We start from the raw sequence: 70,729 nt of genomic DNA, 5'->3' as shown, positions 1-70,729 counted from the left end.
ATGGGAATTTGAGCCACAGCCTATGCTACCGCCAAGAGAACGGATCCACGCCAATGGGAAACACCACCAACTGCAAAGCAGTACAGACACTCGCTCCTGGAGGGCCCGTGAAGAGCAGCAACATCTCAAATGGCACCTTCTGGGTGCAAGGGATTGCCTGGGATATCCTTCCTGGGAACTGGACAGGTCAGTGCGCTCCCATTTTCATATCTGACCACACTTTCAAGATAACCATGGACGCCACGTCAACTTCAACGTCAACAATAAGGAAAAGACGAAGCACCCCAGACCTTAAGCAGCATGATTCCATATGGGGTTCCGATGTCCCAGAGGAATTTAAACTTTGGACTGAAAGACAAAAGGTTCTGAATGCTTCATGTAAATTCAACGACGAATGGGATCAGGAGATTGATGCTCTGTGCATTGCAGTGATGCAACACAGGGTAGCATTGGACATGATTCTCGCCGAGAAAGGAGAATTCTCTTTAACAACACATGTTGCACATACATTCCAGATAATGTGCACTCACCGAACATGACTGATGCTCTGAAAACACTCAGACAACTTCTGGATGCACAACAACGAGACTATGCCACAAACACAGAAGACTGGCTTACGTGGCTTTTAAGCGGCTCTTGGAAGTCCCTGCTGATTAAAGGACTTGTTTTTGTTGGTGTTATAATACTGTTATTCTGCTTCAATTCAGGCTTACATCACCCTATCACAGAATGATGATGATGACAATGAGATAGACACTTGGATATAACATACTCACAAAACCCACTATTTTATGATGTCTTGGCTAAAAATGTCTACAAGTGGCCATAGACTGATACACTGTTAGTGGTTGCTATGTACATATATAGAAGGAAAGATCAAACAACAGGTGGGAATGTCAAAAGATTTCAGGATTTGGGGATTTTGGGGATCTTTATTATTATTTTATTACTTTATCTTTTGCTCTTTATGTTTATGTTTGCTCTTTCAGTAAGTCACACTTTGTGCAGACTCCCAAATGGGGAAGTTACACTCTGTACTCCACAGGGCGTCTGCACGCAGCAGCTATTTTATCTCTTCCTGTATCACTTCCTGTATGTGCTTTCAATAAAAGACTACTTCTTTATGCTGCAAAGGAGAGTCTCTCTGAGTCTCCCCGTGTACACGGTAACCTGTCTGAGCGTTTTATTCCAACCTGGGTTGCAATACAGGAAAACTCCTGACAATCATACATAGCATGAACCACAAGATGGATAGATTTTGCAGACAGGACATATCTTATATATATCTAAAATTTGCAGCAGTTACGATAATAATGTGTTGTTTGCACGATAAGCACTGCTTCCGCTTTTTGGAACGCTGCTCTTTCTCAGCAAAAGCCTCCCCTAAATTGACCGTGCGCTTCGTGTTGTGCGTGCGTGCGTCTGTGCATTTCATGGCGTTTGTGCAGAAATGACTAGTAAGACAAGGCTGCAAACTATTCTCACAGACTTCAAAGATGCACCTAAATTTAAAAAAAGATCATCCTCTATCTTACTGTACAGACGATGATCTTTTTCTGTCTCTCCCTCCTGTTCTGTTCCTGTGCCACTGGGAAACTGAACTGACCTGAACAAACTCAACAACAAACTGAACAAAGATGTAATTTACATTTTATAGCACGAACCTCTAGATGGATGGATTTTGCAGACAGGACATATCCTACCTTTTGCACCAGTTACAATAATAATGCGCTGTTTGCACGATGAGCACTGCTTCCAAGCTCCCCTAAATTGGCCGTGCGCTTCGTTTTGTGCGTGCACGCATCTGTGCATTTTGTGGCGTCTGTGCAGAAATGACTAGTAAGACCAGGCTGCAAACTATTCTCACAGGCTGTATCCCAATTCAGGGTCTGCAGCCTTAAAGGCCGCATTTTAAGGCCGATTACGTCACAGCGACGCGCCGAAGGCTGTCCCAATTCAAAGGCTGCTCGAAATGCGGCCCTCAAATGCATCCTTCATGTCCCTGAATTTTAAGGACGTGGTGGTGTAGACTTCATGGCCCAACATATCCCACAATTCATAGCGCAGCAGTCGGTGTGGATAATTTTTCCGCAGACGGCAGAAGTGGAGCGGCCGAAGAGTAAACTGTTAAAAGTAAGTACTGAATAATATGTCACTTATTTATGTGAAAATGTTGAATAACGGAGAACATTAAAACATTACTGTTGGCCACATGTCGGCAAAGTTATGTGACATTAGCGATGTTTGTACTTTCAGCGTTTACTTGGTTTTAAAGCCGTTCAATAGTCAACCTTAATCTTACAGAGAATGTGATGATTTTATGGATAATTAAAGTCAGTCATATATCCACAAACACAACAAGCTGAAAGTCAGTGATGCTGCTCGGTTTGCAGTCCTGAATATGACGGCACAAGCAGGATTCACTGCACTGTTAATGTTAGCTATGTTATATTGCTGCCTCTGTTCGGTGGTGTTGAGCCAAACGGACTTTAACGTGTGTTTGAACGAGCTGACGGTTCACTCGTTAAGCTGAAAGAAAGATGCTTTAATCACAGGAGTCACACATGTGTCCACTGGACCATCTGGAACTCTTCTTGTTTAGCACTCGTAATAACACAAACACTAAATCCTCCTTCTCTTGTGCTGTTTTGTAGCAGTGTATACACCTGAGACTGTCACCTGTCTGTCTGTCCTGCACTCTCTCTCTGTTTCTTTCTCTCTGATTGCAGAATAAAAGTATGAACATGTATTTATAAGTTACACTTGTGTTTGAATCCTGCAACTTATCACACATTTGATTTCCATGTGTGACAACTGCAAGTGTCCAGAGTGAGGACAGACTGAGGGACCCACTGCTGCACATCATCTGTGAGGCTTTGCACCCCTGATGATCCACCAGGACAAACTCAGGAGTGTGTGAGGAAGAGGGGGAGGAAGAGCCAGCAGCAGCTGACAGATGGAGAGAATAGACAGACTGTTCCCTGAACTTCCTGTTCCTGCTCAAACACAGTGGAGTTTTTGAGTAGCTTATCTGCTTAGCAATTTAATTAAAACGTTTTAGATACATTCCTTTTTCATAGCATAATCTTCATGTGCTTCATCCGAAGCACACTTTCTGTGTACTACCTGTACTACCTAATTTATAGCCAAAGTACCATGAACATAATTTACTGTCAGCTTTCACTGAGTTCATGGAGACTGTTACTGCACCATGTTGGTAAAAGTCATAAATCACTCTGGGTTTGACATTCAGACATTACTGTTAACATAGTATACCCCATTAATAGCTGCATTCTGACAAACATCCAGCCACACCACCTCAGCAATGAAAAAAACAATAGAAACAAAAAAAAGTATGACTAATTTCTACAGGAACAGGGGGGGGGGGGTGACAATTCCAAACCCTCATGGCCTTGTGTAATAAATTGATTGCCCCCTGAACCTAATAACTGGTTGGACCACCCTTAGCAGCAACAACTGCAATCAAGCATTTGTATTAACAGTCTTTACAGCTGTGGAGGAATTTTGGCCCACTCATCTTTGCAGAATTGTTGTAATTCAGTCACATTGGAGGGTTTTTGAGCATGAACTGCCTTTTTTAATTCAATTGAATTCAATTTTATTTATATAGCGCCAAATCACAAGAACAGTCGTCTCAAGGCAAATAGTAAATGGCCTGTATTTGTATAGCGCTTTACTTAGTCCCTAAGGACCCCGCTTTACACGTTCAGTCATCCACCCATTCACACACACATTCATACACTGGATTATATTGGACAGTAGACCCTACAATAATACATACAGAGAAAAACCCAACAATCATATGACCCCCTATGAGCAAGCACTTTGGCGACAGTGGGAAGGAAAATCTCCCTTTTAACAGGAAGAAACCTCTGGCAGAACCAAGCTCAGGGAGGGGCGGGGCCATCTGCTGTGATTGGTTGGAGTGAGAGAAGGAAAACAGGATAAAGACATGCTGTGGAAGAGAGACAGAGATTAATAACAGGTATGATTCAATGGAGAGAGGTCTATTAACACATTGTTCCTTTCTCTGTGCATGAAGTCTGTAAAGTGTTAGATCATAGAAAATCATCAGGACCCGACTTAGTAGATCATTTCTTCTTGACACTGTCAGCTGATTTTGTGGCAGAGCCTCTCACAACACTTTTCAACCTCACACTGGATACGAATGAGGTTCATCACTAACCGTAAATCTCAGACTCATCACTGTGAGTTATACTCTCAGGTAGGATGGCCTGCTTTGGAAAGTCGGAGGAACTCTCATCTATACAGTTTTATATATAAGGCAATACTTGGGTTGCTACCTTCTTATATATGTTCCCTGCTTGCAATGAAACATGCTGGTCAGTATTCTCTTCGTCCACATGGTTACTTGTTGCTTTCTGTTCCATTTGCCCGAACTGAATTTGGTAAAAGACCTTTTGTTCATTTAGCACCCTCGGCTTGGAACAAACTGCAGAACGAATGGAAAATGACTGAATTCATTCCATTAAGTGCTTTTAAATTCGGTCCACACTCCACACCAGTTGGTGGCGGTAGTGCTGTTTGCCAACCACCAATAAACAATATAAAGAAGAAGTGATGCAGTTTGTTGCTGTGACTTCACTCTAGTGATGGTAAATTTGATTCTTTTTACTGAATCGAGTTTTAATGAGTCACTCACCAAAGTGAATCGGGTTTTTTGAGTCATTTGAGTCACTGAGTCAGTTGACCAGAGAGTGCAAAAAATGTACATTTTCACTCAAACTTAATTTGTTTCTCTTTTAATGTAAATCCTACTGCTAAGATGAGTGATTCTTAAAGAAAACAACTATTTTCCATCCATCCATTCGCTTCCGCTTCTCCTTTTCAGGGTCACGGGGGGCGCTGGAGCCTATCCCAGCTGTCATGGGGCGAGAGGCGGGGTACACCCTGGACAGGTCGCCAGTCTGTCGCAGGGCCAACACACAAGGACAGACAACCATTCACACTCACATTCGCTCGCACATTCACACCTAGTGGCAATTTGGTTTATCCAATTAACCTATCCCCACAAGTTGCATGTCTTTGGACGGTGGGAGGAAGCCGGAGTACCCAGAGAGAACCCACGCAAACATGGGGAGAACATGCAAACTCCACACAGAAAGACCCCGGCCTGATGTTGGAATTGAACTCAGGACCTTCTTGCTGTGCGGCAACAGTGCTAACCACCGTGCCACCGTGCTGCCCTATTTTATATAGCAAAAAAGAGCAAAAGAATTTCTAAAGGGAACATTTCTTTTGTTTATTTTTATTTTATTAGTATTTTCCTTACATGTGTCAAATATATATTTTCTCATCTAAATGTCCACTGAGCTGTGAGCCAGGGGGCGGTAGTGCGCCTTAACATTGGTTGCCAACGAAGAAGAAGAAGAAGTAGCTGCGAGCCAGGAGGGAGGGGGTGAGTGAGTGAGTGAGTGATTCGTTCGCTCTATGATTCAGCACAGGAGGGAGGGGGTTAGCGAGTCATGAGTGATTCGCTCGCTCTATGATTCAGCACAGGAGGGAGGGGGTGAGCGAGTCATGAGTGATTCGCGCGCTCTATGATTCAGCACAGGAGGGAGGGGGTTAGTGAGTCCTGAGTGATTTGCTTACACTATGATTCAGCGCAGGAATGGCGGGGGTGAGTAGCTCAAATGTGCTGTTAGCATGTTAGCAGAGCGTTGCTACTGTAAACCGAGGAGCTATTGTCTTGATGTGAGCTTCTACTCAGGGTTTTTTCTTCCAGTTCAGAGCAGAAATGTTTTTGTTAAGATACTGGATGTTGTGTTTTTCTTCACAATTTGAATTATAAGCTAGATATATTTCTACTAGTGAAATTAGTTTGCTAACAGCAACAGGGATGAGTCAGTGAGTCAGTTGCGCTTGTGAATCATGATTCACGAGTCAGTAAAGTGATTCTCGAGTATTGAACGATTCGTTCATGATTCGCGCATCACTACTTCACTCTGAGGGAATCATGGGAGGAAGTGTTTCAAAGTCCACCTAAGTGTGCCTTTCTAACACCCTCGGATCACAGAGAGTTTGTGTGGACCAGCATGGAACAGCAGAAGAAGATTCTGTGCGTGGGGCTGGTGTGTCTCGACATCATCAACGTGGTGAACAAATACCCTGAAGAAGATACTGACAGCAGGTTAGCATCCAGGCTAACTGTGACAGCAGGTCAGCCTGCAGGCTAAAGCTGACAGCAGGTTAGCATCCAGGCTAGTTCTGACAGCATGTTAGCCTGCAGGCTAAAGCTGAGAGCAGGTTAATATGCAGGCTAACTCTCCAGGCTGGTACAGCTTATGTTGAACGAGCTGTTTAGAGAAGTGGATCTCTAAAAAGTGATTGACTGTGACATTGTATACAGTCAGAATTAGGGGTTTACGGGTAAGGGTTTTTGGTGATGTTTAGGGGTCAGGGTTGGCAGTTTTTTTAGGTCAATGTGTGGGCAAAGGTCACGCTTTCATTACGTAACAGATTTCAGTGTAACACTATCGACTTTTGATACTCCGTTTAGTTTTTTATTTTAAAAATGAAAAATCCAGAACATGATGTAAATTATATTAATGTATCTCTTTGGTGCTGCAACAAGCCCTAACCCCACAAACAGGAGGTGTCACTAATCTGAAGAAGAGAATTCATCTTTTGCCTCTCTCCTAACATGGTGACATTAGCATCACTGGTTCTCCTGCTCTCTTCACTCGTGTGAACGAGGCCAAGCTGATTGATCTTCTATAATCTAAGTTTTCCTGGCCTAGGCCCTGGCACTAACCTGACTACGACCCGACTGTCCCCCAACCCTGTGCTTTTAAGTGTGGTCGATAACTGTAGCAAGGATCCCAGGCTGACAGTTTCTCCAGCACATGAATGTTTTTATATGTGTAAAACAGCATACAGAATACTGAGTGGCAGGCTTTTCAGCCCCACTCTCTCCAGCTCAGTGCTCCTCACTTCTCCTGTATAGCACACACCTCACTTCTCTGAGATCCTACTCATAGGGGTGACATGATTAGGCTATGGGGAACAGCTGTGTGCATGAGGCTCCCCTGACACTGAACCCACTGCTCCGCCACAATGACTTTGTCCGTGATGCACTGGTGCTTGTTTCTCATTGGGGATGGGAAACACACTCATTTGACTTTAACGTTAGCAGCTTCTTTTTGTTTCTGTGTGTAATGTTTGACTCCATGAAGCCTTTCATCACTCCTGCCATCAGTATTGAAAATTAATGATTGCCCCTCTGATGGATGATGTCATCACTTTGTACCTGCAGATGTCTGTCGCAGCGTTGGCAGCGGGGAGGAAATGCTTCAAACTCATGCACAGTGTTGTCGCTGCTCGGAGCGCCCTGCGCCTTCATGGGCTCCCTGTCAGCTGGTCCTGTGGCCAAGTGAGTCCTTTTCAAATGCTCATCAATAAATCCATTTGTTCAGAAATCCAAGAAATACACAGTAATCAATGTTTGAGGGCAGAATCCAGAATGTTAATACCACAGTTTTTTACTGAAACTGTGGTATTTTGGAGATTCTACACACACACACACACACAAATGAACATTATCAACCTACTGAAATAAAAGACTTTCTGCTACTTAACTGAGCAGATAAATATCCCAGATGTTTAACTGACTATATTCTGATTAAAAAGTATTTCTTTAATTTTTGAGCAGTATAAATAAAAAGGATACTGGCAGCCACCAGTCTTTAATTAGGTGTTTGTATGATGACATTTAATGAATTTTGTCAATGCAATAAGAAGGAATCAACTTTGAATTTTTTAAACTTCACCTCATACTTTAACCTCCATATCAAGTCGGTGAGACTGGAAAGCGTTCACGATGTTTAATAACTGCACCAGTGGCATCAGTTTGAAAGTGACTTCCCTTCTTATTACATTCATGGGGAAACTTGACCTCTTACCTTAACCTGAGATTCAAACTTGTTACAGAATTTTAGCAAATGCATGCGAGATATGAATTTTAAAATCCTACAATAAAGTAAATGAAGCAGGTTAAAGGTGTGGAGATAGTTCTTGATGTTTGAAGCTGTGGTGAAGCACAAAGGGGGAAACTCCTCTGGTGCTCACATTTACAAAGCATTCTTCAAAGGGTAAAAAAAAAAAAGCCAGCTCTTTGTTCACCATCAGTTTCACCTGAGCACTAAAAACAGGAGATTTATCGTCTTTATTTAGCATCCCCTCAGAAAGTGCATTACTAACATACTTGTTACCACCTCTGACTTTAATTATTCTGTCTGCCATGTGGAGGATCTGTGTTTCAGGAAGCCAAGTCAGTGTAAACAGTTACCTGTCTGTAGTTTTATTTTGGAAGATTTTCAGAAGTACTGCATCGATGTATCTCTGCTGTCTGAGCACCCTCAGTGCTTCCTTCCAGCCTCCATGGTCATCAGCAACATAAGCACAGGAAGTCGCACCATCCTGCACATGAACAGGTGTGTTTGTGTGTCTGTGTCACTAACGGCATCTGTTTCAGTGTCATCGTAGAGGAGCTCCGCCCCTCCCGTTCTGCCAGTCAGAGTTCGGGTTTCTGTCAGAGTTTTATTTTAGAGGGGACATGATCCTTCCTGTCTGTCTTTCTGTCAGTTTCATCATGGCTGACTTCTCGCAGCGGGCCATCGACGTGTCAGCGGTGGTTTTGCAGGTCGAAGGTCAAACTCCATGTGCTTGTTGTGTGGTTTGTCCATCCACTGGAACTCGAACCGTCGTTCTCTCCGATACGTAAGGCGTAAGGCCGTCGAAGAGCTGCGATTTTCACAGCTCACGTTAGATATTAATTAATAATGATTATTACAATGATCGAGGTTTTCTTCCAGCCTGTTTGATCAATGTGTTATTTCTCACATCATGCCTGGCTAATCAGCACCGCAGTGAAATAATCAATCTTCCCTTTGTCAAAAATATATTTTTAAATGAAATTCTGCAGAATCTTTCCTGTTTCTTTTGATTCTCTTTCTGATCACCTGAACAAACCCATCAGTGGTTCAGGTGAGGCTTTACTGATTGGATTGCACCATGCCCTCTCAGACTCTAAGCTCCACCCATTGGCCGCTGGAGGTGGATGAAACAAATACACTGATGAGTTTAGTGAGTCTGCCATCAGGAAGCATGAAAACCTAAATGTCAGCCTAAATCTGGTCTAATGACAACTGGGCACATGAGCCACTGCAGAGCAATGGCTCCACCAATCAGATGAGGTGAATATCAGATGACTTTTTATCAGGTCAGAGGCAAAGTTGGAAAAAGTGGACCAAACTCTTTAAAGGAGTTTCCTAGAGCAGTTTGTGTGAAGGTCGCGTAGAGGAAACTGATGGCGTTGATATTCTTTTCGTTTTGACCTCAGCAACCACTGTAGCTCATTCATTTCCAGTTTCTGTTAAAAAAACGTCCTGGATTGTTGCGATATCCACATCGAATGTTAGGTGAGCAAAAAGAAAAGCATGAAGCAGTCAGTAAAACCTTCAGGCAGGTAAACTGTTTATAAAGCAGCTTTCTGTTTGCTCGCTGAGCCTTGTCACAAACTTCTCTGTTAGCTCAGCAGTGGTTTCTGGGGATAATTCATCATAAATTATTTAATTTCTGCCAAAGTATAAACAAGTTTATTAATCAAATGTCAATCTGTATGGGTTTTCTTCCACTATGAATAGAATAAACAAAGATAAGCAAAACTGTGCAGGTGTTGTTGATCACACTTGAAGCCTAATATGGCGTCTTGTTGCTATAAACACCAAAGTTTTCTTTTCTACAGTGGGCACTGAGGGACAAAGGCCTGAATATAAGAGATATTCATGGTTTAATGGTGAAATTTCTTTACATTGTTGTAGGAAAATATGAAATGAGTGGAGTGATTTATTGAAACCTGTGCAAACATATCCATGATTCCACTGTGAGTTTTCCTATCCAGGTATAATTTTAGTGCACTGCCAGTGTGGTTGGGCAGATATTACTGCATGCTGGATCAAGATTCAAGATTCTTAATTTGTCACATGCATAGTTATACGAGTACAACACGCAGTGAAATGTGTCCTGAAAACGCTCCTGGACTGTGCAAAAAGGAAACATACACAATAAGTAAATGTGTGCAAGGAGGACCTTATGTGCAGTAAGTGAGTGAATTATATACATTAAGTAAATTTAAATTAAATAAAACAATCTGGAAATTTAAGTTGAAAAACTGAGAATGTACATTGTGTGAGAGGGATGCTGAAGTGTCTTGTGCCATAGTGTGGCAAGAAAAATCAGGCATGATATGAGGATGTGGTAAGAAAAAGTCCTGTCTCAGTCACTTATGGATGCTGTGAGTGGGGGGGCATGTCCTGATTTAACACCCGGATGGCCTGGGGAAAGGAGCTCCCCTTGAGTCTCTCTGTTTTTGCCTGGATGGTGTGGAACCTTCTGCCTGATTGCAGAAGTTGGAACTGTTCCTGGGATGGGACGAGTCCTTCGGTAACTGAGCTGCTCTGGACCAGCTTCTCCTCGTGTAAATGTCCTGCAAGGAGGGGACAGCAGCCCTGCAGCAGCGTTCTGCTGTACGGGTCACTCTCTGACAGGCTTTTTGGCCTTGACAAAGCGGTTCCCATACCAGGATGTGATGTTCTGTGTGAGGATGCTCTCCACAGCACCTGTGTAGAAAGTCCTGAGGATCTCTGGAGAGACTCTGAACTTCTTCAGTTGTCGTAGTTGGTACAGGTGCTGCCTAGCCTTTTTGGTCTGGACCTGAATGTGGGCAGACCATGTCAGGTCTGAGGAGATGTGGACACCAAGATACTTGAAGGACTGCACCCTCTCCACTGGAGCTCCTGATGATAATGGGCTGCTAGTCTCTGTGCTGACTCCTTCTGAAGTCCACCACCAGCTCCTTGGTTGAGCTGGAGGTGGTTGTCCTGGCACCATGATGCCAGATTCTTCACTTTCATGTAGGCCGCCTCATCGTTGTTGGAGATGGCGCCCAGCACCACTGTGTCGTCAGCAAACTTCACAATGGTGTTGGAGCCATGGATGGCCACAAAGTCTGAAGTATAGAGGGAGTAGAGGAGTGGCGAGAGGACACACCCCTGTGGTGATCCGGTGTTGATGGTGATGTTGTCAGAGACACACCTACCCACCCTCACCACCTGAGTTCTGCCGGTGAGGAAGTCCAACACTCATGCACACAGACGGCTGTTGAGTCCCAGATCCCTGAGCTTTGTGAACAGTCTGCTGGGCACTATTGTGTTGAATGCTGAACTGTAATCAACAAACAGCAGTCTCACATAGTTACCCTGTTTCTTGTCCATGTGGCTGAGGGTGGTGTGCAGGACGTGGGCGATGGCGTCCTCTGTGGATCTGTTGGGTCGGTAGGCGAACTGGAGTGGATCTGTGGTGTCTGGGATGGAGGAGGAGATGATGTTCTTCAGCAGCCTCTCGGTGCATTATCCATGGCTTTGTAGTCCGTGATGGTGTGTCTTCCGTGCCACATGATTCTTGTGTTGCCCTGGTGAAAGCAAGACTCCATGTGCTCCCGCTACCAGCATTTGGCATCCCTCACCACGTGCCGCACACCATATGAAGCAGCTTTGTAGGCGCTCATATCCCCAGTGGTGAGACCGGTGTTGTAGGTGGCGGTCCTGGTGTTCACTGCTGTGCAGATTGATCTGGTTCGGGAATGTCACAACTCTTGCGGTGGGGGATGATCTCCTCCGCTAGTATGCTAGCGAAGCTAACTGCTGCTTCCGTTAACTCGTTGATGTCGACTGCGCATGCTCTGAACATGTCTCAGTCTACGTCGTTGAGTGCGTCCTGTAGCATAGCTTCTGATTGGGCAGACCAGTGTTTCACCTTATTCGTGGTTACTTCAACCCTCCATGTGTTTTGTTTATACTGAGGAATGAGGAAGATGGCGTTGTGGTCAGACTTTCCAAAGGCCGGGTGTGAAACAGCTTTTTAGTCCCGCCTGTATGGCGTGTAGCAATGGTCCAAGATAATACTCGGACACATAACATGCTGGTAAAAGTTCGGCATGACTTGTCCGAGGTTTGCTTTGTTAAAGTCTTCTGCTACAATGAGGTCCTTGTTTTGAAATGCACTCAGCACATCATGTAGTTCAAACAGAGCCATACCTGTGCCTGCTTGGGGTGGGATGCAGACTACCGTGGCCCTTTTTACCTGCCCCGTGAGGGGCAAGTAAAGAGGGCAACACTTAATGCTCAGGTATTCCAGATGTGGTGAGCAGCCGATGGAGAGAGTAGAAATGCTCCTGGCATCGCACCACTTTCTGTTTACCATGAGACACACTCCTCCACCTTTGGTTTTGTTTGACTCTGCCGTTCTGTCCGCGCAGAGCACAGAGACGGAGTTATGGCACAGTCCGGCACGGTGGGGGTCAGCCATGTCTTAGTGAAGCACAGAATGTTGCAGTCCCTCATGTCTTGTTGGAAGGTAATTCTTGCCCTTAGGTCGCCTAGTTTGTTCTCCAGTTATTGTATGTTAGCATAGTTATGGTGCGCAGTGCACCTGCTGTCTCAGACTGTTTCGGACGCCAGCACGTTTCCTCCAGCGCTTCTTTGTTCTTCGACTCGGGTGAGCATCCTGTCCATTGTTGTTTTGCGCACCGTGTAGTATCTCAGTCAGCCAGGACAGATTGGGTTTAAAAGTATCCAAGATTACATGTGCAAACTTGTTACAGATGTTGAGGAGTGATCTGCTGTCGTAAACTATAAAACCAGAAGATTTTGGAATGTAAAACAAAGCAATAAATAAGTAAGCAGCTAAAAAAGTGCATAGTCTGTGTGGAGCAGTCAGGAAGGCATCTAGACGTGGCCACGCCATCTTCCATCTGTCTCTGATGGAACTTTTCTGAGTTTATAACTCATCAGTTTATCAAAGATCCGAAACACCACTGACTGACCTGCAGCTGAAACCATGACAGAGTCTCCTTCGTGCCTCAGATGGCTACGGACTCCGACTGTCGGACCTCCTGACCTCCTCGTACATACTGATCATGATGTGGATCCATCGCTCCATCAGACCTGTTCCTCTAATTTTCAGTCCAGCTCTTGTGTAATTTTCATATATCGGCCATTCCTCCTGTGTCCCTTCATTAAGAATAATTTCCTGACAGTTGCCCTTCCACTGAGACCATTTCTAATGAGACTTTAATGACAGTAGATGATCAGCTGAAGTTCCAGATTATCTGTCAGGTCTTTGCTTTTTTCCTCTTACTTAAGGACGTGACTTTCAGATACTGTTCATCTTCTCTGAACAGTTCTTCTTTTGTCCTCCAAGTTTCCTCAGCTTTTTAGCAGTAGGGGTTATTTTCAATCTGTCCTGCAACACCAAGGGCAACAGGCCTTTTTTTTTTTTTTTTTTTTAAAAGAGGCTGAGTTCTCATAAATGTATATTTTGACAACATTTTGAAACTGACCTTACACCTGCAATAAAACTAATGAATTAATTATTGTGACATGATAGGGTGGGGCAAGGTCTCACAATGGGTTCACCCAAAACCTTGGCTGATGGTGACCCATGCTCATTTTTCACCTTGGCTCATGTGATTGCCCAGATGATCAACAGTGGGTCCATCACCCTCTTAGGGACACTACCAATAGGTCTTAAAAATCTGGGATTCCACCAATTGCTCTTAGAACCGAAGAGACATCTCGGATGAGAGGTGAAACGTGTTAAGAAACGTAAAGAGGTCCACATGGTTTTCTTTCCAGGCTCTTTAAATTATTTTAAATGTACAAGAGTGAAAGTTTTATCACACCATCCACCTCTGCCTGTAATCCAACATTCCCCTCAGCTCAGCCTCAGTCTGTAGACGCACCTACTCAGCTCTGATCTTTAGGCCTTAACCCTCACCCTCCCAAAATAAAATATTTGATGAATAAACTCATTTTAAGGCAAAGACATGAAAGTTGGGGTAAAAATGTGAGTTTAAATTTAACGCATACTTGATTTTTAAAATGCAAAGGGGTCAAAATAACCCTGTGGCAGAGATGGCAAATTTTCAGCTTGGTAGAAGTGAGTTAATCCCTGTAGACTCCCATGTTAACATTTTCCAGCAGATATAAACACGTTTACAGACAAATACAAAAATTGTTTCGGTCTATTTTGTCTTCCAGGGGCCAGAGCAGGCAACACTGAGGGAAATTTAAAACTGCTGGCTAAGCGTAAACACGAATTCAGTAAAATTATAATTCACTTCAGCAGTAATGACACCTGGTTACGTCAGTTGGAGGTCACCAAAATCAATGTTGAATCAGTGTGTAACTTTGCCAAAACAATGTCGGACTCTGTAGTTTTCTCTGGTCCCCTCCCCAATCAGACCAGGAGTGACATGTTTAGCCGCATGTTCTCCTTAAATTGCTGGCTGTCTGAGTGGTGTCCAACAAACGATGTGGGCTTCATCGATAATTGGGAAGCCTTCTGGAGGAAACCTGGTCTTGTTAGGAGAGACGGCATCCATCCCACTTTGGATGGAGCAGCTCTCATTTCTAGAAATCTGCCCAAATTTATTAACCCCCGAAAATATATCTCTCTGCTAGACCTCAGTGCAGTGATTAGAGCACGCTGTAGGTATTACAGGTACTGCACTGCAGTGGTTTGTATCATATCTATCTAATAGACTCCAATTTGTTCATGTAAATGGAGAGTCCTCTTCACACACTAAGGTCAATTATGGAGTTCCACAGGGTTCAGTGCTAGGACCAATTCTGTTTACATTATACATTCTTCCCTTAGGCAGCATCATTAGAAGGCATAGTATACATTTTCACTACTATGCAGATGACACGCAGCTCTATCTATCCATGAAGCCAGGTAACACACACCAATTAGTTAAACTGCAGGAATGTCTTAAAGACATAAAGACCTGGATGACCGCTAACTTTTTGCTTCTTAATTCAGATCAAACTGAGGTTATTGTACTCGGCCCTGAAAATCTTAGAAATATGGTATCTAACCAGATTCTATCAGGAAGTCCTAAAAACTCCCTGAAAAGCCTTCAGTTAATCCGAAATGCTGCAGCAAGAGTCCTGACAGGGACTAGAAAGAGAGAGCAGATTTCTCCTGTTTTGGCTTCCCTTCATTGGCTTCCTGTTAAATCCAGGATTCAAAATCCTGCTCCTCACATACAAGGTCTTAAATAATCAGGCCCCATCTTATCTTAATGACCTTGTAGTACCATATCACCCTATTAGAGCACTTTGCTCTCACACTGCAGGCCTACTTGTTGTTCCTAGAGTATTTAAAAGTAGAATGGGAGGCAGAGCCTTCAGTTTTCAGGCCCCTCTTCTGTGGAACCAGCTTCCAGTTTGGATTCAGGAGACAGACACTATCTCTACTTTCAAGATTAGGCTTCAAACATCCTTTTTGCTAAAGCATATAGTTAGGGCTGGACCAGGTGACCCTGAATCCTCCCTTAGTTATGCTGCAATAGACGTAGGCTGCCGGGGATTCCCATGATGCATTGAGTTTTTCCTTTCCAGTCACCTTTCTCACTCACTATGTGTTAATAGACCTCTCTGCATCGAATCATATCTGTTATTAATCTCTGTCTCTCTTCCACAGCATGTCTTTATCCTGTCTTCCTTCTCTTAGATATTGTGGCCCCTAAAAAGATGAAGCGTCCCAGAACTTCTCATCAACCATGGCTAAATGACACTATACGAGCTTTACGTCGTGTCTGCCGTCAATCCGAAAGGAGGTGGAAAAAAGATAGGCTTCAAATATCCTATGACATTCTTTGTAGGAGCCGCTTTCTCTACCAGAACTCCGTAAAGGCAGCTAAAGCAGCTTTCCTATCAGACATTATTGATACTAATAGCCACAACCCCCGAATGTTATTCAAAATTTTTAATTCAGTGATAAATCCCTGTCCGGACTCTTTGAGTTCGGCCTCTCAGGCTCTCTGTGAACAATTTCTTAATCATTTTAGTGGGAAAGTTTTATTACTGAAGGCTTCACACTCTCACTCTCTTGTGCTGAATCCCGTTCCGGTTTTAGGATGCATGTCCACCTTTTCTCACTTTGAGCTGCTATCACTCCCCACTCTTAAGGGAATAATTGAAAAACTGAGAAACTCGAATTCTGTGCATGATATCCTTCCATCCCGAATTATCAAGGAAGGTTTTGAGGAAATTGGGCCTTGCATTTTATTCTTAATGAATTTATCATTGTTTGTGGGCTGTGTCCCGACTGCTTTTAAACATGCGGTAGTGCACCCCGTTCTTAAAAAAAGTAATTTTGATCAGAAAGACCCTGCCAATTATAGGCCAATCTCGAAGCTTCCGTTTTTATCAAAAATTTTAGAGAAAGCCGTCTTTCTCCAAATACAGGCTTATTTAGTTGCAAATAATATCACAGACAAATACCAGTCTGGTTTTAAGCCTCACCATAGCACTGAAACGGCCCTGCTAAGAGTCTATAATGATCTTCTTATATTTGCTGACTCTGGTCGCCCTGCCGTTTTAGTTTTACTGGATCTGTCTTCAGCCTTTGACATGGTTGATCATAATATACTCTTGATGAGGCTAGAGCATGTTGTAGGCATCAAGGGTTCTGCCCTTAATTGGTTCAATTCTTACCTCACTGACAGATCCTACTCTGTTGTGATGGGAGGATACTCTTCCTCTGTTGCCCCTCTCTGCTGTGGTGTGCCCCAGGGGTCTGTCTTGGGCCCTTTATTATTCTCTTTGTATATGCTACCCTTGGGCTCCATATTTGAAAAATACAATATTTCCTGTCACTTTTATGCTGATGACATTCAAATCTACTGTCAACTGACTGATGATTTGTCAGCATCACTGAACTCTCTGTATGATTGCCTGAGTGAGGTTAAAGATTGGCTGTCAGAAAATTCTCTTGTTTTAAATGAGAAAAAAACTGAAGTTATGGTGTTCGACAGCCATATTCCTCGAGACCAGCTTGCTGCCCTGCTGGGGCCCCTAGCTAACTCTCTCTCTGACTCTATGCGTAACCTGGGTGTTTATTTGGATAGCTCCTTTAAGCTCGATAAGCAAGTATCATCTGTAGTTAAATCTGGTTTTTTTCAACTGCGCCAGATTTCTAAAGCTAAGCATTATATACCACATAGGGACCTGGAAAAACTTATCCACGCTTTTGTGACCTCCAGGTTAGATTATTGTAATTCCCTCTACTGTGGTCTCCCAGCCTTCTCTCTTCGAAGGCTGCAACTCGTTCAAAATGCTGCGGCTCGCCTTCTTACTGGAACTAGGAAGTTTGACCCCATTACTCCAGCTCTTGTCGATCTACACTGGTTACCAATCAAATATCGAATTGAGTTTAAAATCTTGTTACTCACGTTTAAAATCCTGAATAACACTGCACCCAGCTACCTCACTGATCTCCTTAATTTGCACACCCCTTGTCGTGCATTAAGATCATCAGATCAATTACTTCTGGCCCAACCTAAGCTTAGACTGAAGACCAGAGGCGATTGTGCCTTTGCTTCAGCTGCACCCAAACTTTGGAATAGCCTCCCTGCTTCTATTCGAGCCTTGGATTCTGTCCAATCCTTTAAATCAAGATTAAAAGCATATCTGTTTGACTTGGCTTTCCTGACCAGTTAACACCCTTTTAATCTTTTAAATTTTAATCTGTTAAATCTTTTATTAGATTTTATTAAATTTATTATTATTTTTTATTAATTTTACTGCTGTTTTTGTCTTAGCAGATTTTGTATTTACCTAAATCTCCTGGTCTGTTAGTGCCTCTATCCTGTCTGTGCTAGTGCCTGATTTGTACCCTGTTATTGATTTATGTTGACTCTACATGTTACTGTGAAGCACTTTGGTGTGCCTTCGGGTTTTTAAATGTGCTATATAAATAAAATTGTATTGTATTGTATTGTCTCACCCCAACCAATCACAGCAGATGGCCCCGCCCCTCCCTGAGCCTGGTTCTGCCGGAGGTTTCTTCCTGTTAAAAGGGAGTTTTTCCTTCGCGCTGTCGCCAAAGTGCTTGCTCATAGGGGGTCATATGATTGTTGGGTTTTCTCTGTATGTATTATTGTAGGGTCTACCTTACAATATAAAGCGCCTTCAGGCTTTTGTTGTGATTTGGCGCTATATGAATAAAACTGAATTGAAAGTCTCTATAGATAATTTCCCCCTTTGAAACAAATTTACCAGGGGAGGATGTTTCTATGACTCACCTGTTTCAACTGTATTAAGACTAAAAGTTTGCATTATAAAGGCGGGGCCTCTCTGACTGACTGGTGGATGGCAACACAGTCAGCTTTATAGCTTTTTTTTATAGGAAGTGGTTGTTTTAAAGGACCATAAGCTCTGATCTCACTTCCTGTCTGTCAGGAACCTTCCAGATGTCACAGCAGAGGATTTTTCAAAAGTTGACCTTCATCAGTTCAAGTGGATCCACTGGGAGGTGAGTAAAGTCCAGTAAACAGGTCAACCCAACCTAGTATTAAACTGAAATTGGTAATCAGAATTTTAAATTAAGATCATAAATACAACCTGTTAATGATGAGTAACCAATCAGAAAACACCTGTCACCATCTGAACACCTTTCCAGCCTGCACTCCTCAGAAGTTTGTGCTCATTTAGAAACAGTTTTTTCACCAGAAAAAACATTAATTTGAAATTGATCAATGATGATTAATTCATTAAACAAAAGTGCACTCTAACCCACTGGAAACCGTTTTGTCTTATAAATCTTGTTTGTTTGCTGTCACACTTTAACTCCTGTAGGGCCGAAACGCAGAGGAGCAGGTGAAGATGATCCAGCAGGTAGAGCAATATAACAGCATGTTGCCACAGCAACAGAAGATCACCATTTCCGTGGAGATAGAGAAGACCAGAAAGCCGCTGTACCAGCTGTTTCCTCATGGCGATGTGGTGAGAGCTTCTGTGCTAGAACCAGGAGAACTGCCCACTCTACCAGACAAAATGTTATTGCATGTTTTCTGTCACGTGTTGCGAGTTCATCACGGTTTCATGTCTTTAGGTGTTTGTCAGTAAGGACGTTGCTCGTGATTTTGGGTTTGAGTCAGCTGAAGCTGCCCTGAAAGGACTTTACAGTCGAGTCAAACAGGGGTGAGCGGTCACAGGTCAGCAGTGTAACATTAGTAACAACCATAGAAATAAAAATATGACGCCATCCTTCCTCAGGGCCGTCCTGATCTGTGCCTGGGCAGAAAAAGGAGCTGATGCTTTGGGTCCTGATGGTGTGATCATTCATTCTGATGCATTTCCTCCTGAAAGTCTCGTTGACACGCTTGGAGCTGGGGACACCTTCAACGCCGCTGTCATCTACACACTGTCCAAGGGTGAGACTTTTAAACATCTATGTAGCAGGAAGCCAGAAAAACCTCAGTATCCTGTAGCAAAAAGCTTCATTAATAAAGTGCTGCTCCTGATACACGCCAGAACAAAACCTGTTTTAATATATATCCGTTGTTGTAAGCGTACATGGATTGGCTCTTATATAATCCTTTTCTACACTACTTGAGCACTCAAAACTTCATACAACATATCTCATCCACCCATGGACAGACAGTTTTCTATCCACAAGCTGTGTGACTTGGGGTCCTATTTTGGCATGCACACTGGAGCAGCCAGGAACCCAATCACGACCGTTCTGATTAATAGGTGACCTGCTCCCAAGACCCCATGGAGGAACAGACGAGATGGAACCACAACACTTAAAACACAAATCCAAAGCTTTTCCAAACATTTCGACACAGGACCATCACAATAAGACTCTTTTAACTTCCCTTTAATTAAGGGAAGTTAATTAAATCACAACAACAGTCGTCTCAAGGTGCTTTATATTGTAAGGTAGACCCTACAATAATACATACAGACAAAAACCCAACAATCATATGACCCCCTATGAGCAAGCACTTTGGCGACAGTGGGAAGGAAAAACTCCCTTTTAACAGAAAGAAACCTCCGGCAGAACCAGGCTCAGGGAGGGGGCCGGGCCATCTGCTGTGATTGGTTGGGGTGAGAGAAGGAAGACAGGATAAAGACATGCTGTGGAAGAGAGAGATTAATAACGGGTATGATTCAGTGCAGAGAGGTCTATTAACACATAGTAATGCCCTTTAATTCCCCTTTACCTTTAAATAAAATAAATCAGTAACACCTGAGGACTGATTAATTTAAAAGATCAATGTTTTCTGTCTATAGGTGGGAGCTTGCAAGACGCCCTAACCTTTGGCTGCAGGGTCGCTGGCAGGAAGTGTGGTTTCCATGGTTATGACAGCATCAGCAAAGTCTTCGATGACATGCAACCACAAAGTTTGTTTTAGGGAAACCCAGTCCACAAAAGCACATGACCACATGAAAAACAATGTGTAAACATGAACATGTGTTAACGTGAAAGTGTTTGAAGCCACGACTGAAATTTTATCTAATTTTCAGTTTAAGGAAAATCATCAGTGTTATAAGGGATCTGCATAATTACAATCAGTAACTGACATTTAACATCCATTAGTTCATTCATTCACAGATCAATAACTGGATTATTGTTCAATAAATTATTAACTGACTTGACAGAAGCAAAAGTTTCTTTGGAGTGTTTTTTACTTGGTGGAATTAAATTTCACTGATCAATGATCGGGTTGATTGTTTTTAGTGTCCTGATAGTTTGTTTTTCATTAAAAAAAATCACCACTCGATGCTCAGACAGAGCTTCTTTTCATTCTCTCCACAAATAACCGTGTCAGTGTACTCACTTGCAAGGTCTGGTTTCCTGCACAGAAAGGAACAAAGAGCCAAAGACAACGAACGTGTTTTTATTGGAGACCCAATTCTACTAACGATTTCCAGTTTATCAATCAGGCGTCAAACGACTGTTGTACTCCAGCTTCTCACAGGTGAGTTAAGCATCCCAGGTGCAACTGGCAGGGGCAAGCAGGAAGACCCGCCTTTAAAACAGAAGGCATAATTGGCACACATACACATGAGTGAGAGCGATGGAGAGAGGAAATTGAGTCATCAGAACCACGACAATAGCAGAAAGCTTGCTGGGCGCCAGTTCAGCTCACTGGGATGAGCAGGTGACCATATGCCATAGCTGAGAGCAGCTGGCCTGTGGCTCTTTGCCACATGTGTTCCCCTCTGTCTCCCTCCACTTTACTGTCGAGCTTCACTGTCCCGATCTAATAAAGCTAGAAAAAGGCCATGAAAACAGGAAGTTAGCTTTAATTTTAGCTGATACACAAGTCAAAAACAAAGCCCAGGAAGCAAAAAGCCTTAGCTCAGGAGGTTACAGAGGGAAAAGACATGGGGATCCCAACAAACACTGAGTGAATGACATGACAATTTAGACCACGTCTGTCAAACTCCAGCCCTCGAGGCACAGTGTCCTCAAACTTTTAAAATTGTCCCTGCCGCAATACACCTGGATAAAATTATTAGGTCATTATCAAAACTCTATAGAACTTGACTACCGTAGTTTTCGGGTCATAAGCCGCTACTTTTTTCCCACACTGTGAACACCGCGGCTTATACTGATGTGCGGCCAAAAACATTTTGCCTGGTAACAGTAGACCAATCAAAATGATAAGTAGTATATATATGGCATATATTTTTATTGGTTGTTAAGAGACGTAATGTTGTTTGTGCACTGTTCTGTAAAAAAACCATAAGCAACGTAATTTGTGTGTTACCGATACGTACGTATACTTACAGGTAGCCGTGTTACAGGCGCTGTTCGAGGAAAAAAAGCATTTGCAGTATGTATTTTTGTGTTATCATAACGTTTATGTTACCTTGTGGATTAAATTAAACGTTAAAAATCCTCACGTGTAATATTTCTGTGTAAATATCTCATATTACAAGTGAAACGCATACGGCTTAAAATCCGGTGCGGCCTGTACAAGTACAAAATTGATTTTCTTTCTACAATTGGAGCATGCGGCTTTTAATCAGGGGCGCTCTGTAGTCCGGGATTTACGGTACATCCTGAGGAGGCATTTCAGCCGTTTGATCATGTTACAGCAGCTCATGAATGGATAAACACGGTGCAATCAGTAGTACTGTTAGAACTAAATATTTGGAAAACAAGGATATGATAAGATAACATTTATTAGTCCCACACATGGGAAATTTGTTGTCTCACAGCAGAAAGTAGACAGTGCAAAGTTACAGTAGCAAAATTTAGCATGAGAACACTTACATTTACCTGAGTGGTCCTCCTTGGGTTCTCGCACTCTGGGGGCCTCTGGATGTCTGGGGACTGGGTCTCCTCCATGCCTGTTTCATGCCCTGGCGGATGGGGCTATGGCTCCCCACACCCTCTAGCAGATCATTACATGGAGAAACCTTTTGAATACAAGCGCGCTCATCCATACAGGTGTGCACACAGGTGTTCAGAGACACAAACTACACTTTTCTTGGCTGCTACCTAAAAAGCATATTGTGCGCTGTCGGTCTTGCGTGCTGCACAGTGTGACAGCCAGTGGGCTGGCCTTGTGTTCTTGTTTTCTTGTTGCCTGTTTCTTGCAGGTAAGTCACTTTTAGTCACTTACAGTTATTTATTCACCTTTTTAGTCACTTTAATTTTAAAACTGTGTAATTTTAAAACTGTGTCTATACTGTATATTCTGTGTATTTATCGTCTCACTCTTACTGCCTGTTTATGCCCTGTCCTTATCTTCAACGTCATGCTGCTCTGTTGTATCTTAATTGCCCCTTGGGGATAAATAAAGTCTCTCTGATTCTGAAACCTTTAGTGTATCACATAAGAAGACCAGTGATGCCAACATTAACCACTTAAACTGAAGCTTCTCCAGCTGCACCCAGGTTTGCTCAGCATAGCAAAGCAATAACATGGAACATCTTGATGCATCCTCAATCATCCAGGTAAGGACATCCCAAAAGGTTGATTCTGTTCAACTGGACATTTTCATTGAGAGAAACGTTTCGTCATCATCGGGTGACTTCTTCAGTCTCAGCTGACTGCAGGTTTCCTTTATAAACAGTACATTTGTACAATGACTGAAACTAGCACAACTGATGAACAATGGGCTGGGAGGTCAGTTTCATGGTCATTAATATGGAATCTGTCATGGCCAAGTGGATCATTAGGGTCTTTCCCTTTTCATGTAAATGGCCTCCTTGACTCCGCCCTCAAACCAGTGTTCCTCCCTGTCCAGGATGTGTACATCCTCATCATTGAAAGAGTGTCCACTGGCCTGTAGGTGTAAATAGACTGCAGAGTCCTGGCCGGACGAGGTTGCTCTTCTGTGTTGTGCCATCCGCTTCGCCAAAGGTTTTTTGGTTTCCCCGATGTATAAATCCTGGCAATCCTCCTGACGCTTAACAGTGTGCACTATGTTACTCTGTTTGTGTCGGGGGACCCGATCCTTGGGGTGGACCAATTTTTAGCACAAACATACTGTTTATAAGGTTGGAGCAATAAGGTTGTGGGAAACCTGCAGTTGGCTGAGACTGCAAAGTTATGATAACGAGATAAAATAAAATGACCATTTCATCTGGTTTTATTTAAAATAATGTGGGCGTTTGTATGACCTTAGATGCAGAATGGCAGTTTAGTTTTCTGTTTTTGCCTAGAAACAAAAAAAACCAAAACAACAAAATACTAGAAAACAGTCAACAAGAAAAAGCAAATTAAAAATTTTCCCAATAAATAAATAATCATTTTTGTTGTACTCATGTGCACAGCTGGGGACTTATTTGCAGGTTTTATATACAAACTTCCAACATAAACTGTCAGATGATGAAGTAAAATATAAAATATAGTGAAGCAACAAGAGAGGCATAAAAGTGAAGCCAAAAGCTCAAGTAAAGCAGGCAACCTGTGAGTTGTAACCTAGTCAAGTACAATATAGAGTAAATGTACTTAGTTAGATTCCACCACTGAAAAGCTTAATTTCCAGCTTACTTATTTTTTCTCATTTAAGCCAACTCAAATAAACTGAGTTAACTGCCTGGTAACTTACTTAAACTGAGTGTTAATAACAAGTTGATAAAAACTGAGGTAGGTCTACTTAATATTTTTAATTAACCACAATATTAGGTTTAACAGGGCAGGCCCCTCTTCTGTGGAACCAGCTTCCAGTTTGAAACCACTGAATCATCCTTGTTATTAATCTCTGTCTCTCTTCCACAGCATATCTTTATCCTGTCTTCCTTCTCTCACCCCACCCGGTCATGGCCCCGCCCCTCCCTGAGCCTGGTTCTGCTGGAGGTTTCTTCCTGTTAAAAGGGAGTTTTTCCTTCCCACTGTCGCCAAAGTGCTTGCTCATAGGGGGTCATATGATTGTTGGGTTTTCTCTGTACGGTCTTTATCTTACAATATAAAGCAGCTTGAAGTGGCTATTAAAGCAGTATATAAATTAAATTGAATTGCATTGGAAAAAAATTATATTTGGCGTTTGGTGAAGATGCTTCATATTTTTGAACATTTGTGAGTCTTCAAAGTTTCACTACACCAATAAAGACAGTCAGATGTTGAAGTTTCTCTGAGATACTGTGGTTGAGCAGACTTCCGCCTGGGATTTTTGACACAGGTAAATCAGAGTTTGGACATAAAGTGTTGTATGAAAAAAGAAGTAACATCTTCCACCCAGACAGGTAAAACATCAACTTTACTAATGACAGAATGGCAGCTGGTTTTTATGAGTGGAAGTTTTAATTCAGTTCAATTCAATTTTATTTATACTGCTCAAATTCAAAACAAATCACCTAGAGGCGCTTTATATTGTAAGGTAGACCCTACAATAATCAAAAATAAACTACTGACAGGTCTCAGGTTTAGCTTTCAGTTTATTTTGAACAGGTCCATAATCTTTAATGTTCGGATAAGTACAGGTAAGACAGGTTTGCCAGCAACAGCACAGATGAAAAATAAAATCTCCTGAGTGGTTTCCAGTATCATCATGTAGTTTTAACCTGTTTACACTTCCTAATGAGACAAAAAGTGAAAGATTCATCAGGTCAAAGACATCTAAGTACAACAGACAGCGAAGCGTTTTCTCCCCGATCGGCTTGACAGTGATGAATTGTGTTTCATGTGTAAACTGAGCCAAAGAGGAGGCTTCTAGCTCTACCTGACATTCAGGTGTAAATAGAAACAACATGAATCAACATGAAGTGAGAGGTTTTAGAGAGAACATGAAATATAAATTGATGTTCTCGGGCAGAACGTTATTTTTTTAGAATAAACTAACAAAAGGTTAAAGAAATAAACCTTGACAGTTACCACGTGATCACTTATCTGCCCACTGGAACAACGCCCTCAGAGGAGGGGCAACTTTAGAGTTGTTGTGACACAGTGTTGTCATGGATACAAGTGTTTCCCTTCATCTTTGATTTAGTCCTTCGTATTTATATTGTTTTACCTTCACAGCGTCAGCGTGCATGTGACCTATGGTGAACAACACTGTCTGAACTATAAATAACTGGAATTACCTTTAATCTTGAAAATAATCTACGAATAATACATTAAACTGTGAGAAGGAGTAATAGTGTCTCTAATTGTAACCCTGTTAGTTTGGACTGATTACAAGGTGTAAGGCTCACTGTGCTGCTGTCAGTTCTTTTCTGATCTGTTCATCATATACTCATGGTTTTACTGATGTGTTGTATATATTCACATTAATCGTAGATCTATATAAACCCTGCGTATGAACATTTAGGCAGTGCTGGTGGTGGCGGTGGAGTTGGCAGTCTGTTGCTCCATCTCTGAGCTTCCTACTACCATTTCTCTCAGCCCTTTGCTGAAGTGAAGATTTGCTCCGATCACGATGAAACCCTGCAGAGATGGAACAGCTCCAGTCAGCCAGGGGGCAGCACTGAGTTTATTTCTGCATAAATCTGACTTTAAAAATCCAAAGATTTTCAACAAAGTCCTAAAACTAAAACAAATAAAATGATAATACAAGACTTTATTATGGAAAATTCACCAATCTTACATCTCTGAGGCATGTTTTTGTTTTTTCTTTAATATGGCAGTTGGCAGAGGTGCACCAATCAGAGTGCACTTACATCAGTCACAGGATTTTCCTGTTTGGGGAGTATCTGTCCTGAATGCAGAGCTAGAAAAGAACTAATCAACAGTTTGAAGAAGCTGCGTTGTTCTCAGTTCCTTCAGAGTGTGTTGGATCAATTAAGACTTTGGAAAAGTTCCCGAGGTCTCACAGCTCACCATCACTGAGCAGAAAACGAATTCTGAATTACAGCTGCAGAGCGTCAACTCCAGAACATCTGAGGACTGAACTTAAGAGATTCAGTAAGACAGCAGTCCTAAGCTCACAAACTGTTCCATCCCAGAAGAAGAAAGAGTCCAAGTCCTGAAACGCTTCTGTGAGTAAACCATAAACATCTCAGTGCTAAAGTTGTCGAAGGAATTAAAGTCCTCACAACTGATGTTCAACAGTTAAAGATGAGAAAATCCAGCAGATGCAGAGGTTCACACACAGAAATGTCATATCAGGTCATTTATCTTATTTAAATCACAACAACAGTCGCCTCGAAGCGTTTTATATTCTAAGGTAAAGACCCTACAATAATACAGAGAAGGGTCACCACTGCATTTGGTAACAAGTGCACTCGTGGGTCAAAATGTTCACCAGTACTGAATATCCAGTGACATGGGAACAGTAAAATAATCCTATTTAACCTCAGACACACACAGCTACATGCTCTTCGGGGTCAGTCGGCTCACTGAAATGATTTATCTGCCACCTCAGTTGTGGTCCCAAGGAGGCCAACAAGAGCTCAAACTGCCCGACTGACATCCTGAAATATGACCGAAAACTTCTGGATCAATCCAGGACATTCTGTTGCCTATTCCAAGGAATCGGAAAACCCAGATTCTCTGTTTCTTCCTTTTGTTTCTTAGCAACATCAGGACCCACTCATCATCACTTCACGTGTACTCTGTGTTTGTCAGTGCATTTTTGAGGACAAATTTTCCATAAAAGCACTTTCGATGTGCATCTATTTACACAACAGGTTTGCATTCAAAATATTTGAAAATTTATTCAATTTTTTTCGCAATCCACTCAATGTGTTACAACTAATCAAAATCAATTTTATGTTTTATTTTCATAAATATGAAAAAAAGTCTAAAACTCCTCAAATAGTCGAGGGGTAAAATCACACTCACGTTATGATATTCAACCACCTCCTCAATGAAATCCATCCCATCAGCCAGCGGGATCCGAACGCCTCTCTTTGTCCAGTCTAAGAGAGCACACACAAACAGAGTGACACTGTCACGGTGTGTTCAGGGTCTGTGAGTTTTTTGATTGATGAATTAGGTTCTTACTGTTGATCAGTGGGACTACAGACATCTGCAGCATTGTCTTTAGAGGAGCCTGCAGAGGAATCAACTGCAGACACACAGAGAGGTTTTAGGGTGTATACGCTTCATGTTTTGGTCAGAACATGTAAAAATCAGGGAGGAAGTGTTTGTTCTGTAGTTTTGTGTCTCCTTGCTGTCTCATTGAACCAATTACTGTAAGATGAAGACAAACTTACCGCCAAAGATTCAAGAGCAGACTGGTTGGAGAAGATCTTAAACCTGAAAGGTGAAAAAAGTCAATAAAAAAATCAATAATCAAGTTGTGCCATAAAATGGTGGATCATTATGAAGCCAGTTTTAACCAACATGGTGATGGTGTTGGTGATGAGGTAGTTCTGCTGGAGAACCGGTGTGAGAGCATTTTGTGGTGGGTTAGAGTTTTTCATTCCTGAGGAAGGTGAGAGATGACAGGTGTAGTCTGTGGTGTCAGGGATGTGTGTGGATGAGAGGAAGAGAGGACCCAAACGCAGGACTCGCAGGTAGGTGAGGACTGGTGATTTATTGTAGATAATGGAGAAATGAACAGAACATGAGATGGCTGACTGACTGGACGACTGAAAGACTGGCTGAATGACTGAATGGCTGACTGAGCATAGGGCACACACGGGAACGACAACATCAATGACAAGACAATGACCAGGTTGAAACTGAGGGCTTAAATACACCGGCTGAATAATGACTGAATGGAGACTGGTGAGTGAACAGCTGAACACAGAGTCCAGAATGAATCAGTCCTGGTGGGTGGCCGTGTGGCCAGTGGTGGCATTGGAGTCAATCTGGTGGGCGGCCACGTGGCCAGCAGTGACGCTGGAGTCGATCTGGTGGGTGGCCGCGAGGAAGACGGTGGCGGCCACTCAGCAGGTCCAGAGGCCGGCCGCGAGGAAGACCAGTCAGCGGCCTGGAAGGTGGCCGCCGACGCCAAACCCGATGTGGACGAGGTGGTGGCAATCGCTGGATCAGGCGACGGCATGGAACCGCCGGTGGCGAAGCAGCTGCAGGCAACGGCGTGGGAGCGACTGGGGCAGGGCCAGCAGGTGTGGAAACCTCTGACTGAGGAGAGAGAGAGAGCTCACAGCTGGCTCTGGGTGCTGTGACTGCAGATCGGGGAACAGAGCTAAAAACTGACTGGGAGACTGACTTGGAAGCTGAACAGCAGGAGACTGGACAACAGACGGGAGGACGGGAGACTGAGCTACAGGTGACTGAACTGAGGATGGTGACAGTGCTGCAGCCTGAGACAATAAACCGGGAACATGAGATGGAAACAGGTCTGCTAATTTACTAAGGGAGTGAGCTAGGCCCTGAAAAGCTGGATGAGGATGTGGATGAGGTGGTGAACGGGCAGGTCGACACGCTAGCTCTTCCAATCCTCCAGAGCGTGAGGGCAATGGCTGGAGAGCCTCAGCTGAGCCTCTAGGGAGATCAGGTTAGATCCTGGGCGCCCTCAGCCTGGGTGTTCGGACAGGCATGGGAGCTAGATGGACATCAGTCACCCCCACCCAAGGTACAGGAAGGGGGGCAGGAGTGGACTGAGGTTCAGCTGCCCTCGCTCTGGGAGCTGACACAGAAATGGGTGTTGGCTGGGCATCAACTGCACCGTCCCGAGGGCCTGGCACGAGTTGTGTTGTGGTGAGGAGAAAAAAAGTCAGTTTTGCTCACCACCGGATCTTGCTGCTCCAAACCGGTAATACGATGGCTGCATGAGCCTCGCCTCCACTGAGCAAAAACAGCTGAGCCGCTGAGTGAGGGAGCCTTCGTAGAGCCGAGGTGGGAGGCGGAGCCGTTGTGGCACAGCGAGGTTTAAGGTCCGGTGAATGAAGCGGCTGGCGGGCGAGTGAGGAGCGGAGCGGCAAGAGAGCGAGCGGCCAAAGCTTGGCCAGTGACGCCCACTCTCCGCGGTGAATGCTCCGATGCAGGTGAGGCAGCAGGTGGGGGACCACGGCATCTCCAAGGGCTGCCCAGAGCCAGGCGAGACCCCTCGAAGATGTGCTCTCTTTCCAGAAAGAGCCGCTGTTTCCTCCAGAGCTTCTCCACCCAAACGGAAAGCGCTGCTCCTGCTGCTCGAAAAGGACCGATTCCACTGGGTCACAAACATGTCTTCGTGGCACGGGTCTTGTCATTCTGTCAGGGGTGTGTGTGGATGAGAGGAAAAGAGGACCCAAAAGCAGGACTCGCAGGTAGGTGGAGACTGGTGAGTGAACAGCTGAACATAATTGAACTAGCACACAGGGAAAGGCTGGCACAAAGAACAGGGAGTGAAAACAGAGAATAAACCGGACATGAGACAAACTGAAAACGCTGAGTCAACGACCCAGGAACCCTGACATGTGGGCATCAATGAAATGCTTGTAGAAGCCACTCCCACACCATATCACATCAGACAGAACTCATCGCCATGGTAACCCAGAAATGGAAAGAGTCCGCCGTCTCAAATTCAGGAGAGTCTACTCCAAGCACAACATCCCAGTGTACTTCAGACCCAGCCACACACTCAGACACAAACTTCACAACGTGGTGTAGCTGTGCAGTGTAGCGAGGAGTGCTCAGACCTCTACACTGGAGACACCAAACAACCACCTCATAAACGCATGGCACAACACACAAGAGCCACCTCCACGGGACAAGACCCGGCTGTTCATCTGCAACTAAAGGTCAAAAGTCACTCTTTAGAGGATGACAAAGTTCATATGAATCTGAGCTGCTCACATCATGTGGACGTGATCATAAAAGCAGCGAGCTCTTCTTTCTGCGCCGGCTGAAGAGGTTTTATGTATGAGGGAGAGAGTTCCCTAACCTAGGGGTCACAGTGGCAAAAGCTCGGTCACCCTTAGTTCTTATCTTAGTCAGTTTTATAGCAAGTAAGCCCTGATCAGATGACCTCAGGGACCTGCTAGGGACATAGGGCTGTAGCAGATCAGAGATGTAGACTGGTGCCAGTCCATGCAAGGCTCTAAATGTCAAGACCAGGATCTTAAAATGTACTCTAAATTCCACAGGAAGCCAGTGTAGCTGAAATAGCAATGGTGTCGCATGTGAGTACTTGGAGGATTTTGTCAAAAGCCTAGCTGCAGCGTTTTGCACAACCTGGAGATGATCCAGAGAACCTTTGCTTAGACACATAAACAGTGAGTTACAATAGTCCAAGCGTGAGGAAATAAATGCATGTATAGCTATCTCCAGTTCAGAGCGAGATAAAATCGGGCTTAGCCTAGCCACATTTCTTAAATGATAAAAACAAGACCGAACCAGAGATTTCACATGCCCATCTAATGTGAGAGTCGAGTCAAAAGTGACACCTAAATTCCTGATAGAGGATTTAACATACACTGAGAGAGGACCAAGGGCTTTCACTATCTGGGATACAAATCTGTCCGGAGCACATATGAGGACTTCATTTTTCCCCTCGCTGAGTTGGAGGAAATTTGCAGCCACGAGTTCCTGACTCTTGGTGGCGCTGTCACTTGGTGTTCGCTCGCTTTGTGGTAGAGTATCACTTCCTGTTCCTGCTCAAACACAGTGGTGTTTCTGAGTAGCTTTTCTGCTTAGCAATTTAATTTAAATCTTTTGATACATTCCTTTTTCATAGTATAATCTTCACATGCTTCAGCTGAATCACCCTTTCTGTGTACTCACTACCTAATTTATAGCCAAAGTATTCACTCACTGTCTCTTTACTGTTTCGCTAGCTTAGCTTAGCTTAGCTCGTAGCCGACTCGTTAGCACCATGGCTACTTCACCTGTCCCTCCTGCACTTTCCTGCTCATTGTGTCAGATGTTTAGCTACTCCTCGGCCTCCTTTAGCAGTAATGATACCTGTAACAAATGTAGCATATTTGCAGCTCTGGAGGCCAGGATTACTGAATTGGAGACTCGGCTTCGCACCCTTCGTTCACCCGTAGCTAGCCAGGCCCCTGTAGCTGGTGCAGCTGAAGATAGCGCAGGCCCTGCTAGCTGTTCCCCGGCAGACCCCAAGCAGCTGGGGAAAGAGGGCGGCTGGGTGACGGTGAGGAGGAAGCATAGTCCTAAACAGAAGCCCCAGGTACACCACCAACCTGTTCATGTGTCTAACCGTTTTTCCCCACTCGGCGACACACCCGCCGGGGGTCAAACTCTGGTAATTGGTGATTCTGTTCTCAGACATGTGAAGCTAGAGACACCGGCAACCATAGTCAATTGTCTTCCAGGGGCCAGAGCAGGCGACACTGAGGTAAATTTAAAACTGCTGGCTAAGGGTAAACGTAAATACAGTAAGATCATAATTCACGTCGGCAGTAATGACACCCGGTTACGCCAATCGGAGGTCACTAAAATCAATATTGAATCGGTGTGTAACTTTGCCAAAACAATGTCGGACTCTGTAGTTTTCTCTGGTCCCCTCCCCAATCAGACCAGGAGTGACATGTTTAGCCGCATGTTCTCCTTAAATTGCTGGCTGTCTGAGTGGTGTCCCAGAAACGATGTGGGCTTCATAGATAATTGGCAAACCTTCTGGAGGAAACCTGGTCTTGTTAGGAGAGACGGCATCCATCCCACTTTGGATGGAGCAGCTCTCATTTCTAGAAATATGGACCAATTTATTAAACCCCCCAAAATATGACTATCCAGAGTTGGGACCAGGAAGCAGAGTTGCAGTCTTACACGCCTCTCTGCAGCTTCTCTCCTCCTGCTACCCCCCCCCCCCCCCCCCCAAAAACCCATCTCCATTGAGACTGTGTCAGCTCCCAAAAAGACAAAAAACAAACTAAAAACCAGCAATAAACAACTTAAACATAAAAAATCACAAAGAAAGAACAATACAGTATCCACATCTGAACCAAAGAGTAAAACAGTGAAATGTGGATTATTAAATATTAGGTCTCTCTCCTCCAAGTCTCTGTTAGTACATGACTTAATAATTGATCAACAAATCGATTTACTCTGCCTTACAGAAACCTGGTTGCAGCAGGATGAGTATGTTAGTTTAAATGAATCAACACCCCCGAGTCATTCTAACTACCAGAAACCTCGAAGCACAGGCCGAGGGGGCGGTGTGGCAGCAATTTTTCACACCAGCCTATTAATTAACGAAAGACCAAGACAGACTTTTAATTCATTTGAAAGCCTGATGCTTAGCCTCGTCCACCCCAGCTGTAAAACTCAGAAACCAGTCTTACTTGTTATCATCTATCGTCCACCTGGGCCTTACACAGAGTTTCTCTCTGATTTCTCAGACTTCTTATCTGATTTAGTGCTCAGCTCAGATAAAATAATTACAGGGAGTGCAGAATTATTTGGCAAGTTGTATTTTTGAGGAATAATTTTATTATTGAACAACAACCATGTTCTCAATGAACCCAAAAAACTCATTAATATCAAAGCTGAATGTTTTTGGAAGTAGTTTTTAGTTTGTTTTTAGCTTTAGCTATTTTAGGGGGATATCTGTGTGTGCAGGTGACTATTACTGTGCATAATTATTAGGCAACTTAACAAAAAACAAATATATACCCATTTCAATTATTTATTTTTACCAGTGAAACCAATATAACATCTCCACATTGACAAATATACATTTCTGACATTCAAAAACAAAACAAAAACCAATCAGCGACCAATATAGCCACCTTTCTTTGCAAGGACACTCAAAAGCCTGCCATCCATGGATTCTGTCAGTGTTTTGATCTGTTCACCATCAACATTGTGTGCAGCAGCAACCACAGCCTCCCAGACACTGTTCAGAGAGGTGTACTGTTTTCCCTCCTTGTAAATCTCACATTTGATGATGGACCACAGGTTCTCAATGGGGTTCAGATCAGGTGAACAAGGAAGCCATGTCATTAGTTTTTCTTCTTTTATACCCTTTCTTGCCAGCCACGCTGTGGAGTACTTGGACGCGTGTGATGGAGCATTGTCCTGCATGAAAATCACGTTTTTCTTGAAGGATGCAGACTTCTTCCTGTACCCCTGCTTGAAGAAGGTGTCTTCCAGAAACTGGCAGTAGGACTGGGAGTTGAGCTTGACTCCATCCTCAACCCGAAAAGGCCCCACAAGCTCATCTTTGATGATACCGGCCCAAACCAGTACTCCACCTCCACCTTGCTGGCGTCTGAGTGGGACTGGAGCTCTCTGCCCTTTACCAATCCAGCCACGGGCCCATCCATCTGGCCCATCAAGACTCACTCTCATTTCATCAGTCCATAAAACCTTAGAAAAATCAGTCTTGAGATATTTCTTGGCCCAGTCTTGACGTTTCAGCTTGTGTGTCTTGTTCAGTGGTGGTCGTCTTTCAGCCTTTCGTACCTTGGCCATGTCTCTGAGTATTGCACACCTTGTGCTTTTGGGCACTCCAGTGATGTTGCAGCTCTGAAATATGGCCAAACTGGTGGCAAGTGGCATCTTGGCAGCTGCACGCTTGACTTTTCTCAGTTCATGGGCAGTTATTTTGCGCCTTGGTTTTTCCACACGCTTCTTGCGACCCTGTTGACTATTTTGAATGAAACGCTTGATTGTTCGATGATCACGCTTCAGAAGCTTTGCAATTTTAAGACTGCTGCATCCCTCTGCAAGATATCTCACTATTTTTGACTTTTCTTAGCCTGTCAAGTCCTTCTTTTGACCCATTTGGCCAAAGGAAAGGAAGTTGCCTAATAATTATGCACACCTGATATAGGGTGTTGATGTCATTAGACCACACCCCTTCTCATTACAGAGATGCACATCACCTAATATGCTTAATTGGTAGTAGGCTTTCGAGCCTATACAGCTTGGAGTAAGACAACATGCATGAAGAGGATGATGTGGACAAATTACTCATTTGCCTAATAATTCTGCACTCCCTGTATTGTGGGTGATTTTAACATCCATGTAGATGCTACAAATGACAGCCTCAACATCGCATTTAATCTGTTATTAGACTCAATTGGCTTCTCTCAAAATGTAAAAGAACCCACCCACCACTTTAATCACACTCTAGATCTTGTTTTAACATATGGCATAGAAACTGAACATTTAACAGTGTTTCCTGAAAACCCTCTGCTGTCTGATCATTTCCTGATAACATTCACATTTACAATAATTGATTACACAGCAGTGGAGAGTCGACTTTATCACAGTAGATGTCTTTCTGAAAGTGCTGTAACTAAGTTTAAGAATATAATCCACCCACTGTTATCATCTTCAATGCCCTGTACCAACATAGAGCAGAGCAGCTATCTGAACGCTACTCCAACAGAGGTCGATGATCTTGTTAATAATTTTACCTCCTCACTACGTACGACTCTGGATACTGTAGCTCCTGTGAAAACTAAGGTCTCAAATCAGAAGTACCTGACTCCGTGGTATAATTCTCAAACACGTAGCCTAAAGCAGATAACTCGTAAGCTGGAGAGGAAATGGCGTGTCACAAATTTAGAGGATCATCATTTAGCCTGGAGAAATAGTTTGCTGCTTTATAAGAAAGCCCTCCGCAAAGCCAGAACATCTTACTATTCGTCACTGATTGAAGAAAATAAGAACAACCCCAGGTTTCTCTTCAGCGCTGTAGCCAGGCTGACAAACAGTCAGAGCTCTACTGAGCCAACAATCCCTTTAACGTTAACTAGTAATGACTTCATGAACTTCTTCACAAATAAAATTTTTATCATTAGAGAAAAAATTACCAATAATCATCCCACAGATCCATCTCTAGACCCAGCTGTCTTAGCTAATTATAGGCCAATCTCCAACCTTCCTTTCATATCAAACATCCTTGAAAGAGTAGTTGTCAAACAGCTAACAGATCATCTGCAGAGGAATGGCTTATTTGAAGAGTTTCAGTCAGGTTTCAGAGCTCATCACAGCACAGAAACAGCTTTAGTGAAGGTTACAAATGATCTTCTTATGGCCTCTGACAGTGGACTCATCTCTGTGCTTGTCCTGCTAGACCTCAGTGCTGCGTTCGATACTGTCGACCATAATATCCTATTAGAGCGATTAGAACATGCTGTAGGTATTACAGGTACTGCACTGCAGTGGTTTGTATCATATCTATCTAATAGACTCCAATTTGTTCATGTAAATGGAGAGTCCTCTTCACACACTAAGGTCAATTATGGAGTTCCACAGGGTTCAGTGCTAGGACCAATTCTGTTTACATTATACATGCTTCCCTTAGGCAGCATCATTAGAAGACATAGCATAAATTTTCACTGCTATGCAGATGACACCCAGCTCTATCTATCCATGAAGCCAGATAACACACACCAATTAGTTAAACTGCAGGAATGTCTTAAAGACATAAAGACCTGGATGGCCGCTAACTTTCTGCTTCTTAATTCAGATCAAACTGAGGTTATTGTACTCGGCCCTGAAATTCTTAGAAATATGGTATCTAACCAGATTCTTACTCTGGATGGCATTACCTTGGCCTCCAGTAATGCTGTGAGGAACCTTGGAGTCATTTTTGACCAGGACATGTCCTTCAACGCACATATTAAACAAATATGTAAGACTGCTTTCTTCCATTTGTGCAACATCTCTAAAGTTAGAAATATCCTGTCTCAGAGTGATGCTGAAAAACTAGTTCATGCATTCATTACTTCCAGGCTGGACTACTGTAATTCATTATTATCAGGATGTCCTAAAAACTCCCTGAAAAGTCTTCAGTTAATCCAAAATGCTGCAGCAAGAGTCCTGACAGGGACTAGAAAGAGAGAGCATATTTCTCCTGTTTTGGCTTCCCTTCATTGGCTTCCTGTTAAATCCAGAATTCAAAATCCTGCTCCTCACATACAAGGTCTTAAATAATCAGGCCCCATCTTATCTTAATGACCTTGTAGTACCATATCACCCTATTAGAGCACTTCGCTCTCACACTGCAGGCCTACTTGTTGTTCCTAGAGTATTTAAAAGTAGAATGGGAGGCAGAGCCTTCAGTTTTCAGGCCCCTCTTCTGTGGAACCAGCTTCCAGTTTGGATTCAGGAGACAGACACTATCTCTACTTTCAAGATTAGGCTTCAAACTTTCCTTTTTGCTAAAGCATATAGTTAGGGCTGGACCAGGTGACCCTGAATCCTCCCTTAGTTATGCTGTAATAGACGTAGGCTGCCGGGGGATTCCCATGATGCATTGAGTTTTTCCTTTCCAGTCACCTTTCTCACTCACTATGTGTTAATAGACCTCTCTGCATCGAATCATATCTGTTATTAATCTCTGTCTCTCTTCCACAGCATGTCTTTATCCTGTTTTCCTTCTTTCACCCCAACCAATCACAGCAGATGGCCCCGCCCCTCCCTGAGCCTGGTTCTGCCGGAGGTTTCTTCCTGTTAAAAGGGAGTTTTTCCTTCCCACTGTCGCCAAAGTGCTTGCTCATAGGGGGTCATATGATTGTTGGGTTTTTCTCTGTATTTATTATTGTGCTATCTACTGTACAATATAAAGCGCCTTGAGGCGACTTTTGTTGTGATTTGGCGCTATAAGATAAGATAAGATAAGATGGCCTTTATTAGTCCCACAGGTGGGAAATTTGTTTTGTTACAGCAAAAGTGCAAAGTTATGTAGCAGAAATTAGAAAACACTGGAATGCAATAAAATAAAATAAAATAAAATAAAATAAAATACTATGTACAATAGAATAAAATAGAATAGAATAATATATACAATAGAATAAAATAGAAATACAAATACTATATACAACTGAGTAGGAAAATACATAAATATAAAAATATATAAATAAAATTGAATTGAATTGAATTGAATTGAATCCAATGTTTGATGGAATCTAAGCAATCATTCAGAACCTGAAGCTTAGATAAATCATGGGGCTTAAAAGAGATGTACAACTGAATATCATCAGCATAACAGTGATAAGAAATGTCCTCAAAAGAGCCCATTATATGCTGGAGGGGGAAAAGATATATTAAAAACAATAAAGGCCCCAAAACCTAACCCTGAGGGACACCACAAGTAAGGGAGGTAGAGGATGACCTAAAATCGGAGACCACCACAGAAAAGGATCGGTGATGTAGATATGAGGAGAAAACTGAAAACTGCTGTTCACAAACGCTGTCCATCTAATCTGACTGAGCTGGAGCTGTTTTGCAAAGAAGAATGGGCAAGGATTTCAGTCTGTAGATGTGCAAAGCTGGTAGAGACATACCCTAAAAGACTGGCAGCTGTAATTGCAGCAAAAGGTGGTTCTACAAAGTATTGACTCAGGGGGCTGAATAATTACGCACACCCCACTTTTCAGTCATTTATTTGTAAAAAATGTTTGGAATCATGTATGATTTTCGTTCCACTTCTCACGTGTACACCACTTTGTATTGGTCTTTCACCTGGAATTCCAATAAAACTGATTCATGTTTGTGGCTGTAATGTGACAAAATGTGGAAAAGTTCAAAGGGGCCGAATACTTTTGCAAGCCACTGTAAGTCCCCAACTAAGAGCAACCTAGACAGCTTTATAGTCGAGGATAAAAAGTCACTGAGCTCCGACAAAAATAACCTATTTGAGCCAGGTGGACAATACAACACAGCACAGTAAAACAGATCCTTGTTTCCAATTTTAAGCAGCTGCAGCTCAAACGAAAGAAAATGTCCAAATTTCATGGAGCGGCAGGAGAAACAGTCCTGGAAAGCCACAGCGAGACAACCACCCCGACCAGAAACCCTAGGCTGGGTAATAAAAGTATAGCCATCCGGGCAGAGTTCAACAAATGACAAATAGTCTACGTCCCGCTGCCCGGTCTCAGTCAGGAATAAAAAATCCAGTTTTTTAGATAATATAAAATCATTCAACAAGAATGATTTATTAGACAGAGATCGAGCATTAAAAAGCGCCATATTCAGCAAAGTAGAAGCCTCCATATTTGCGGAGGCTCAAGTTGAATGGTTTGAACCATCACACTCGTAGAATCCACTCACCGTGGGAAGAAAAAGCCAGCCAGCAGAAGACTCTGGATAAACCCTCCTCAGGCAAAGAGCCGGGCCCAGTGTATCCAAACAGGGATGTGGAAAACAAGTCCCCCTCCATGGAGCTTCTCTGAGCACAGGAGACAAGGCATGCTCAGCGTCGCTTACCAGCCGAACCCCGCCGCCAGTAAAGCCTGAGCTTTACCTTAAAACCTCCTCTTCTCCCTCTCCTTCTCCGTGGTCTAGAGGATCCGCTGAAATCACCCGACGACGATCCAGCTTATGGAGGAGGATGGAAAATGCCGAAGGAGGATGAAGAGACATCGTGAGGCATCATAGAGGATCAGATGGATAGCAAAGCCAGACGATCATACACCAAGGCAGCCAATACATCATTAAAACTAAATGAGAACAGCAGAGCAGAAAAAAAATAATACAAAAGTAGTGGAGCACGACAAACTGCACCCAGCAGTGGCAGAGCCAAACACAGGTGCCAGCATACCAGAAGTTCTTCAACAGCTTCCGGAACATACCGGAAGTTCTATGCACAGCATATCACCAGGCCTGAGCTGCCGGTCATCCAGGACCTCTACAGGCCCAGAGGATCCTCTCTGCTCCCAGCCCACCCAGCCTTACACTCTTCACAGGACCAGATTCAGGGACAGTTTCTACCCACAGGCCATCAGGCTGCTGAACTGCAAAACAGGTCAGAGAGGTATAACAATGGAAAATGCACAACATGAGGAAAGACGAGGAGAAAAAAGAACTCCCCCCAGACTGAGCTCCAACAGGGAGATCAGTTTGAGAACAGAAAAAAAAAACCCTCAGCACATGAATCACCACATCTCACTACACAGAAGACATAAGCTTTGAAGGCGTTTGGAGGGGGTGGGGGGTGAGTGTAGGTCTGTGTCAGTGTACATGCGTGTGTGTGTGTGTTCTGTGTTCAACCGAGAGAAAGTGTCCCTTCACCCAGTTAGGCAAAAGTAAACAATCTTCGGTCAACACGGGTGGCCTTGAATGAGGAGGGAGAGAGTCACGGCACAGTCCTATTATCTAAGGGAGATTTGTTATTCCTGTCAGCTTTTGCCTTGAGCATCCAGCTGGCGCCAGGGGGGCTGCATGAGATGAAGATGGTAGTTGTTTTGGTTAGTGCGAACAAACTGCATCCAATTTTACAGTTGGTCTAATGTCCGTCACTGGTCACCAGGTCTCAATTCCCGTTGTTCTTCTCCAAGATCTTATCCATATTGCGTTTAATAAACACAGTCTGAGTACTCACAGCTTTGCCCATCGTCTATCATGTCGGCCAGCCTTGTGGGATTTTGAACAGCTGTAGCCGCTTCTTGTTCTTAAATAAGCCACCTCAGAGCCAGCTCCAATCAGCCAGAACTCTGTTATCGTGGTTCTGAATTGGTAGATGCCATTCAATGTCCTCCATCGAGAGTGTCGCCAGACACATGACACAACCGACCATCGAGTATCCAGCAGCAAACGTCTCTGCAGGACAATCAGGCTCTCCCAAGCCCGTTAAGGGACCAATTAATCAAATCCATAATTCTTCTTTAGGTTTTTAGATAACAACTCTGGGAGACTCTCTTAGGGTTAGAGCAGGGGTCAGCAACCCTGGGAACGCATGTCACAGCTGGCACGCGAAGGGTTAACTGATGGCATGACCATAGCTGGACTGGCCATCGGCCAACCGGGCATTTTGTTTTGTTTTGTTTTTGTTTTAACGGTATAAAGAATGAAAGGTGGTGGATTGGCCAGATGCTGGCCGATGTGTAAAAATAATTCAGTTGTTTGGTGGTGGCTATGGCGGAGCTTCCACAGAGGCCAGCAGGTGGACGAGGGAAAGGGGAGGCAGGAGGAGGAGAGACCTGAGGCGGCCTCCGGTCCGAGTGTCAGGTGAACTGAACTTCAGGTAAGAAGTTATGACCTGCAGTCTATCTGGGTCAGATATAAACCAAGTTTAGTTTATTTTTGTTGTGCTTTACAGTCAGTTACAATAATCGTACTGTAATATCGTACTGCTAGCATGATGGAGTTTCTATACAGTTGGGTGGGTGCTATGATGTTACTGATAATGAAATTTATTTTATTCATAAGGTTAGTTAGTAGAGTTGCCAACTGTCCTGTAAAAAACAAAATCCTCCCGTATTCAGAGAAAATATTACGCGTTTCATATTGAGGTAAAAAGGAACACAGTTTGTCCCGGACTTCAGCTAGAATGGAAAAAGACACAAAGCTGGAGTTATTCTGTCATTACGCTGCAGGTGCCTCTTCTTCTCTCATTCTCTCCCCCTCCCTTTCCTGTTGCTACTTCAATCATGAAACTGATCAATGATCAGCTGATCGGCTTTTCTCTCTTGTTTGTTTATCGCTCACTTTGCGCCAGAAAGAGGAAACCAGCGGATGTCGCGTTAAACAACAGCAGCACGTTTAAAGTTGATCAGCTTTTGTTAGAATTTATTTAATATTAATTTCTAGTATCAGCTGATGTTTGCTGGAGCCACAGCTGTAAAAGCTGCTGGTCATGATATCGGTTTGGATATCTGGTGAGAGGGAAACATGCAGATGAAACCAGGAGATGTCCTTACTGAATCATCAGAGCTGAACAGGTGATGGAGAAACAGGTTTACCTTTTAGGTGACATGAATGAGTTGAAGGGAAGTTATGAACTGTTTCTGAGAGACAAATAACACCAGGATCCTTTTCTATGTAGCTGACAGCTGGTAACTGTGCAGGGGCGGGTCTAGCAAAGTTATGCCAGGGGGCCAGGTAGGGCATTAACAGGGAAAGGGTGGCACAAAGAAATACTTTTCTTTCTTATTTCCATTTAAAATGTCTCGCTTTAATAAATAATTATCTGAATCTTACAATCAACGTTTTTATCTGATGTAAAATGTATGGAAATCATACATATACCGACAAGACAGTGTACATCACTGTCACAACAGCGTTTGTTTTCATTCAAAGGCTTCATGGCTTTTCCTATAATACCTGGTGGGCCGGTCTCTAATCAAAATGCCCGGGCCGATTTTTTGTCCCAGTTCAGCCCTGGTCACAACACGCAGTGAATTAATCTGAGAAGGTGCATTAAAAAAAAAATGGCCGGGCCAGTGGTGCACATCGCAAATTAGCTCGCATAGACAAATTAGTTGTGCTGCTTCTTAATGACGGTATCTTAGCTAACAACCCCAACTACCAGATTCAACTTGTAATTGGCTAAAAATAACTTATCCTACCGGTGAGAGGGACGTTGCTAGCTGGCAGTTTTTTCAAGCGATGTTGAAATTTCCACATTCCGACACTTCAAATGCTTCAGGAGCTGCCCGCTCAGCGCAGCATCAGCACCACGGAAATACACGGATACATCCGTAGACTCGAGACAGAATTCACAATGGGTTTTCGGGACTTTCAGGTGTATGGACCAATGTTTTATTTTCTGTTCAAACCAGAAAGCTTTAATGAGCAGCTGGATTTGTCTCGCATTAACTGGTTGGACACAGAGGACATCGAAATGCAGCTGACTGAACTGAAAAGCTCGACTCTGTGGGGGTCAAAGTTTGCAAAACTACGAACGCAGCTGGAATCCACAGCTGTGCATGTTTATGGAGCTGCATTTTCACCTGCTGGACATCACTACCTGACAAGTTTAACTGTCTTCAGAACATTGCAGAGGCCTTATTGACAGTATTTGGCTCTACATATCTGTGTGAGCAGATTTTCTCTCACATGAGTGTCCTCAGGCAGCCGTCTGAATGCTGGACACTCGGAGACCTGTGTCTCTGAGTGGGAGACCAGAGATCACATTAACATGTGTATTTCTGTATTAACAAACATGCCATATTGGCTCAGTTTATTTTTCTTATCATTGTTGTGAGGAGACCATAAATAGCATTTGCATTTTCTGTTGTACAGTTCATTTGCTGTTATGGATAAAAAGTGTTTTGGGGGTTTTTTGTTTCAAAATAGCTGATAACTATTCGCTGATAGCTGCCAACACCTGCAAACAAATATAATTCTATAAAGTTGTTCTATATAGTATGTAACTGTTGATATAGAGCATTATTAAATTTATTGCTAATGCAATCATATGGCACATTGACTTCTGAGGAAATTTTAGATGGCACTCATCATCAGAAAGGTTGCCGACCCCTGGGTTAGAGAATAAGCGAGACTATACAAAAGACATGAGAAGCCAAGCAGGAAAGATAAGGGAGAGGGAGAAAGTGCGACCGCCTCCCTCAAGAGCCAAGGAGTTACAAATACAGTTAAGCCCATAATTATTCATACCCCTGGCAAATTTTGACTTAAAGTTACTTTTACTCAACTAGCAAGTTATTTTTTGACTGGAAATGACACAGGTGTCTCACAAAAGATAATAAGATGATGTACAAGATGCATCATTGTGGAAAAAAATATTTCTCAGCTTTTATTTACATTTGAGCAAAAAGTATCATGTCCAGAATTATTCATACCCTTTACAAACTGTCACAGTCTCTGGGAAAATCCAAAGTTCCATACCATTCCAAATAGTCAAAGCTGTTCTAAAGCATCCTAATTACCCTGATTAATTGGAAATAGCTGTTTTGATCAACTCAACAGGTGAAAAACAGCAGCTCTCTGCAGGTGGTCTGTGGACATTCATGGCTAAGACAAAGGAACTCAGTGAGGACCTGCAGCTGTGCATTGTGGCTGCTCACAAGTGAGGAATGGGCTACAAGGCCATATCCAAATGTTTTCAAGTTCCAGTGGCTACAGTGCAAAGTATTATTAAAAAATACAAGATGTTCCGCACTGTGGAAAATCTTAGAGGACGTTGTCGGAGCTCAAAAGTGAAACCTGTGTTGGCCAGGAGAATAGTGAGAGAGGTGAAAAAGAATCCAAGGATCACCACCAAGGCCATTCTGGTGAATCTGGGCTCTGCTGGTGGCAATGTCTCAAGGCAGACAGTCCAACGGACACTGTTGGGTTCCACGGATGCAGACCAAGGAAAACGCCACTTCTCCAGGCACTTCTAAGGCATGCCAAAGCTCATTTGGCCTTTGCAAATGCTCATCTGGACAAAGAAGAAGGTTTCTGGTCTTCAGTGTTATGGTCAGATGAAACAAAAATTGAATTATTTGGTCACAATGATGTTGCCTTCATTTGGCATAAAAATGGAGAAGCCTTCAACCCAAAGAACACCATCCCCACTGTCAAACATGGTGGTGGGAACCTAATGCTTTGGGGGTGTTTTTTTAGCCAATGGACCATGGAACCTAATCACAGTAAACAGCACCATGAAAAAAGAGCAATACATGAAGATTCTCAACATCAGGCAGTCTGCAGAAAAACTTGGCCTTGGGAACCAGTGGACATTTTAGCACGACAATGACCCAAAACATACAGCAAACGTGGTGAAGAAATGGTTAGCAGACAACAACATTAACGTTTTGCAGTCGCCTAGCCAGAGTCCTGACTTGAATCCAATTGAGAATCTGTGGAGGGAGCTAAAGATCAGGGTGATGGCAAGAAGACCCTCCAACCTGAAAGATTTGGAGCTCATTGCTAAAGATGAATGGGCAAAAATGCCTGTGGAGACATGCAAAAAGCTGGTCTGCAATTATAGGAAGCGTTTGATTGCTGTAATAGCCAATAAAGGCTTTTTTCTATTGATTATTGAGAAGGGTATGAATAATTCTGGACATGATACTTTTTGCTAAAATATAAATAAAACCTGAGAAATATTTTTTTCCACAATGATGCCTCTTGTACATCGTCTTATTATCTTTGGGGAGACACCTGTGTCATTTCTGCTCAAAAAAGAACTTGCTTGTTGAACAAAAGTAACTTTAAGTCAAAATTCGGCAGGGGTATGAATAATTATGGGCTTAACTGTATATAGTATATCTTATATTAGTATTACCTTGTGTGCAATTTTGCTTTTTTTCTACATGAAATATTGAGGGGGCTCTGAGCCTAAGAATTTCTTTGCTGGTAGTGATGTGCCACTGTTACATATATATGATAAAATAAAACTTGAAACTTGAGACTGATTGATTTTCATGGTAAGGAAGATCAGTGAAAATTTCGATTTTATGGTTTTTGAGATATTTGTATTCAAATATTGCTACAGGAAAAAAAATCTTGCTACAGATTTCAATGTGCAAATACAATGGAGTGAATGTGGGGTGACTGGGTTAGGGCCAATCTGATATTTAATGAACATGTTGCAGAAACAAAAAGTGAAACGTGCAAACCTGCGTAGGTCAGCGTGAACAGACAGACGTTTTCCTCTCATGGAAACTTTGGCATTGAACTTGGTCTCCTGCAAGAAGGGAAAAAGACACTTTTAGTTTCCACCTCAAAGTCTGTGAGTTTTTTCTTGTTAAAAGGCTCAAAGATCATAAATGACAAGAAGGCGCAAACACTGAAGCCACAGGGATGCTTCAACCACATTTCAGAGTTTGTTTAGGGTCTTCATCTTCGTTTCTTTGCCTGGGACAGATATACAGTGGCTTGCAAAAGTATTTGGTCCCCTTGAACTTTTCCACATTTTGTCACATTACAGCCACAAACATGGATCAATTTTATTGGAATTCCAGGTGAAAGACCAATACAAAGTGGTGTACACGTGAGAAGTGGAACAAAAATCATACATGATTCCAAACATTTTTTACAAATAAATAACTGCAAAGTGTGGTGTGCGTAATTATTCAGCCCCCTGAGTCAATACTTTGTAGAACCACCTTTTGCTGCAGTTACAGCTGCCAGTCTTTTAGGGTATGTCTCTACCAGCTTTGCACATCTACAGACTGAAATCTTTGCCCATTCTTCTTTGCAAAACAGCTCCAGCTCAGTCAGATTAGATGGACAGCGTTTGTGAACAGCAGTTTTCAGATCTTGCCACAGATGTATTCTCTGTATGATGTTATATAAGTAAAGCTTAGTAACTTTTAAAAGGATTCAAAGCAGTCTTTACAGCATGAACCGAGTGTGTGGGGCATCGACCTGATGACCTAGGAGCTGACCTAGGAGCTCAGGAAGAACGATGGGGTTTCAGCAGGTCAGAGATATACTGGGAAGTTTCACCATGTAGGGCGCTACAAGTTAAAACTAGAATTTTAAGGTGAAACCTAAAATATATTGGCAGCCAATGAAGAGAAGCCAAAACTGGAGTGACGTGTGAGCTTCAGGTGGTGACAGGTAAAAGTCTTGACGCAGCACTTTGCACAGTCTGAAGACAAGTCAAAGCTGATTTGTTAAAACAGAAGAAAGAGGACAGTCACAATAATCAGTAAGAGCAGTTCAGCCTTTTGACACCAGCAGTCTGAGTTTAGAAATATTCATTAGATGATAAAGAAGTCATGAGAGGTCCCGTGACCCTGCGGTGTGTTTTTAAAGAAGAACTGTTATCCTCCGTCCGGTTAGGGTGGATTTGGAGTTTGTCTTTCTGCCTCAGATTACAAGCCATCAAAGACAATTAATCAGCCTTTTAAAAGGACCAGTGCAGCCATCCAGTCTTCACCAGATTATCAGGTCACCAGTGTGGCAAAACAGACCAGCCCAGCTAAGACAATTTCTATCAAAGGCAGAACTGTTATTTCAGATATCACTGACTAATACAAACAGTAAAAGATCTGTTATATATGACATGACCCATTTTAAAACAACACCAGTAATCCTAAACAAGTCCTTAAGAACATTATCATGATGCAGTGATCAGCAGTATCAAACCAGACCACAGTGTACAGTCTTTAGAGTCTGCTTTGGTTGTGTCCAATGTGTCTGCGTCTGTGTGTGTGTGTGTGTGTGTACCATGGTCATGCTGCTCAGCTGAACCGGAGGCTGACCTGGAGGCAGCACCATCACATTGACGATGGCAGTCATGACAACCGTGGCTCCAGACGTCTTGATGGAGGTTTTGGGCGGAGAGTTGACGGCGAGCTGGAGAGACAGTGGAGCATCCACCAGTGCCGGGTTCTACCCAGAGTACACAAGGAGAACATGGAGAAAACAGGCTGGTGTTACACACTGAAAAGCTGAACTATATTAACTTGTTAAGCCCCGGGGGGTATTTCTAACATTCCTGCTTGAAAATGACATGCCCAGAGCTAACTGACTATTTCTCAGCAATTACAAACTGTGTAAATCATCTTGATATCAAAATAAAGCTGACACTTGTGAGACTTCATCAAAAACACAATGCTATCACAGCAGAGGCCACTGTTTCAAAGTAATTGAGGATAAAACACAAAAATATAAAGCCGAACATTGTACCTGTGTTTGTTGTTGGTGGTGTTTGGAATTTGTCGGCTGGCAGCTAGGACGCTGCAGCCGTTCATATGTATATTCAGCAACTGTATGTGCAAATAAAGTATGCTGCAAAGCACAAATATGGCTTCGGGTCTGCCGTGGTGTTTCACATAAGCATTTTGCAATTTTGCAGAATTTTGCAGTATTTGGGAAACGAAGCACACTGAGAGATACAGCTAGGCAGGAAGTTTTTAACTTGATGGAAGCAAGACAGCAAAAGTAAGAGGGAATTGATTTCAATGTTTTTCACGTGTGTCAGGCTTCCTGGGTCGTCGACCCAGTGTTTTCAGTTGGACTTCGTCACTGTTCAGTTCCCATGTATGTTTCCTGTTTTGTTGTGTTAGCCTTTTTGTCCGTGTGCATTATGTTTTACTTCCTCTGTGTCAGTAGTTAGATTTAGTTCAGCTGTAATCTCACCCGTTTCTAGTCATGGTGAACCATTGGGTGAACATGGGATCCATATTTTGTGTTTACATCTTTTTGCAGAATCTGTTTACCAGTTCTTTAATTGTTTGTTGTTTTAGTTGTTTGGTGGTTGTTGAAATGCTTTTGTGAGCTTTTAGCTGGGATTCTGACATTTCTGTGGATACCACTCTATATTTACCCAACATCTGGCGGTGCATCCCATTAAACAAACCTCTTTTTTAATGAGCCTTTTGTCTTGCACTCCATCTTTGTTCTGTTTCTATTGTGTTGCTCTTGTGTTTCAGTCATGTTTCTGCTGTGTCTGCTCACCAGCATCATGATGAATCCAAAGTAGGTGGTTCTCAATAACATCTCCAGATCTTTGGGCATCTGAGCAGTTACAAGAAACAAATAGCAAACAGGAAACTAGTGACTTCCGTGATGGTTTAAGATGTTCTGGTTTTTATGGTTCTGGTTCTAAGTCTAAATGTTTTGTTTATGCTGGTTGACCTTTTCATTGACAATGTGCATCTGAAAGACTCCGGCCGTGTAGTAGGAGAACAAGCCACTGTCGAAGAAGAACTCGGACAGTGCCAAGTATACCATCCGGTCATACTCTTTGATGACGGGTTCCACAGCATAGTTCACCAACGAGATGTTCTGGTGAGAAAGGTCGAAGAACATCCCCTACGGAAACAACAGACACAATTCATTTATGGCCTCTATAAAAAACTACATCAGGTAATCTCAGGTAATCTTCACCCTAAAGTGCATGTCGAGGCTCCGGGACGTCACCACGGGATCACTGATCAGCGAATAATCGATACCAATAAACTGATCAACTTCTGTCCTCACTGGGATCGTCTCCAACAGTGAGTTCACAAGAACCAGAGCAGCATGATCCAGAGCCGGGCAGATCTGAGCGAAAGAGATAGAGGAGACGGGTGAGAGAGAGAGGGGGAGTTATGGGACAGGTGACACAAAGGAGACAGGTGAGGGAAGTGACACAGGTGAGCGCGAGAGGTGAGAGAGAGAGGGATGGGTGAGGGAGGTGAGACAGATGGATGGTGAGACAAGTGAGGGAGGAGAGACAGGAGAAAGACAGACATGTCAGAGAGCGACAGGTGACCAGGTACCTTTTGGTTGAGGAGGAAGCGCATGCCTGTTGTCAGAAATCTGGCCAGGAAGCCGTAAACTCTCCTTTAAAAAAGGCACAGAGATTCCTGGTTGGCTGATACTGTCACATAAGTCACATCATGCATTTATTGTTTATTGTTTATTGAATCACTGTAATTGATTACCCCAGCGTTCCACTGAACTTTGCACTCATTTTGCTGATTTTGGCATCACAAGTGATGTTATTGATCTTCAGCCGTCCCTCCTCGTCTCTGATCAGGTTCAGAGCTGTGTTGATGTTCACGCCCTCAGCCGACGCGTTGATGTTTCCTGTGTCGTAACTGAGAGGCAATAACATTATCATCAAAAACAACATCATCTGCAATTAGTGGTCCTGTGAGCACCAGCTCTAGTGGAGTGATTTGGTTCTCTATGGTGGAACTGCTTGGGTTGAACCATGTGTTCTGGAGGAGAACTCACAAGAACCAGTAGAGGATCCGTCTGTTGAAAGTCAGTGAGATCGATGAGTTCTGAACATCGAACAGCAAACCAACATCAGGGATGAACCGCAGATCAGCGTGAGTCAGATTCAGCTCTGTAATCTTCACACTGAGAACATAGCAAACAGAGAGGTGATGTTACTAAAACACATGGATGGGTCTAAATGATCACTTCAGATTTTGTGGAGTCATGTACTCAGTGATGGTGTACTGGAATCGTCCTTCTTCCCCCTTCATCTCCGGCATGCTGATGTTACTTAGCTCCTCTTCAACAAATTTTTGAGTTTCATACTTCACTGTAAACACAAAACAAACCTGATGATGACATTTCTAAAGTAGACATTTAAAGAGCTTTGGCAGAGAAAGTTCTTCAAACTTCCAAATAAATAACTAAATAGATAACTAACTCATCAGTAACTCTCTGGAGTTTAGAAGGACTTAGCAGCTTAGCTCAAAAATGTCCTGAAGGTTCCCAAACTCATTTAATCAGAAGAACTTTTCAACCTGACCAGGGATGTTTGGGAGTGGCAGAAAGAGCACTTTGACCAACATGTCCTCCATGTCATCCATCAGCTCCTTGTTTCTGTCAGTGATGGCCTCTGTGATTGCTCTCCTTTCTAAAATTCTGCTCACTGTAAACTTGATACAGTCCTGATCAAAAGATGCCTTTAAAAGGCTATTGACACCATTAAAACCAACATTCTTATTTTTTGGAATGGGAATTATTTTCTGCATGCCAAACATCTATTAAATACAGTGGCTTGCAAAAGTATTCGGCCCCCTTGAACTTTTCCACATTTTGTCACATTACAGCCACAAATATGGATCAATTTTATTGGAATTCCACGTGAAAGACCAATACAAAGTGGTGTACACGTGAGAAGTGGAACGAAAATCATACATGATTCCAAACATTTTTTTACAAATAAATAAGTGAAAAGTGGGGTGTGCGCAGTGTTGGTCAAGTTACTTGAAAAAAGTAATCAGTTACTAATTACTGATTACTTCCCCCAAAAAGTAATCCTGTTACTTTACTGATTACTTATTTTCAAAAGTAATTAATTACTTAGTTACTTAGTTACTTTTTAAAAACACGATTTACAACCTGAATAGGTGATAAAGCGATAGATCTTTCAGCCCAATTCTACTTTTTCTGCATAATTCATCATACAAAATGTAATCAAATGGAAAAGTCTCTTTTTAAAACTTGTTTTATTAGTTTTAATCTTTTAACTTTATGCATCAAGTAAAAATTAAATTATATGCAACATTCTCTGACTGGAAGAAATTTGTTTAACAATTAAACCTATTTTCTGCACATTCCAGCACATAAAATAAAATATGTTTTTGTGTTTACACTCACTCTTTCAAATAGATGCAAGTAAAACACAGCAGAAAATAAATAAAATCAAAGACTAGCGGTCCTGTTGCTCTATTTTCACCTGTAAAGCAGGAGTGGGGTAGGCGGAGGTTTACCCTGGTGCAGGTGTGCCGCAGCGGTCAGTGGAAGAATCCGCGAGTTTCTCTGTGAGTTTCACATTACGTCGTAGCGCACTCGGTGCTTGCTTGGAAGTTTAGGGGTTTTTTCGCTGTAAAAAGAAGTTTTCTTCCCACGCACAACGGACACTAATGTTTTTGTCACTTTTTATGGAATCAAACTCAAAATAAGGTCAGTACTTCCACGCTTTAAACGCTGCATGCTACACTCTGTCCCGCACTCGATATATTATGATCTGCAGACAGCTGTTGTCACGAACGTCGCACTCGCTTACGTCACTGTCATGAGACGTTCTCGCAAAAAATCACGGTTTTAGTAACACAGTAACGCAGCGTTCCTATGTGAAAGTAACGGTAATCTAATTACCGTTTTTGCAATAGTAATCCCTTACATTACTCGTTACTTGAAAAAAGTAATCAGATTACAGTAACGCGTTACAAGTAACGCGTTACTGCCCATCTCTGGGTGTGCGTAATTATTCAGCCCCCTGAGTCAATACTTTGTAGAACCACCTTTTGCTGCAGTTACAGCTGCCAGTCTTTTAGGGTATGTGTCTACCAGCTTTGCACATCTACAGACTGAAATCTTTGCCCATTCTTCTTTGCAAAACAGCTCCAGCTCAGTCAGATTAGATGGACAGCGTTTGTGAACAGCAGTTTTCAGATCTTGCCACAGATTCTTGATTGGATTTAGATCTGGACTTTGACTGGGCCATTCTAACACATGGATATGTTTTGTTTTAAACCGTTCCATTGTTGCCCTGGCTTTATGTTTAGGGTGGTTGTCCTGCTGGAAGGTGAACCTCCGCCCCAGTCTCAAGTCTTTTGCTGACTCCAAGAGGTTTTCTTCCAAGATTGTCCTGTATTTGGCTCCATCCATCCTCCCATCAACTCTGACCAGCTTCCCTGTCCCTGCTGAAGAGAAGCACCCCCAGAGCATGATGCTGCCACCACCATATTTGACAGAGGGGATGGTGTGCTCAGAGTGATGTGCAGTGTTAGTTTTCCGCCACACATAGTGTTTTGCATTTTGGTCTCATCTGACCAGAGCACCTTCTTCCACATGTTTGCTGTGTCCCCCACATGGCTTGTGGCAAACTGCAAACGGGACTTCTTATGGTTTTCTGTTAACAATGGCTTTCTTCTTGCCACTCTTCCATAAAGGCCAACTTTGTGCAGTGCACGACTAATAGTTGTCCTATGGACAGATTCCCCCACCTGAGCTGTAGATCTCTGCAGCTCGTCCAGAGTCACCATGGGCCTCTTGGCTGCATTTCTGATCAGCGCTCTCCTTGTTCGGCCTGTGAGTTTAGGTGGACGGCCTTGTCTTGGTAGGTTTACACTTGTGCCATACTCCTTCCATTTCTGAATGATCACTTGAACAGTGCTCCGTGGGATGTTCAAGGCTTGGGAAATCTTTTTGTAGCCTAAGCCTGCTTTAAATTTCTCAATAACTTTATCCCTGACCTGTCTGGTGTCTAAAGCCAATCGAGGATCTGTGGCAAGGTCTGAAAACTGCTGTTCACAAACGCTGTCCATCTAATCTGACTGAGCTGGAGCTGTTTTGCAAAGAAGAATGGGCAAGGATTTCAGTCTGTAGATGTGCAAAGCTGGTAGAGACAGACCCTAAAAGACTGGCAGCTGGAATTGCAGCAAAAGGTGGTTCTACAAAGTATTGACTCAGGGGGCTGAATAATTACGCACACCACACTTTTCAGTTATTTATTTGTAAAAAATGTTTGGAATCATGTATGATTTCCGTTCCACTTCTCACGTGTACACCACTTTGTATTGGTCTTTCACCTGGAATTCCAATAAAATTGATTCATGTTTGTGGCTGTAATGTGACAAAATGTAGAAAAGTTCAAGGGGGCCGAATACTTTTGCAAGCCACTGTATGTCACGCCCGGTGTGGCAGGCGTGTGGAGATTATAGAGAGGACCCAAAAGGCGGCAGCTCTGGTGCAGGTGAGTCTTTATTTACACGCGTGGGTACAAACAACAAAGGCAGGTGAACAAGAACTGAAAAACCTAAACTGGGAAGAGCTAACAAACAAACCTAAAACCTTGGGTCGAGAAACGGAGATGCAGGGAGAAAACACGAGAACACGGAGGGGAGCAACACAGACGAACCAGCAACTAACAGAGGCAGACACGAGGTTTAAATACACAGAAGGATAACGAGGGAATGAGACACAAAAGGAGGGCACAGCTGGGAGTAATCAGACCTGACGAGACAGGGGAAAAGTAAACTGAACACACTGAGATAAGACAGAGACTTTTAAAGTAAAACAGGAAACACATGCACGTAATGACACAGACTCAAAACGCAGACTAAACACAGGGATACACTGGTAGAAAAGAATGAACACTAACTGAGGAAGAACAGAACCAAAATTACAATAATAGAAAACACAAAACGCTGGGTCAAAAGGACCCAGGATCATGACACTGTATGTGACATACAGGAAGAAATACAAACTTGGCCTTAAATGATTAGGTCTTAAATGGGTCTTAAATAATCAGGCCCCATCTTATCTTAATGACCTTGTAGTACCATATCACCCTATTAGAGCACTTCGCTCTCACTCTGCAGGCCTACTTGTTGTTCCTAGAGTATTTAAAAGTAGAATGGGAGGCAGAGCCTTCAGTTTTCAGGCCCCTCTTCTGTGGAACCAGCTTCCAGTTTGGATTCAGGAGACAGACACTATCTCTACTTTCAAGATTAGGCTTCAAACTTTCCTTTTTGCTAAAGCATATAGTTAGGGCTGGACCAGGTGACCCTGAATCCTCCCTTAGTTATGCTGCAATAGGTGTAGGCTGCCGGGGGATTCCCATGATGCACTGGGTGTTTCTTCTTCACTGACTATGTGTTAATAGACCTCTCTGTATTGAATTATTAGTCATTATTCATCTCTGGCTCTGCTGGAGGTTTCTTCTTGTTAAAAGGGAGTTTTTCTTTCCCACTGTCACCAAGTGCTTGCTCAAAGGCGGTCATATGATTGTTTTAGGTTTATAATGACTCATATACTCACACATGTCCAGTCCTCTGTCAGTGATACGTATTTTACAGCCTGCAGGTTCAGCAGAGCCCATGACAGACAAAGACCAGAGGAAGAGGAAGTGCACGAAATAGGAAGTCATCCTGAACCTGAATATGCCAACCTGAAACAAAGAAGAGTTCACATAAAATAATCCCACCTTTGTATTTACATCTGTAAGGACAATAATACAGGTTTTGTAAGATGTCATGAACATGCCATTTTTAATGTTAAACCCTTGAAATAGAGCTGAAAGAAAATGTTTGGACCTACAGTGGGGGAAAACCTAAAATAAGAACTGTGCACTGAAAAGTGCTTCTAAGGTTCTGGTTCTGGTTCTTGGTTGGACTGTTTGGTAATTGAGTTTAGATGTGCACAGATGTTGTTTTCCTTGTTAAATGTGGTTTTCTGGCCTTTTTAAAGAGTCGCAGTCATGCTTTATAACAACATTTGTAGGATCATCTATTTCTGGTCCATCGTTTCTCCACAGCAGACCGTCTACCATCAAGTCAGGGTTGAGTCATCAGGAAAAGGAGGCAGGAGGTCATTTATGAGGTTTGGGGGGATTTTTTTTAATAGACTGTTCAGAGGAGGTGTTTGTACCCTGAGCCGTGACTTACAGGCATCCTCACTTTATTTTTTTTCTCACTCAGTTTTTTTCTCAAGCGAACTGCTCAAAGGTAACACCAAGTGTTTTATGAACGTCATAACCTGTTTAAAACCTGAAACAAGAAGCTGCGGTGGGGGTCAAAGATGATGATGGCCACACAGATCTGTAGGGTGAACACATTTCTAACACTGTGATCTCCATACAAACACAGTTCAACTTGAACTGCAGTAACCTCTGTTCCTCTGTTGCAACAACAACCCTCCCCCTGCTCCAAGCGCCTCTCAGCAGCTCCTGGCCTGATTTCTCTGCTTTTCTGACAGGAAGTGAAATTGTTGACTTTCTGATTAGAAATGTCCACTCTGTGGTTCCTTCTTTTACTTTATTTTAGATTTAAACTGTTTTTAGACTGCAGTCAAGCAGTCAAAGGTCTTCAGCATGAAAGCACACTTCTTGATTTCTCTTTAAGCTGAAATGTTCTCTCTAATCCCATTAAAATGTCCGCCTATAAAACCAAAGTCACAGCTCCACAGCTGTTAGAAATAAACACCTCTAAATCTAAAACACTGAACCATCCTGAGCTCTCTCTACTCACATTAATTAACTTTTTTGAGTTCTGGTCTGATGTTGGTCTGTCTCCAGATTCCTTGTACAAAGAGTTGCCATAAATTGCAAAATTCTGATGTTCTTATCATGGGTTGAATTTCCTTCTTCAAAATGTGGACTTAATCCTCTCAAAGATATAAACAGAGCAACTTGGACCTTAAAAGCGCTCCTGACATGAGAAATTGTAGGAGCACTTTAAAAGGACAAAGAGTTTCCTCAGCAGCAACTGGTGGAAACAAAGTGTTGTGCTACAGGAAAAAAAAAAACAGACAGGATAAAGCATGAATTCATTGTCCTTAAAGGCAGTTACAGCACTTTCAGAAAGACATCTACTATATTCAATTGATTCCCCATTGCTGTATGATCCATTATTGTAAATGTAAATCTAAACTGTTAAGAAGATGGTTTGAGGTAAGTTATTTGGAACTGACTTCTACCTCACAAAGCGTCAGTGCGTAAAACCTAAATTCTCTTTCATGGCCACCAGGGGGCGATGCCTGTGGTTTCCAAGACCCTTCCAGTCCTAAAGAAAGTCCACAGATGCTCTGACATGTGTAAACACTTTGCTGATGAGTTCGTAGCGCATCTTGACAGATTTTAAAAGATTACATGCCATGATGAGCCTTGAACAGAGAACAAGACCTGAAAGACCACACACACATTACTCAACAGGTTTGAAGCTCCCAACAAACTTCCAAAAAGCAGAGCATCCTCACAAATATTGACACAAGCTCAGTCTGTAATCAGTGTATTTAATAACAGCTCAGTGCCAAGAGCCAATCAGCATCCAGCTGCTGCTGCACCCACATCTAAACATCTGGCTCACCACTAACTGCTAAGGGCTAACCTTTAATTACACTCCTTCAGAGTCCTCCTCATTCATTCAGCTACTGAAGCTCAAACACAGACTCCACACCCAAACGCTGACCTCCAACCTCTGACCTCTGATCTTCCAGTCTCAGAGGCAAACAAAGCAGCAAATGTTCCCCAACAAACAATGAAAGAGTTAAATCAGTGACCTCATAACATTTTAATTCAGCCTAATAAGTCCAGCAGTTTCAGTTTAACCCTGTCCTGTCCTGCAGTCTCTCAGTGACGCTGTGGCGACGGGCGAGCTTCCTCCTGCTCTAATAGTCAGAAGCTTTTTAAGAATCTCACATCGCATTAAAATCTCTCCACCAGACACACACGGTCCGTTTTTAAACATTTTCCTCAGTGAGCTGAAAGCCTGGATGAGGATTATACTGGAACAGGAGGTTATGGGGGGTTACAGTTTAAACCTCCTCTTCCTCAGACCTGCATCCGCTGAGCTGCAAATTCAAACTAACAATCACAATAAAAAAAAAACCTCAGATGGGGCTCACCTGTCCATGATGTCACGCTCTCTGTTTGTTTACCTGCCTGTCTGGTGTCAGCTGACCTCTGTCTGTCTGTCTCTTCTCTGAGCTGAACTCTTCCTTTTGTGTCTCCCTCTCTGATGTCAGCTGTTTTTCCTGCCTCTGAACTCTGCTCTGAATGTCTGAGTGATGAAACTCACAGATCAGCAGCTGGAGGATGAAGAGGAGGAGGAGGAGATCACGTCGTAGTTTCTGATTTTCTGTCCCTGTTCACTCTGAGCGCCGATCACTCTGTGGAGACTTTTATCCCGAGGGAGTCACTGACTCCTCCCCCTACCCCTCATGCTTCCCCTTCCTCCCCCTCCCCCTCCTCTGTGTTTCTCTTCATGTTTTAGCTATACATTTTCTCTTTTTCTTTTAGAGAGGTCTTGAATGAGCTGAGGGGTTTTTATTGTCTAAGGGTTCAAACCAACAACAAAACAAAAATACTGTCATGAACTCATTATTGGTGGTTTAATCTAAAAGAAACTGGCTTTAAAAAAATCAAAATGTGCCTCACAGTAAAAACAATAATATTGCCATAAAATAATCAGGTGTTTAGAAACCATAACATTTCTTATGAATGTTCTTTTTACATAATATTTTAAATAAATTTAGTTCCTTATTCAGATTTCAAGGATTATTTTGAACATACAAAGCTACTTTAGTCCTCCTGGTCTCAAACTGGGAGCTTTCCTGTGTGAGGCATAGGCACACCATAAAATAACTAAATAAAAAAAGTAATAATAATTTTAATCCACATTTTAAAAAAGTACTGTTCTGGTAGCTTGAGCACAAGAAACAAATAAACTAACAAAATAATATTAATTTCCCATGACATCAATCTACAGATTATAAAACTGTAAATAATAAATGATCAAAGTATTACAATGCAGTAAATTAAATACTTTTGTTGTACCTTTAACTTTACATTCAATTCAAATTAATTTTACTTACATAGCACTAAATAAATGCTACAGATGCTTCTAGTTCCTTTGTATTATAAGGAACCCCAGAGAAACCCCAACAATCAGACAACTTCCTTTAAGAGAGTTTGGAGACGGGAGTGTGATGGATAAGAGTCCAGCCTGAAAGTAATAAATGCATGAACTAGTTTTTCAGCATCACTCTGAGACAGGATATTTCTAATTTTAGAGATGTTGCACAAATGGAAGAAAGCAGTCTTACATATTTGTTTAATATGTGCATTGAAGGACATATCCTTGTCATGGTGCTGGGTCGTTGGCCCAGCGTTTTGTGTTTTATGATTATTTTCCTCTGTTCTAGTTATTCTGATTTTGGTATTCTGTGTCCCCCCTTGTGCCCGGTTTGTGTTCTGGATTTCCTGTTTTATTCAGAAGGTCTGTGTCTGTGGTCATTGTGTTCAGCTTGTGTCCTCCAGTCATCATGTGTATTAGGATCAGCTGTTCTTCCCTCCTGTGTGTAATTACCCGATTACCTTGTGTGTGTATATATAGTGGGTGTCGATCTGTGCTCGTTGTCGGCTCGTCTGTGTTCCATGGTGTTCTGTTCCTCTGTCTGCGTCTCTCTGCCCCGCATCTCGTTTCGTATGTTCTCAGGGTTGTTATTTAGTTCTCCCAGTTTAGGTTTCTTCAGTTATTTGTCATCCCTCACTGCCTGTTTGCCACTACACCACCTTGTAAATAAACATCACTTGAATCATCAGTCATCGCCTGCATTTTGGGTCCTCCTTTCCTCCAACACCACTCGGCTTGCCTCGGCAGCCGTGACAATCCTGGTCAAAAATGACTCCAAGGTTCCTCACAGTGTTACTGGAGGCCAAGGTAATGCCATCCAGAGTAAGAATCTGCTTAGATACCATATTTCTAAGATTTTCAGGGCCGAGTACAATAACCTCAGTTTGATCTGAATTAAGAAGCAGAAAGTTAGCGGCCATCCAGGTCTTTATGTCTTTAAGACATTCCTGCAGTTTAACTAATTGGTGTGTGTTACCTGGCTTCATGGATAGATAGAGCTGCGTGTCATCTGCATAGCAGTGAAAATTTATGCTATGTCTTCTAATGATGCTGCCTAAGGGAAGCATGTATAATGTAAACAGAATTGGTCCTAGCACCGAACCCTGTGGAACTCCATAATTAACCTCAGCGTGTGAAGAGGACTCTCCATTTAGTTGAACAAATTGGAGTCTATTGGATAGATATGATACAAACCACTGCAGTGCAGTACCTGTAATACCTACAGCATGCTCAAATCGCTCTAATAGGATATTATGGTCGACAGCATTGAACGCTGCACTGAGGTCTAGTATATGATCTATATCCTTAAACATTCAGAAAGACATCTACTGTGATGAAGTCTACTCCCCACTGCTGTGTAATCAATTATTGTAAATCCAAATGTTATCAGGAAATGATCGGCGAAGAGAGGGAACACTGTTAACCCTGTCATCCATGAATTATGACAACCTCAGTCAGGATTTTTATTCACCTTTAGGCATGAAAAAAATATTTTTTACTTCATTTTTTTAAACATGTACTTTTCAAATAGTTTTTTACATGTCTGCTTAGGTGGACAACATACGTTTTGACTTATGAATTTGACAAATGAATAAATACAAATGTGTTGTGTTTATGTGCAAGTATACCTTCGACACTGACACAGATACAAGAAGACAGCCTTTGAATTGCTGTCCACTGTAGTGACCACCAATTATCTATGAAGCCCACATCGTTTTTCGGACACCACTCAGACAGCCAGCAATTTAAGGAGAACATGTGGCTAAACATGTCACTCCTGGTCTGATTGGGGAGGGGACCAGAGAAAACAGGAGTCTGTCATGGGTGTGTTAGGTGTTTCACTAAATGGGGGAAAATGATTACAAATATGAGCAGGTTGGCAGTGTACCAGAGGCCTCTATTTTGGACTATGCTTCCGACTCATCATCAGCCAGCTGCTCGGGACAGTCTGCTTGGGCAGAGTTAAAGGCTGCTGCGCGACCTTTGGCTGCACCGACTACAGCGACCTGGTTAGCTATAGGTTTTATAGGTGTGAAGAGACGGGTCTCCAATTCACTCATCCTGGCCTTAAATGTTTAAGATGAAATGAGATCATCTTTTATTTGTCCTACAGTGGGGACATTTTGAGTGTTACTGCAGCAAAGATTATAATATTTAAAATGCTTGTTAGATTTGAATGGTTATGATTTTATGGGATTAATATAGAAATATAGGAGGCCAAGCTGAAAATGTTCAAATCTTCACTGAGAGTAGGCAGGATGGTAAATGGTAAATGGCCTGTATTTGTATAGCGCTTTACTAGTCCCTAAGGACCCCAAAGCACTTTACACAACCAGTCATCCACCCATTCACACACACATTCACACACTAGGATGGTCAGGATTAGAAATGCACACATTAAAGGGACAGCCCAGGGTCAAAGAGGTCAGAGAGAGAGGCTGAGATGGTTTGGACATGTGCGGAGGATATTCACTTATCCTTAGCAGGGTCATGGGAGGGGGGCTAGAACCTATCCCAGCTACCGTAGGTAGGGTGATGTACACTAATGACAGGTTGCCAGGAAACAAGCTTTTATTTAAGGGAATGTCTCCAAGGTAAGAGGAATTAGGAAGGAGATCATATCCGAAATTTTAAAAAGCCAAAATAAAATACAAGGATAAGGTAGAGGCTGAGATGGGTCGCAAAAACTTAAGGGTTGCCTGGGCAGGGATGAAACACATGACTGGTCACTGTCACAGGGACAAGTTTCCCAGGTTTTAGTTCAGACTTTCAATTGGCCAATGAGGTGAATAGATTTTATTTGCGATTTAATGATAATTATAATTTTAGTAACACACTGGATTTGTTAAAAGAGAGTACCAGAGCCCCCCCAGCTATGTTCTTTGATAAAAGACGGGTGGAAAAGTCCAGGTCCTGATAATATATGTGGCCAGGTGCTAAAGACGTGTACTTTGTAAGGAAACTTGGAGGTTTTAACATTTCATCTGAAATGATGACACTTTTTATAAAAGTTTTATTGAATCTGTTTAAATGTTTTGTATCATTGGTATGGTAATGTGTCTTTGACCAATAAGACCAGACTTGCTAACCTGGTTAAAGTGGCAGGTCAGATTTCAGGGAGGTCTCAGGTCCAGCTTGTGGACTTTTATAACAGGCAGGTGCTGAGGAGGTCCTCTCTTTAATGATCTTCAGCTGCTTCCCTCAGGTCATTGGTATAAAGTGCCTGCAGTTAAGACTAAGAGACATAGAGTGTCTTTTGTACCTGCTGCTATTATCATGGTTAGCAACACTAAACCATGAGTGTTGTTGCCATTGCACTTTGTTGATGATAACATTTGGGCTGTCCTCTCTGGGCTTTTTTTTTTTTTCTCCTGTGAGTTGTGCTTGTTTACTTTTGTCTATCTGTGTGTGGACAAACTGCAAATCAATTTCCCACTGGGGACAATAAAGTTACCATTGACCACTGACCAATCTGTTGGGTTGCCAACACATAGGCAGACAACCATTCACATTCACACCTATGGGCAATTTAGAGTCACCGGTTAACCTAACCCCACTAACTACACGTGTTTGGACTGCAGGAGGAAACCGGAGTACTCGCAGAGAACCCATGCAGACACTTTTCATCATCAAAACAGTCAAGCTTTGCTGATGTGACTGAGATTTTCAGCTTCAATGAGATGAAGTGAAATATTTAATGGAGGATAATCTGCAACACAAAAAGCAAAAGCACAGAGAAAATTCAGGATTAATGAGAGCACACTGAAGGATTCAAGGACGCAAAGGCCAAAGAATAAAATTATAAAGAGAATCGTGGAGTTCAATAATATCAACATTCTTTATATCCACGCTCCCTACTTTGCACATGTTCAAATCAGCTAAGCCTCTCTGACTCTGAGCTGTCTCTCTGATGGACTCATTTCTAATCCTGTCCAACCCCTCTCAGTTCCAGTGAACATCTGGATCATCTTCAGCTCTGCCGCAACCATCTCCAAACCATCCGTCACAGAATCCAAGACAGTCAGGTGTTAGAGTTAGGGACTGTGAAATTACTTCTTAATGATGATGTTAAACTGCTCAGCGGCAGATTTAAATAATCCAAGACATTCCATTCATCTGAGTGCAGGGGTACAATAATCCAGTGTGATGGTTGGTAGCTCATTTGGAAAAATCTACCACTTCTGGCTTTAATAGCCTTATTTACGTATTGTTTGCGTTTGCATGGGACGCTGTGACGTGTGCTTTCTGAAGCACCGTCAGATTTATTACGCTGGCTGTAGTTTTACGCTCGAGCTGACGGGGGCAGCAGTACGCCTCTGAAGTGCCGAAAGCCTGGCTAAGGAAGAAGAAGTCAACCGGAAACATACGATTGCATTTCCTGTTTTCATCAACACACACGTGTGTGACTGTGTGGACAACGTCTTCAGAACCCGTTCAGACCCGGACATCGGACCACCATGTTGGAGCAGCTCGGTCTGATCGGGACGATCCGGGACGAGGATTCGAGTCCCGACGAGGCGGAGACCGAATCCGAGCAAGAGGTGAGTCCGATCTGGGACCAGAGCCCATCCGCTGGTATAGGTGTGAATAATTTTCGGTGAGGTTCAGCGGCTTGCTGTCGTTTCCTGCGGAATGTCCTGAAGAACAAACATTATCTGACACTGTGAAATCAATGGAATTAGTTGCCGCTCACTGCAGACGCTTTAAGTTCACCGTATCGGTAATATCGGGCCTGTATGACCTGGTGTTGGACCGGTACCACGGAGTATCGCACAGCTCTGGCGCTCAGTGTAAACATGTAATGTAAACCTTCACAGAGGAGAGCTGAGTGCAGTAATGGCCACTAATGCAGCATCACCTCTCCCGGTCAGTCATAAACACATTAGTAATGAAGGCAACTATGAATTCAAACCCAAACAGAGGTTAAAGGTTAAAGGTCAGAGGTGAGCGGGGTCTCTGTGTGCTGCGGGCCGGACGGGGGCTTCTCCCTTTTCTTTGATGTTTGGTGGTTTCAGCTGCGGGCAGTGTTGGGGAGTAACAGAGTACATGTACCGCCGTTACGTATTTAAAATACAAAATATGAGTAACTGTATTCCGTTACAGTTACCGTTTAAAAAGGTGGTAATCAGAATACAGTTACTTTGTTGAAATAAAAGGATTACAGGGTGGTATTTTCCTGTTTCCTATGTTAGGCTATGCCCTTTCTATTTTTGGTAATTTCACGCAGGTGGAAACCCAAACAAAACATGCACTGAGAGGCTCCAATGCCTGTGTCTCAATCTCGCGGCCCATGTCACCCCTACTTGCAGCCTCATAATGACGTGAAGGAATATTTTTAAAAATGATTTCATATGAAGGCAATAGGCAGAGTGTTACAGGCATAGCCCTAAAGAATGCAGCCTCATGGGCAGTGTAGTCCGTGCTGCAGGGAGCGACCTGCCATACCTGTTATGTGTCTGTGAGCGAGGGAGGGAGAAAAAGGAAGAGTATGAGCTGTCACCGAGCAGAAACGGCAGATGGAAGCATATAAATATAACAATAACCACTGCAGCCAAAAGGAGTGCCTGACGAGCCCAGTTGTAAGTAAGTTGTTAAGACTCGACTGTACACTGTGTTCGTGTTATGACCTCTGGGCGAGTGTCAGATCTGACTGCTCAGCTGGAGGTCTGGATCTTAAAGGCTGCAGTATCAGTTGCTGTGACGATATAAAGAAGCGTGATGTGAACTCCTCTCATAATGCTGAAATTACAGAATTAAACCTGAAGTTACCTGATGTTGCATCTGTATGCAGTTTCTGTGGAAATGCCACCGTCTGCGAGGTTTATTGCTAAAGGGTTACTGGGAGGGGTCACTCACCTGTTGTCTGTCTCACCTGTGCTCTGTCTGTGTTCCAGGAGGAGCCGATCGTGCTGAAGAAGAAGAAGAAGAGTCGCGGGTCGAGAGATTTTAACTGTGACTTTGAGTTTGGAGAGAGAGACGGGCCGAGCCACGACGATGACTGGGCGATGGCCGATGTCATGAAGCAGCTCAAGAAGAAGGTAGAGAACAACCTGCTGCGGAGCAGCACAGTTACTTCATCACACACATGGAACAACGGGAGGAGCATAACACTTTCCACCTGTGTGTTTGTTCTCACATTCTGTGTTCTGTCTGCAGAGAACCTTGACAACTCTGGACCAGAAAATAGAGAAAATCCGCCGAAAGAGGAAAGCTGAGGTGAGTGTGAGGCTAACGAGCCTGAAGGTTGAGTAGATTCTCTTTAGAAGGTGAAACTTTGTTTCATGTGGAATATGACAGCATGAAGTCGCATGACAGAAATACCCACAGCGCTTTGCAGTAGTAAATCTTGCACAGGTTAAGCAGAAAAGGACAGGTGAGTTGACTGGCCCCTTGTATCAGTCTATTTTCTGTGCGTCAGGTGTTGTTTTCTTTGACCTTCAGGAGAAATCATCTCAGAGTGACGCTGCTGAAGCTTCATCAGAAAACCACCAGGAGGAGGAGGAGGAGGATGTGAAACCTCCAGCTGGAGAGGTAGCTGCTACTGATGAAGACGATGATGAGGACGAAAATGAGGAGTTTGGATCGAGCGACGAGGAAATTTTGACCAAATCAGGTAAGAAACTTTTATTTTTAAATGTAGCAGGAAGAATTCTTTCAGATGTTATTGTTTGTAACTAAAGTTTGAGCCTGAGACCGATGAGTGGCGCTCTGATACAGTTGTTAATACTGTCAGTGGAAGTTTTATTTTTACTTCCTGTTTCCTGTCAGACACGCTCAGAGACAAGGAACGACGGGGGAAGAAGAGGAAGGTGGCAGAGGAGGTGAGGAAGACAACCGAATAAGATCACGTGTTCATGTCGCGGGTTACATGTTAACAGCCATCTTTGTGTCCAGGCAGCAGAGTCGTTCTATGAAGACGCGTCGCAGTACGATGACCAACTGACTTTCGACGACATGAATCTGTCCAGGCCGATTTTGAAGGTAAGACCAGCACATCTGCTCAGACCTGGACATCTGCTGCTGTGTGACTCGTTTCTGTTGTTGTCTGAGTAAACTCTGTGTTCCTGCAGGCCATCACTGCTCTGGGCTTTAAGCAGCCCACTCCGATCCAGAAGGCCTGCGTCCCTGTCGGTCTGCTGGGCAAAGACCTCTGTGCCTGTGCTGCTACTGGGACAGGTAACACTGGGTCTCGTTTATCATACTGGGTCCAGTTGATCTCAGTTTAATTGGACACGTGAATTCCTCTTTTCTGTGCAGGGAAGACAGCAGCCTTCATGTTGCCTGTGCTGGAGCGATTGGTTTATAAGCCCAGGACATCCCAGGTGACCCGCGTCTTGGTTCTGGTTCCCACCAGAGAGCTGGGGATCCAGGTTCACTCTGTTGCCCGTCAACTCGCCCAGTTCACGTCTATCACCACCTGCCTGGCTGTTGGTGCGTCTATTTGTCGTGGTTCAATTATCGTTGGATCTGACTCAGTCTGACTCTGGACCCGGTCGGATTCAGACTTGGTCTGGGCCTCATCTGTGTTGATTTGTCTTCAGGTGGGTTGGACTTGAAGTCTCAGGAGGCAGCGTTGCGGGCTGGCCCGGACATCCTAATAGCGACACCTGGTCGGCTGATCGATCACCTTCACAACACGCCGAGCTTTGAGCTGACGCACATTGAGATCCTGATCCTGGACGAGGCCGACAGGTAAAAAGCGACGGGGGAATCCGTCACACCAGAAACCAGAATCTGCCGAGACACTTACCTGTGCGGTTGTGTGTGGTTCCCTCAGGATGCTCGATGAATACTTCGAGGAGCAGATGAAAGAGATCATCAGGTTGTGTTCCTACAACAGACAGACCATGCTGTTCTCTGCGACCATGACAGAGGAGGTATGCATGCTCAGTCATGTGTGTGCTGCTGTATCATGTGATCACTGAATGACTGTCCTGTGACACGTGTTTTCAGGTGAAAGACTTGGCAGCGGTGTCATTGAAGCAGCCAGTCAGGATCTTTGTTAACAGCAACACTGACGTGGCGCCGTTCCTGCGGCAGGAGTTTGTCCGAATCCGACCTCACAGAGAAGGAGATCGTGAGGCCGTGGTGGCTGGTAGGTACTCGTTGATACTGCAGTAACATCGAGGTACTAGTGACAATTCTACAGTTCTACCTGTGTTTGTTTTTCTCAGCTCTGCTGACTCGGACGTTCCAGGATCACGTCATGTTGTTCACTCAGACGCGGAAACAGGCCCACAGACTGCATATCTTGTTGGGACTAATGGGATTGAAGGTTGGAGAACTGCATGGAGAACTGAGTCAGAACCAACGACTAGAGAACCTCAGGTACACATAAAACCGGGGATTAGAGAACGTCAGGTGCACGCACAACGGGGATTAGAGAATAAGTTGCCGCTCCATATTAGGCTGGCCCCAACACTTGATATTTTTTAAATCACTTTAAAGAACACACCTTTTCTTCAAAATGTTTTAGGAGTAGTACCAGAGTCAGCCTGTAGTCAGTTTCTGGTCGCTTTTAATCTTCTTTATTTTGTTAATTTTATTTATTGTCTATTTTATTCATGTTTTACTACTAATTTTATTTATTTTTTACCTTGGGCTAGTTCCCTCTTATTAATGTGTTTATATGTGTAAAAACCACAACCAATACAGCCTTCGTTCTCACAGTATTACACAATTGATTTTCCCAAAACTTTGGTCAACCGTGTTGACTTTAAAGTGCTCTATAAAAAGAGTTGGATTAGATGAGAGAACCTGAGGTACACTCAGAACTATAAATTGGAGAACCTCTGGTTTAGAATAAGTAACTTTGCTCTTGTCGTGGTTGTTGTTTTGCAGGCGTTTCAAAGATGAACAGATTGATATCTTGGTGGCGACAGATGTGGCAGCCAGAGGTTTGGACATCGATGGAGTCAAAACAGTGAGTGTTCTGCAGGAGAACCGTAAAGTTATGGCAGGGTTACTATGGTGAAGTTCCTACAACCACTGAAATATGAATAAAGACAGAATTCGATGGTTTAATGAAATATGGTCATAAAAGAAGAAAAGTCACATGACACAAAAACTTTTTCTTCCCCTTGTTTTTCAAACACGATTCAAAGTGGATTATAGTCTGTTACCATGGTAACCAGAGTAATCAGAAGCGTTAAAGCTGCTTTTTAAAACGTGTTTCGCTCGTTCGCCTGCCTATCCCTCAGGTGATAAACTTCACCATGCCTGGCACGGTGAAGCATTACGTGCACCGCGTGGGGCGGACTGCGAGAGCGGGGCGATCGGGGCGTTCAGTGTCTCTCGTCGGAGAGTCCGAGAGGAAGATGCTGAAAGAGGTCGTGAAGTCAGCCAAGAGCACCGTGAAGGCTCGCATTCTGCCGCCAGGTAAACAATCCTAAACTGTGAGCAGGTGACCCAGGTGAGGAGTGTCCTCCAAGTGAGAGAACCTGTCACTGAAATGTGTATTTGTGTCATTCAGAAGTCATCCTGAAATTTAGAGACCTGATCTCCAAACTGGAGAAAGACGTGGAAGCTGTGATGAAGCTGGAGAGAGAGGAACGAGAGCTGGCTGCGTCTGAGGCCAAGGTACACCTGGATACCTGCATACCTGTCGCTAAAATACCTGTTTTTAATTTAAAAGCAAAAGAACTGAACAGCAACAAACAGGATTTTTATTTAAACCGTGTGTGTGTGTGTCTGTGTGTAGCTGAGTGTGGCTCAGAAGCGTCTCACTGACTCCGCCTCCTCTGATCAGTCACAGCGGGTTTGGTTTCAGACCCAACAGGAAAGGAAACAGAGCCGCAGTAAGTACTAATTCACACGCTGTAGTATGTCGTGAGCACTGTGTGACTGTGGGTCATCCTTCGTTCAGTGTTGAAGGCTGAGCAGGAAGTACTGTGTAGTAGTGCTGTCGCAGTACTCGGATTTTAAACTCAATCCTGTTATCAAAGGAGAGCGAAGTGCTCTAATAGGGTGATATGGTACTACAAGGTCATTAAGATAAGATGGGGCCTGATTATTTAAGACCTTGTATGTGAGGAGCAGGATTTTGAATTCTGGATTTAACAGGAAGCCAATGAAGGGAAGCCAAAACAGGAGAAATCTGCTCTCTCTTTCTAGTCCCTGTCAGGACTCTTGCTGCAGCATTTTGGATCAGCTGAAGGCTTTTCAGGGAGTTTTTAGGACATCCTGATAATAATGAATTACAGTAGTCCAGCCTGGAAGTAATAAATGCATGAACTAGTTTTTCAGCATCACTCTGAGACAGGATATTTCTAATTTTAGAGATGTTGCACAAATGGAAGAAAGCAGTCTTACATATTTGTTTAATATGTGCGTTGAAGGACATGTCCTGGTCAAAAATGACTCCAAGGTTCCTCACAGTGTTACTGGAGGCCAAGGTAATGCCATCCAGAGTAAGAATCTGCTTAGATACCATATTTCTAAGATTTTCAGGGCCGAGTACAATAACCTCAGTTTGATCTGAATTAAGAAGCAGAAAGTTAGCGGCCATCCAGGTCTTTATGTCTTTAAGACATTCCTGCAGTTTAACTAATTGGTGTGTGTTACCTGGCTTCATGGATAGATAGAGCTGCGTGTCATCTGCATAGCAGTGAAAATGTATGCTATGTCTTCTAATGATGCTGCCTAAGGGAAGCATGTATAATGTAAATAGAATTGGTCCTAGCACTGAACCCTGTGGAACTCCATAATTGACCTTAGTGTGTGAAGAGGACTCTCCATTTACATGTACAAATTGGAGTCTATTAGATAGATATGATACAAACCACTGCAGTGCAGTACCTGTAATACCTACAGCATGTTCTAATCGCTCTAATAGGATATTATGGTCAACAGTATCGAACGCAGCACTGAGGTCTAGCAGGACAAGCACAGAGATGAGTCCACTGTCAGAGGCCATAAGAAGATCATTTGTAACCTTCACTAAAGCTGTTTCTGTGCTGTGATGAGCTCTGAAACCTGACTGAAACTCTTCAGATAAGCCATTCCTCTGCAGATGATCTGTTAGCTGTTTGACAACTACTCTTTCAAGGATGTTTGATATGAAAGGAAGGTTGGAGATTGGCCTATAATTAGCTAAGACAGCTGGGTCTAGAGATGCTTTTTAAGTAAAGGTTTAGCTACAGCCACCTTGAAGGCCTGTGGTACATAGCCGATTATTAGAGATAGGTTGATCATATTTAAGAAGGTTTTTTGACGGGACTCTCACTCAAATGCAAAACAGAAGATGAAGCAGTGCATTCTCATCCTCAACGCGAAATACCGACGATTTGTCCTAAAGCATCTCATAGTAACGCTTCCGCGTCCTTATATGTTCTGGATTTTCAGCGGAATCCAACAGAATTCCGCTCACAGCAGTAACACACGTTCCAGCCGTGTATTCCAGCCCTAACCGTAACTGTATGAAATAGTGTTTTCCAGAGCATTTCACGATCAGAACATAAAACACGTTTACATGTATGGATTCAATCCAAATGGCTCTCATGGCGCCAAACACGTAACATACTGACGATTTGTCACATAGCATTGGTGTGTTACAAGCTGGGATGAGAACGTGTTGATTTCGCCTTTGGCTTCACCCGCATTACAACGGTGCCAAGGTAGGCCTCCCTGGCAGGATTAGTTTCCCCTGCGTCGGGAGCACGTGCTGGGCGCTTCAAATCTAGACAAACAGTGTCCCGCAGTTGTTTATGTTTTTAAACCCATAAGATAACAGAAATTACAGGTGAAGAGAAGCTGCAGAGGTCTGTGTCAGCCAGCGTTTTTTCCCCGACTGCTCAGGACAGTCTGCTGGGCGAGAGCTAACAGTGGCTACACTACCTTTTGCCTCCAGAGCTATACTGAAACTAGCAGGTCAGTTTATGATCATTAATATGCAAACTGTCATGATCATTGATCAACACCTGCTGATCAGTGGTTATTGATCGATGTCCATGAGTACCACTCACAGAGAGTTGGGGAATGGCTGCAATCACAGCATTGTAAGATGCTCACAGATGGCCCCTTAGGCCCAATGGGCAATTATAGTATCAGTTAATATCAGAGTATTGATTAGTACAGTGGAGTGATCTTTGTGTAACTATAGTACTTTGCTCAGTGTCAAAGGCCCTGCAGGAGTTCGATCTTGCCATTAGAGGGAAGAAGAAGAGAGAGAAGTTCCTGAAGGACGGCAGGAAAAAGGAGCTGACGGTAAAAAACGATCCAGCATTAATCAGTACTCACATCCGATCAATCACCTGAGCGCCTGCTTACCTGTTACCTGTCTGTCAGTCTGAGGAACGTGCTCAGTTTGAGATTTTGAAGGCCCAGATGTTTGCTGAGCGAGCAGCCAAAAGAGAGCGCCGACCGAAGAGGGCGAGGGCGATGCCAGAGGATGAAGCGCCAACTAAAGGTATGTGATGCTGTAAAAACGCTAACAAACACACTAACCCTGATAATGTCCTTGCTCTCACCAATCCTCTGTGTGCAGCAGCCAATCAGAAAGCAGGAAAAGGAGGCAAGAAGTCGGTGTTTGACAAAGAGCTGACAAACACCAGCAGTAAGGCCCTGAAGCAGTACCGAGCAGGGTACGTACAGGTAGCCAGCTGTCTCACTGTCTGTCCGTCTGTCCCGTCTGTCTCACCATCTCTCTCCCTTACAGACCGTCCTTTGCAGACAGGAAGCGTCTGGGTGTGGATAGGAAGCGACCTGGCACTTCCAGGTAAATTTCACCTGTTCTCTCTGGTGTCTGAATGAGTTAAAGATGGCTGACACTCTGCTCTATCTGCCAGGTTCAGGAGGAAGTGACAGAGCACACAGGAAACGCCTTGTTTTTTTCTATTTGTTTACTACAGCAGTTTTAAATAAAGTTTCAATGTGTATTAAGCCCGTTGTCAACGGTTTTTTTTTGTTTGTTTTTTAATCTTTGGGTCATTCAGACGGGCACAAAACGAACCAAACTAAAGGTCACATGACAAGACGTGAAAAATGAAATGTAAACTGGAAGCTGATGAAGAACGGAGCAAGGTGCGGGCAGATCAGCTGACCTCAGCACACCAATGGCAGTGTGTGTTGTATGGCAGGTTTTCATTGGCTGAATACTGAGTAATGGCAGCAGGTGGCTGTGGTTCAGAAGTTAAAGCAGGTCAGCTGCCACTTCAAAGACTGCCTGCTCCAGTCCACAGGTCCACAGGTGTCCACAGGCCAGATGTTGAACCACAAATCACTTCTAAAAAGGCAGGGGAACAGAAGCAGTTCGGAGTGCAAAGGACTAGAGGAGGGCGCTACAGCAGGAGAGCGCTAACAGTTATCAGCTAAAGTTTTTAACCACCGTTGGTTTAAAGTGGAACATTAAAACACTCGACTTCTAACTAGCTGCTCCTTACAGTCGGTTTCGTTCAGACTGCGTCCGAGCTTGTGTACGCGGTGCTCCTGAAGTGATCTGTGCGTTTGAGGAGACATGATGTCCGGCCTCAGTTTGTGTGAAAGTCACAGAGAAGACTTGAGACACTCCGGTCGCGTGGAAGCGTTCAGTGTGGAGACGCCACCGTGTGGCCATCTGCAGAAACAACATGAAGTGTGAGTTCAACAAGTTGGTGACTGAGACAGGTTCAAACACATCTCGGTGCAGACACGGCCAGCGTTTACCGGACAAAGTTTTTGCAGTTTAACCTCACTGCTCACCACCACAACAGACTTTAAATGTGTAACTGAAGTGCGGATTTGAGGCTTGAGATTATGACGTTTTAAATTGTATACACAGTCCTCCGTTATTAGAGACTAACGCAGCTGGACAGGGACCCATTCCCTCATGGTAATACTTAAATTTGATTCATAAGGGTTTAAAACAGTTCAAACATTTATATGTGGATGGCGTCTTCAATAGTTTTGCCAATTTGTCTTCTCGTTACGATCTCCCTATTACCCATTTGTTTCACTATTTTCAAATTTGAAAATTTGTTGCTAAGTGTTTCCCAAATTTCCCCTCTTTACCTCCAGAACAGATGTGGGAAACTACGTTATCATTTATTCCTCATCACAGAGGAACCATTTCGAAACTTTATGATACTATCCTGTGTTTTAGT

The 70,729-nt window shown here is 43.2% G+C and overlaps 3 protein-coding genes across 11 annotated transcripts; 2 read left to right on the top strand and 1 right to left on the bottom strand.

The window, feature by feature from the left end:
* The first annotated feature begins 5,985 nt into the window (after positions 1-5,985).
* On the top strand, positions 5,986-20,557 carry khk (ketohexokinase). 5 transcript variants are annotated; one of them, XM_025907029.1, is made up of 9 exons: positions 5,992-6,172; positions 7,298-7,414; positions 8,417-8,474; positions 8,626-8,760; positions 18,351-18,423; positions 18,747-18,893; positions 19,003-19,091; positions 19,167-19,324; positions 20,190-20,557. In XM_025907029.1, the coding sequence occupies exons 2-9, from the start codon at positions 7,330-7,332 to the stop codon at positions 20,309-20,311; spliced, it is 867 nt and encodes a 288-aa protein (XP_025762814.1). In that variant the 5' UTR covers positions 5,992-6,172; positions 7,298-7,329; the 3' UTR covers positions 20,312-20,557. The 5 variants fall into 5 exon arrangements, with proteins under 5 accessions (XP_005465400.1, XP_005465401.1, XP_025762814.1 ...); XM_005465345.4 differs by having other exon boundaries at positions 8,354-8,474; XM_005465343.3 differs by lacking the exon at positions 8,626-8,760 and having other exon boundaries at positions 5,986-6,172; positions 8,340-8,474.
* A 4,936-nt stretch (positions 20,558-25,493) lies between these two features.
* pltp (phospholipid transfer protein) lies at positions 25,494-55,945 on the bottom strand. Of its 4 annotated transcripts, none has more exons than XM_019356007.2 (15): positions 55,815-55,945; positions 53,059-53,188; positions 48,724-48,823; positions 48,508-48,636; positions 48,213-48,368; positions 48,048-48,111; positions 47,674-47,829; positions 47,422-47,598; positions 47,242-47,301; positions 46,009-46,173; positions 44,451-44,518; positions 27,513-27,555; positions 27,301-27,364; positions 27,139-27,215; positions 25,494-25,782 (listed from the first exon to the last, which is right to left on the bottom strand). In XM_019356007.2, the coding sequence occupies exons 2-15, from the start codon at positions 53,165-53,167 to the stop codon at positions 25,663-25,665; spliced, it is 1,488 nt and encodes a 495-aa protein (XP_019211552.1). In that variant the 5' UTR covers positions 53,168-53,188; positions 55,815-55,945; the 3' UTR covers positions 25,494-25,662. The 4 variants fall into 4 exon arrangements, with proteins under 4 accessions (XP_019211552.1, XP_019211561.1, XP_019211555.1 ...); XM_019356016.2 differs by lacking the exon at positions 55,815-55,945 and adding an exon at positions 55,675-55,808; XM_019356010.2 differs by lacking the exon at positions 55,815-55,945 and adding an exon at positions 55,642-55,793.
* Positions 55,946-60,988: 5,043 nt separating this feature from the next.
* ddx27 (DEAD (Asp-Glu-Ala-Asp) box polypeptide 27) lies at positions 60,989-69,530 on the top strand. 2 transcript variants are annotated; one of them, XM_019355989.2, is made up of 21 exons: positions 60,989-61,192; positions 62,546-62,689; positions 62,808-62,867; positions 63,093-63,264; positions 63,420-63,472; positions 63,546-63,632; positions 63,722-63,827; positions 63,909-64,082; positions 64,193-64,343; positions 64,429-64,528; positions 64,605-64,746; positions 64,826-64,979; positions 65,493-65,574; positions 65,852-66,029; positions 66,124-66,230; positions 66,352-66,448; positions 68,764-68,855; positions 68,937-69,057; positions 69,139-69,232; positions 69,307-69,366; positions 69,437-69,530. In XM_019355989.2, exons 1-21 carry the CDS (start codon positions 61,109-61,111, stop codon positions 69,450-69,452), a joined length of 2,274 nt encoding a protein of 757 aa, XP_019211534.1. In that variant the 5' UTR covers positions 60,989-61,108; the 3' UTR covers positions 69,453-69,530. The 2 variants fall into 2 exon arrangements, with proteins under 2 accessions (XP_019211534.1, XP_005465407.1); XM_005465350.4 differs by having other exon boundaries at positions 60,990-61,192; positions 69,136-69,232.
* The last annotated feature ends 1,199 nt before the right edge of the window (positions 69,531-70,729 follow it).

The sequence above is a fragment of the Oreochromis niloticus genome, linkage group LG5, assembly GCF_001858045.2.
Source record: "Oreochromis niloticus isolate F11D_XX linkage group LG5, O_niloticus_UMD_NMBU, whole genome shotgun sequence".
Taxonomy (NCBI): Eukaryota; Metazoa; Chordata; class Actinopteri; order Cichliformes; family Cichlidae; genus Oreochromis; species Oreochromis niloticus.
This window is presented reverse-complemented; position numbering and strand designations above follow the sequence as displayed.

Excerpts from the sequence above, each read along its gene's own strand:
- khk (XM_005465343.3), top strand. The coding sequence starts at position 6,078 with ATGGAACAGCAGAAGAAGATTCTGTGCGTGGGGCTGGTGTGTCTCGAC. Across the intron at positions 7,415-8,339 it reads TCAGCTGGTCCTGTGGCCAA|TTTTATTTTGGAAGATTTTC; the intron begins GTGAGTCCTTTT and ends ACCTGTCTGTAG. Across the intron at positions 18,894-19,002 it reads TGTTTCCTCATGGCGATGTG|GTGTTTGTCAGTAAGGACGT; the intron begins GTGAGAGCTTCT and ends TCATGTCTTTAG.
- pltp (XM_019356007.2), bottom strand. The coding sequence starts at position 53,167 with ATGACTTCCTATTTCGTGCACTTCCTCTTCCTCTGGTCTTTGTCTGTC. Across the intron at positions 48,112-48,212 it reads AAGTTCAGTGGAACGCTGGG|GAGAGTTTACGGCTTCCTGG; the intron begins GTAATCAATTAC and ends CCTTTTTTAAAG. Across the intron at positions 47,302-47,421 it reads TGCACATTGTCAATGAAAAG|ATGCCCAAAGATCTGGAGAT; the intron begins GTCAACCAGCAT and ends GTAACTGCTCAG.
- ddx27 (XM_005465350.4), top strand. The coding sequence starts at position 61,109 with ATGTTGGAGCAGCTCGGTCTGATCGGGACGATCCGGGACGAGGATTCG. Across the intron at positions 64,529-64,604 it reads CTGCGACCATGACAGAGGAG|GTGAAAGACTTGGCAGCGGT; the intron begins GTATGCATGCTC and ends ACGTGTTTTCAG. Across the intron at positions 69,233-69,306 it reads CTGAAGCAGTACCGAGCAGG|ACCGTCCTTTGCAGACAGGA; the intron begins GTACGTACAGGT and ends TCTCCCTTACAG.